Source organism: Chlamydotis macqueenii, chromosome 6, assembly GCF_036417535.1.
Source record: "Chlamydotis macqueenii isolate bChlMac1 chromosome 6, bChlMac1.mat, whole genome shotgun sequence".
NCBI lineage: Eukaryota > Metazoa > Chordata > Aves > Otidiformes > Otididae > Chlamydotis > Chlamydotis macqueenii.
The window spans coordinates 34,513,511-34,585,599 of NC_141561.1; the positions used below are offsets into that span (position 1 = coordinate 34,513,511).

At 39.3% G+C, this 72,089-nt stretch overlaps 1 protein-coding gene and 1 long non-coding RNA gene across 2 annotated transcripts; one reads left to right on the top strand and one right to left on the bottom strand.

The window, feature by feature from the left end:
- The first annotated feature begins 5,766 nt into the window (after nt 1–5,766).
- LOC147600249 (uncharacterized) lies at nt 5,767–20,699 on the top strand. The gene is made up of 5 exons (XR_015258985.1): nt 5,767–5,826; nt 6,737–6,801; nt 7,467–7,577; nt 8,287–8,443; nt 20,064–20,699. It is a non-coding gene; the product is annotated as an uncharacterized LOC147600249 (long non-coding RNA).
- On the bottom strand, nt 7,998–25,436 carry WDR75 (WD repeat domain 75). Its single transcript, XM_086751505.1, has 21 exons — nt 25,323–25,436; nt 25,027–25,156; nt 24,374–24,439; nt 23,623–23,716; nt 22,754–22,878; nt 22,356–22,426; nt 21,695–21,811; nt 21,037–21,125; nt 20,048–20,206; nt 19,646–19,705; nt 19,441–19,556; nt 18,792–18,964; nt 17,381–17,544; nt 14,996–15,179; nt 13,063–13,157; nt 12,555–12,650; nt 11,850–12,019; nt 11,212–11,271; nt 9,965–10,108; nt 9,793–9,884; nt 7,998–8,363 (listed from the first exon to the last, which is right to left on the bottom strand). Exons 1-21 carry the CDS (start codon nt 25,409–25,411, stop codon nt 8,156–8,158), a joined length of 2,502 nt encoding a protein of 833 aa, XP_086607631.1. The 5' UTR covers nt 25,412–25,436; the 3' UTR covers nt 7,998–8,155.
- Nucleotides 25,437–72,089: the final 46,653 nt, after the last annotated feature.

Below are 72,089 nucleotides of genomic sequence, written 5' to 3' on the forward strand. Positions count from 1 at the left end.
GAACATTCTTTGCTGGTTCGCTGGAAAGCTATTATTTATTGCTTCCAGGTGATTTGCACCGATGTGTGTTCAGGGTGGTTTTCTGGCTTCATCTAAAGCAGTTGATTTAGAAGTGGTTTTTTATTTTGCAAGTGATGTGAGTTTTTCTTTCCATTTAATCCTTGAGATCAGCTAGTGGATTTCACATCAAAAAGGAAAGATTAACTGTCACTGTATCCTGAGTCTACTCACAGCATATGCAGTCCAGAAATAACACACGGTACTAACTGACGGAGCAAGCGCTACGAACATTTTCCTTTCCTGGCACATGTGAAGTTCTCAGAAATCCAGCTTTCGTTTGCGCTATGCCAAGCAAAAAAGTGCTCTTTTCAGTATGGGGTGTTTCAGGGTTTCAATAGTCTCTTTGTGCTAAGCGTATATGCACTCCTTTTTCCTTTTGTTTGTATTTTGAGTACTTTTCCTTCTACGATTTTGAAGTGAAATGGGAAATAGAGTGATCTGCAGCCTCTGTCGGTTCACCTGAAAAATGAGGAGCCCAAAGCGATTGGGACTTGCGCTTCATTGACTTTGCAGTCGTGATGGCAACAGCGCGTGTGCTCCTGCTCGGTCGCAGTACCTGCAGCCCAAGGCGACAAACCCATTCCGATTCTTCTTCCAAGTCAGGTCTTTGATCTTTTGGTTGTCTTTCATACTGGGAAGTCCCATTTAACATAGTTATAGCGAATCCCCTGAACTTCAAGCTTAGTTCTCAAAGTGGGAAAGTAAGAGGACTATGCAAGATCTCTCCGCTTTCCCCTGTATTTCTTCCTTTGAAGAGCTAAAACCAAATGCGTGAGAGGAGCAGGGCCCCAGGGAAGCTCCAAGCATAGAGGAAACTTAACCTGAACAAAACCTTTCGTTGCAGAAGTGTCCGACTTTGCGGGAGAAAATTGCATATTGCCTTTGAGTAACAGACTTTACAAGAGCGCCAAGTTACTTTTTCTTTGTTATTTGTAGAGTAGGTGGCTAAAAATGAAAGAGATGGCTTCTCAGATAATGTTGGAGAGTTTGTTTGTTTGTTGGCTTGTTTTACCGGTTTGAAGAAGAAATGAAAACTCCTTTGGTCACTAAAGGAAATAAAATAGCCAAGATATCTGAAGCTTTGATCACAGTCTCAAATCTAAAAATGTAATAAACTAAGTAGCCCTGCAAACAAACATAAGTAGAGGCATCAATAACAGAAACTAATAACCAGCTTTTTATCTGAGATCATTTAAATTCTGTGCTATTTTAAAATAAAGGAGTTAGCACTATAAGAAAACCATTTTGAAAAACCAGCAAAAAAAAATATTGCTTTTCTGGGTGGTACCTTCTGTCTCAAAAACTATTCTTTTGTTCCCACTCTCATGAAGAAATTAGATGAGTTTACGGCTGCAGTGTCTTCTTGAAAAAGATAAGCCTAATTCTTAGCAACACAGCTGTATCTGTGAAGGTCAACAGAGGACGAAGATCATGGCTTCAATAATGATACTTCATTAGCTGTTAAAAAACTTGTAATTCTGTAACTGATTTCCTTTTAGAAGCTAACAAAATATTCCCTCTCAACAATTTAATGCCATGCTAGTATCAATCTAAAAGTATTTTCTTTGAACTGCAAGCTATTGCTTTATTTGAGGTTTGTTTATTTGGCCTGTTAGTTTGGGAGAGGAGGAAGAGGGTGTAAGGGAAAACTGGGAGCTGCTGCATCAAAGCCGAGATGTCTCCTCTATCACATCAAACAAAGGCCTTGGGAATGCTCGAGGTGTGGCTGTGGCTCTCCTAGCACAAGGAACGAGCTCTGTGAGAAAAGAGTGGGATTTTGGGTGTATAACATTAAAACCTCAACTCCTGAGCATACAAAAAAACCTCTTGAAGAAAAATGCTTCCCTGTTCTCCGTGGAACTTGGCTGCAGTTCTGTGAACACCTTAAACTATTTATTTGTGTATTATCTGGTATTGTTGTAAGCCAGATTTTTTTGGTTTTTTTTTTTTTTTGGTTTTGTTTTGTTTTGTTTTTTCCCCAGCCTAGTTCCCCACAAAGGCAGTGACAGCTTGTGTTGGCGCAGGCGATGCAGGAGCGAGCAGCGGATGTTAGCTGGAAGGTGGGAACGCTGCTTTCCATGGTGGCTGCTTACGCGTTCAAAGGCTTTGAGAAACCTGCAGCCTCAGAAACTGCTGAGATGCACATTCCCAGAGCTGTGTGGTAACCCTCACGGCCACATCATGTTGTTTACCTAAAGGGCTTCATTTGGTGTGTTACGAACAATATTAACAAGTTCTTTATAAGTAGCTTGGACTACATTCACTTGCAAACCAAACATACCGCTCAGAACGCTGTTCGTAGCAGCATTTTAAGATTCAGTACTTTTGTTTTGGTGTTGGTTGTGTGTCTTTGTGACCCCGGACTATAACGTCAGGGTGCTTTGTCAATGATTTCCGAAGAGTCGGGATTTCATGCCGAGTTGCTTTCTGGTAACACAAGTTTCATTCATGATTTCTGCCATCCAGTAATGATTTCTTCTTGTGAAGACGCTCTGTTGTGCCAAGTTCCCCCATTTGCATGCTAAGTTGGTAAAGTAGTTCAAATCCTGAGCTGTTCAGAGAATTATTTAAATGTCTTTTGCAACCTTAGAGGTGAGTGACCCTGCTGCCCTGGCTAAATTCCAGTTTACGTAATTATAATCTACTACTTAACTCCCTGAAGAAATGCTGTGCAGAGGCCAAAACTAATGCCTGCGTCATTTGATCCAAACTGGGGTATCCACAGAGAATGCTGCCTTGTAGAGATCCTGCATCTGAAGCGGTGTTTGCTGCGTAATGCTGCGGTGTTAGCTGAGGTATAAAGTGCCGCCTTTGCTTCTGCCGTCACCAAAAAAGACTGCAGCAGATACTAAAGGTAATCAACAAGGAATACAAGGCAGGAGTGAGAAAGAACAGGCTTTAGGACCGTCCAGAAACATTTATCAGTGTTAAATGGCCCTGACAAAATTTGCCCTTGAAATTATAATAAATCAGTCAGAACAATATTTGACCTGTAAGCAATTAGCCCAGAGGAGGTCTGGAGGATAATGCTGATGCTTCTAAGGGCAGAGAAAATAAAAAATGGCAGGTTAAAGGAGGTTATTTTTTTGTTTAAGGGAAACAGTAGCATGCTTTTGTTTTTTTCTAAAGATTATTATCAGATAAGTTTACAACAAATGCGGAACAGTGCAATGGAAATTTTGCAGGGAAGAAAGCTTACTTTTATTAGGAAAACCTGTGACTGTAGGTAAGCACTGGACAGATTGCATAGATCGTAGCGTGACTTTTACCAGAGATTTATAAAATTAGACAATATCTGTCAGGAATAAGTGTACCTCAGTTACTCTGCTTCAGGGCAGATGGGTGGACTAGAAGGTCTGTTGAAGTCCCCTGAGTGATATTTCGAGCTGTTGTTTTCCTTGGTCCTATTCTCTGCTGATCCTAATTCTGGCTGTTACTGCATGCTTCAAAAGGCTCACTGCACACTGGGATTTGGCAGACTGAGGTATCTGAAAGAGGCTCGCCCAAGGTCAGACAGCCAAATGACTGTTAGGCAGAAATAGATGTGAAATACAAAGATCCAGGTGATGGTAAAACACGCTGCACAACTTGAAGTTCTTATTTTTCCCCTGTTCTTGAACAACTGAAAAAATGTAGCCCCCACTGTTTAGTAATACCAGCCTTTAATCTAGCCTTCCTGCCAAGTCTGGCCACCGAGGACTAGGGCATGCTTTGGAGGTAACCAATTTACCGCTAACCAGTCTGGGGCCACGAAACACCAGTGCGCAGCAGTGGTTTTCAGTCTCTGCAGAATTAAACTTGCCTGGTCACCTCTCCTCTGTGTTTAGAGCAACATCTGAGTGGTGTCACAGGGAAGCAGCATCTCGGTCAAATCCCTTTAATAGGGCCTTGCCATATTAATGTTTTTATAATGCTTTCCCTGGCTGCTGAATTTTCAAGTCCTTGAGTTTATCTGACTGCTTGTCCGAGTGGGGAATTTTGGAAGTAAGCCATCCCTGCCTTGCATGGTCTGTCCCTCAGCCCAAATAAAGCTGTGACCGCTTCCGTGAGAATCAGTCCTGTGATGATGCACGAGGCACCCCAGAGTCACTGAACACTGACCTCTCCACGTTGCAGAGGTATCTTGTATCTATCATGCATCTGAAATAACGATATTAAGTTAAATTGCTTTCTCTGTGTTATGTCAAATCTTTCTGATAAAGAGTAATAAAATCCTTATAAAGAGGCCTTTAGAAGGAAGAAGCAGAAGTAAAAAAATCACGTTAAGATTTGACTTAGGGCATCACAGTACCTATGGAGAACTTTCATAGCCACTCCGATACACAAGGTTTAAAAAATATAAAAATATTGAGGAAGCGCAGAAAACAACTGTTTTAAAAACAAAGCATTCCAAAGCAGGCACAGACAGCTGAGCTGCAGCCCTCCCTCTGAAATCTTCATTGTTGCAATTGCAGTATCTTTCAGAAGACATTTCAAAAAGGGTGGTCAGAATACGCCTGCTAAATGTAGTAAAACTCTTAACCAGAAATGTATTTCCTGCGTGAGCAGAAAAAACATACATACAAAACTACAAAGGAAGGACTCTCTTTGTTATCCCAGTACATTCAATCTGGGTGCAAAGCAAAACAAAGGGTAAAAACATAACTCGACTATATCTTTTCTTGATGAAGGTTCCTAACACACTGCTCTACTGCGTGAACACAAAACTAAATTGCATCTTCAGATGCTGAATTGCATCCGAATTGTTCATACCTGGTTATTTTCCAAAAAAGTGCTTTTTACTTTCACAACAAGTATGAAGTTAAAAAAACCTGCACACTAACAAATACTGAGATTTCCTTCTTGCCTTTAAAGCTGCACTTGAGCGTTGCTGACACAATAACACTACACCCGACCTCGATGCAGCCAGCGTTTTTCAAACAGCATCCTTATAGTTCTTTCTACTCAACTTGCACTTGTTTTTCCAAGAGCTAAGTCTAATGTTACTTAAGAAAAAAGACAAAAACCTTTCAGTGTGTCTTTCCTAGTATAGTACATTTTGAGGGAGAAAGAAATCTGTTCATTAATCTTTTTTGGTACTATTTTTTAAAACCTCTGAGTTTTCAAAACCTATCATTTGCCAGTGACAGTCCTAACATTTTCCCTGTTTGTTCTGTCAATTTTTTTTCATTTAGGAAAAAATCCATTGGGTCAAAGGTTCTGAAAAGGCTGTATCAGTTCTAGATCTGTAGATAAGAGGGATGGAAGTAAAAATTGCATAATATTTGGGGAGCTGTGAATTTTCTTTTCAGCTACATACACCAGAAGGCTATTTAAACAGCTGTGATAAAAAAAGGAGAAAAATACAAAAGCAGAAAACTACCTGTAGTTATGACTGTTACTGTGTTTTCCTCCTCCTCTCCCTGTAAATTTGGGAGACAGAAATAAAAAATAGGTGAACTTTCAGGTTTGAAAGGTTGAAAAACCTTTACCGGTTTTAAAAATATATTGTTTTTCTGTCAACCAAGGCCTATAAACAACAAACCAAAATGCCTAAAATATGAAAAACTTTCTTTAAAATTCATAGTTTTATTAGTCTTATGTAAGTAATTTATGAAAAAAATGTTGCCCCTCACACCCAAAAGTAACAAAGGCTGAAGAGCTACAGTAACTGTAACAATTAATCGTGTATTTTTCACATTAATGTCTGATCAGAAGGAAGTCCAGAGAGCGTGCAGTGTGCTGCCGTTGGAAAGTTCACTCCAAGTTGCACGAAACAAACTCCAGGTAAGGCTCTTTCTGCAAAGCAATGTCTGTTGAAGTGTGTTTATATTCTCCGGTGAGGTTTTGACATCCATATAATTGTAAACTTATGGAACAAAACAAAAAAGTGCACTAATTTTTCCACTTTTCTATAACAATGAGTTTGAAACTAATTTTTGACTTAGATTCAGCCAGCACTCGGACCTGTTTGTAGACTTATTTTTAAGAGTTCTGTTCAGTGCAGTGGCTGTTCACAGACAACTGCTGTATTCTAAAGTACATGGCCTTTGTCTCCATCGGCTTTGAAATGAACACCCTGTCCCTACTCAGGTGTGCGTTTTTGGTTGGTAGGTGTTATTTCACTTACTGCATGTAGAAAGTTTCAGCATGTATAATGTTTTTTATTTCTGCAAGCTTCTTGCCTGTGACAATTATACAGGAAGATCACAGGGCCTTGCTACTGGCACTGTCCTCGGCTGTCACGAGGACAAGCTCGGCCAATCGATATCGGCAAGCAAGGTTGCCAAGGTTCAGGGAACAGCCGTATCTGTTTGCCATAGTTAACAGTGAGGGATCATGTCATTGTTCCTGACCTGGCAGTGCAGGAGCTGGGTGGACCACAAGACACCAGCTTTTTTTTGGACTCTTACAGAACCTGTGTCCTTTCAGGGGAAGGAGCCCGCCTGGCTGAAAGTCAGCTTTTCCATTTCTCTAGCACTCAGATCTCTGGGCACCTGAGGTCCGTCTCCTTGTGAGCAGGATGGGTGGCTGCAGGTGTAGCTCTGCCCTCCCACCCTATGATGGGCTGTGCAGAAATGCATTGTAGCAATACTTGGTTACTGGCATGTTAAAAAGTGGCTTTTAAAGTTTATTTGTTCTCTTAATAACACTGAGTTCAGAGCTGAGTACTCACTCTGCACCCTCACCCCTGCAGCCCCAACACACCGAGGACCTCACGGCTAGACTTAGAGGTGAAGTCATCGCTGTGCCACATTCTAGGTAATGCCACAACATTCAACCCCGCCTTCCAGTCTGTGAACTACTCTATACAGAGGTGAACGATGGTTGACTTGCCAGTATGTCAAGGGTCAGCACTGCTTACTACAAACCAACCTTTTGCTTTCATGTTTAAATGTGGGAAGTAAACCTTCCAGCAAAATCATTCTGATTTGCTTTCCTTGATGCCTAAGGATGAATTTCAATGTTTGGAAGTGATAGATTGTGCCTGCCCTCCACAAGAAATAAAAAAAACCCCACTAAATAAAACCCCCAAAAACTACCACCAAAAAACCAAGCAAAGAAAACAACCCCAAACCCACAAATTAAACAAACAAACCCAAAAAAACCGCAAGTGTTGCCTCTAGTTGCCTTCTAATATATGGTGTCAGAAAAGGAGAGAGAGGAAAGGGTCCTCCACTTTGTTTTCAAGGCAGAAATGATGTAGGGAGAGCATGGTTTTCACTGACAGGAGTTGAAGTTTCATTCCTGTTTCCAATATTTTTAGTCTGAGTATTTTTTTGCAAAATACTGTTCCCTCAGAGCTTTTAATGACCTGTGCAATTTCTATCAGCTTGCCTTTATACAGGAGCACCACAGTAGACTATTGACTTTCAGGCCTTCAAACTTACTACTTCAAACTAACTCTACACTCTGATATTGTACAGGAACTACAGCTGATGCACGAGAGGCCTACTAAGGCGGCTGTCAGATGCATCTCCTTCTACACGGTGCAGTTTTCTTGGTATCTGGAAAAGTTCCATTATGCTCTGATACGTGTAAGTACGCTATGCCGAAGAATCTCCAGTACTGTGAACACCAGCACTATACTCTAGAATCATGCCTATTAAATAATTCGTCATCTGCCTGAAGGGCTAGAGAGGAACTTCTAAGGAGGAGACTTGCTACTTACCTGTATCCAGCACTACTAAGAACTACCCTGATTTCCTCTACCAGATCTTGAATTAAGCGCTCTTATTAACTGAAGCTGTTTGCTGCTGTTGTTTTGGCATCAGTAGCCCAGCCTCAGTGGGGGGAGATTTTCAGCAGCTTAGCTGTCACTTTGCTAAGTTATCACAAGTCAGATAATGAACTCAATTTTGCTATTAGCCTTTTAACTACATTTGTAAGGGGAAAAAATCCACAGGTTAAACATTTTCTAAGGTCACAGAGAATGAGTAATAAACTAGGAACAGAACCAGCTTTTCAAAACTTTAATCCCTCCTCCCAGTTCTCCTTTCTTACGGAAATAGAGGCTGCTAAAAATTTATGGCCAAAGGACTTCAAAGATTTTTTTTTTAAGAATATTTAATCCCCAAAGCTTCACCTTACAGTATAAAAACCACTAGATGTCTGTTTAGAAAGCTGATATCCAACTATAGTCCATTTTTCTTATTTTTCGTAGCTCTTTTTCCTGGGATTTAGACAATTTACATGTTGTCGCTCCTAACAGTTCCATAGGACTTGTATCTTCTTGTTCCATTTCAGTAACATCTCCTTCCTCATCTGAATCGTCCTCTGATTTTTCACTTTCCATTTCTACTTCATCAGCAGCTTCTTCAGCACTGTGAGAGGAAGATGATTGGAAACAACTCAATTAATGAAATGAATGGGTACTTTCACATGCTATAGTATCACATCACAAGTAGGTTATCATGCAAATAACTAAGTAAACATTAGATTTTACTTATTTTCATATCAGGCTATTTACAAACTACTATACCTCTCTTGCCATCTCAATTGCTAGCCATTTTTCAAATAGCTGTCCTCTGTTTTAAGCAAACTTAACAGACAAAGTGTTTTTCTTTCTCCAAATATAATACATGACAGAGATTATGAGGCAGATCAGCATTATGTGAAAAGTTACAATCTCACACTCCTACAGGACTAGAAACATCTGACAAACTGGTAGATGAGAATATTCAATAAGGTTATTCTCTTTCAAATCTGAAAAAGGTCACTTAGTCTTAAGAATTGCTACAATACCTTCAGTGTTACTAGAAAAGAAAAAAAGGTTTGTTTGTCTGGGGTTTTTTTTAAACACAAGGAGGTGTTTAAAGTGGCTGCTGCCTTCTGACTTCAAGAGTTAATCTTGTGCTGAAGGAGAAAGCATAATTCCGAAGAATTACACAGAACTGTTACCATTTACAATGTGGTAATTCATAGTATTAACTCAAATGTCTGTTGCAGAAATATTTTGCATCTCATAAAAAATGACCTGCATGGCAGAACAGTAGCGGTCTCCTAAAAACCATCTGTTCAAACACAAATTATTTATCACTCACAGAATGTAAATGTTGAAACATGTACAATACATTAATATTATACTGCCAATGAAAATAAAATGATTTAACATTAATGAGAAAATTAATCTATAATTGATATATTCTTGTCATTCTTCAAGAGCCCAGTCCTACAGGCCTTATATGTAACTTTAAATCTGCAGTCACACTAATTACCAGTGTCAAAGTACAAGCTCTACATATGCAAATATTTACACAGGCCACTGAACTCCCAAATTCTTCAGTACTGAAACTACATGCAAGTTTCTTATATGTTCCTTGTGTTAGATTTTTGCCAGTGTTATGTTGATGTGGCAAAAAGACTTTTACTTGTGTCATCCAGTAAGAAAGCTAGCAATACTGGCCAACACAACATAGCAGAACTGGTTATACTGCTGTTACGACAGAATGCAATGCACATACACATGCACAAACTACTCAAACTGGGAATTTTTCTGGGTAAACCCTGGCACTGCGTACCATCCTCTCACTGATCTCTGCAAATTCAGAATCGCAGCTGATACCAGTGACACATTTTCACCTCTAGCTTGGTAAAAGTTTCATGTAACACTTTGAAGTTTGCACAAAAGAAAAAGGAAGCATTTAATTTGCTTCGGTGTAAGTGACAAGATATATTGGAAAACTGCTTTTACACTTTAGGCAAAGATGTACATAATTTAAAATAACTTGAGAGTTCTTCAATTTCTCTTACCTTTTGTTCTCTTTGGAGATGAGCAATGAATTAATAAATATAGGACAGAGGAAGGAAGCAGATGGCAAAACATGTGCTGGAGTGTGCAAAAGCTGAAAAGATAAAACAGAAGCTTTATGAAAGCTTTTGTTGGTCATGATGCTGTTTGTACACTTACTGTAATTACTCCTACCTCTTTGACAGCAGGTGAATCTTGCTCATGCTTACTATGAACAACCAGTTTTCCATGGTCTGTATCCTCTTGTGATTGCTGACGTCTGTGCTTCCCCAATAGCAAGCTGAATGGGGTCACAGGAAGACTTTCTTCTACTGCCAGCTTGAAAAAGGTGAAAAAGTTTTAAACAGAATTTTAGTGTCACAAATCTAAGTTCTGCCTCATTTTGAGTTACCAAAATTCAGAATCGACCTAGGTGACAAAACTCTATGCTCAAATTTAACTCATCTGTGGCTCTTTGTTCTCAGTCTCTGTCAGGCATCCTGAGAGAGTCCTGCACAGAGGTAATAAAACTCTCCAGGATCTGGACCTGTATTCAAGGACATCAGATTTTAGTTGGTTGATGTACCAATTAACTTCCAAATATGGAAGCTGGTGTGTGTGCCACAAAAACTAAGTACGGCTTTCAGGCTCCACTTATGCCTAAAAGATCATTAATACCCCAGCATCATCTGCTGAGTGATTTAATTACGTAACTAGAAGCAAAACATGGCAACTTCCCTTCTGGCATTTTCCTAGATCAATATACCTTTATCTGAGTTCCGAATTCTTCCCTTGCCCTCCAAAGAAACAGATTGCTTATAACTACATTCCCATTGGATTTTCTATTAGAAAGATATTAACTTCTACTTTGATCTATCGTATCTAGCCAAGCAAATCAATCAAGTGCTACTGTTTTATTCTGTTCAGTGGGTATGAAATACTGCAATACGAATTTAAAAGATCAAATTTCCCAGACTACATCTCCACAGAAGTAATACTGGAATGTAATTCTGAAATGCCTCCTCACTGATATGTCACAATTGACAGACAGTTGTTCATCCTCACCAGAAAGCACAGTTCAGGCCACACTCAAGGTTCCAAGTGGTTAAAGAAACCAAGATAAGAAAAGACCTTATTCAAACAGCAAGTGTTTTTGCTTCATTTGTGTAACCTGAATCCTTTTAGAAAAATATCATTTTTTTTTCCTCAGGGAAAATGAAGGAGTAGCTTAATAATACTTTTTTAAAAGATTTTTACAAACAGCAATTCTGTTAAAAAATAAGCTAACGCAGATTCTGCCCCTTCAGCTAAGGGCCTATGACACACTCTAAGGATCTGGTATGGATTTTCATGACAGAAGGGAATTTGAATCTGACAAACTAAACACCAACAGAATTTTGAACAGCTCTGTACATCTCTGTCAGAACTTCAATAAGAGGTACCTGTTTGCTTGATGGTGTAAGCCTTTCTTCTAGAGACTTTGTGCTAAGCGTCATTAGCTCCTAAAATACAGAATGATGTAGCAGAGTTATACAATGTGAAACTGCTTTCCGTATTTCCATACCTTGCCTACAGCAGCTTCCAACTGGCCCAAGAGCTTTTGTCAGTTGAGTGGAAAAGGCAAACACACCTCTTCCTCTTTATTTTATAAAGAAACTAAAAGGAAGCAGGACTGGATCTAGAGAGTCTATATAGACTTTTTGGGAAAACAAACAAAAAACCACCCACCTACAAATTACAGGGCAAATTCAGTATCATATGAAACATTTGGATAATCAGCAATAATACAGCTTCTTACGTGGTTGTTAATTTGGAAACATTGCCTATGCTGTTTATCTAGTTTCTTCTATGAATGAGGCAGCAGAAACTATTAGCAGTAGAAAACCAGTAAATAGTGAATTTTGAACAAGCTGTTTTGTCAGTTCAAAGCTTTTCACAAAGAACAAAGCACGGCTTATGCTGCCTTGAAGTCACCAAAAAAATCTCTCACACTCAACAGCAGAACTCGGAATTTCTATCAGTTCACATTCAGGAAAATGCTTTTTCCCCAGGAAACCACCTGCCAATTACTATTTCTTACTTGTGTATCCGTAAGAAAAAATAGTTGGGATCTTCTTAGCCAAAGGTATTTTTCCGAGGCAATCGTTTCAGGTTCATCTCTTGGAACAAAGGCAGCAAGATGGATCTTTTCTTTGCAAAGGTTTCTCTGGATATAGATTGGCCGTGGCTCATTTGGTTTAAAGACAAACACTGCAAAACCAAGAATGTCTTCTCTTTCAATCATGAAATTCTCACGTTCCTGGGTATCTGTCAGAGCCCTCTGTATCATAGCCAGTAAGGGCCGGACAGGTACTGCATAGTAGAAGGTACCTTTCACCAGTGCAGACAACATACTCTGAAATTAACTTTTCTGTACAACAGTAGCTATAGGAAGGGTAATCATAATTTGTAGTCAAAGCTCTAAAATGTAGCTGTACAGTTCAACCACAGTTCTGTGTTTACAGGAGAGGGTCAAGAACATTCAAGACCCTGACCCAGAGAACACGGTTAATCCTGTGCTATATCCTGTAGCGCAAGCTGTTGGAAGAAAAGATGAGGAGCCAACATGCTTTACTTGACTGCTGCTGTCAGACATGGCTCTGTTTTCCACAGGTGCAAACACAGTCTCAGGTCTGTCTTATGGCTTTCATGGGGCTGAATTCTAAGAAAACCTTTTCTAGAAATTATGCTTTCACAATTTTAAATTCCACTGACTATTACTTGTCAAAGAAGCCTTTGTACTTACAGCTGGACTCTTTGGAGAGCCATGAGACAGCAGCAATATGTTCTGAAAGGGGATCAGGTTGCAGAACTAAGATGTTGAGGTGGGCACTCCATTCCACTGAAAAGCAAACACAGCACAGCCAGACATGAAAACGTGGCATTCAGTTTTACCTCACTACTTTGCCAAGCAAAAGGTCAAATGGGAGCAACACACAGAGCCTTAACCTCTGGAAGAAGCATGCAACTTCACTTATTCCCAGATGAATAAAAATACACAAATGCTAGAAACAGCTTCTACAAATGTAGGAAATACTAGTTGTTCTTGTGTTATCGATCATCTAACTGAGAATTTACTATGCACATGCACGCTGGACAGGATATTATCTTGACTGAAGTATGAAAATAATTACATTTCCACAGGACATTTTGTAGTGGATCAATCTGGAATCAAACTAGAATTATTTTGATGTTTCATAGCAAATTTAAGTGTTAAATATTACCACTCTAGTATACATTTAAGCTGATCTTACATGCACAACTGAGCAGGTTCCAGCAACACAGAAAGCCACAGTCAGTGGCACCAATAAGGTACTTGGAACATGTTAGTCTCCCAAAGCAGATGTTCCTACAGAAGTAAAGTCAAAACAAGTTAGTGACCTTCAGATTTCATCTTTGTTTCTGTATGTAGTAATGATTCACAAGTCACAAAAACATTCAGTTAAGATTTAGTTCTGATATTTAAATTGGGAAAAGTTTGGTTTTTGCTTTCGTCTGTAGTGGCATGAAATTTCACACACAACAGCCAGATAGGCCGGGGAGATTTAAAAGTATGCATAAATCTATAAAGTCTTAAATAAGTTACAAACCCATAAGTACTTGTAAGTGTTCACATTGAGACTGGAAAATAAATCTGTATTTAAAGAATTCCTACTATTGCTTTAAGTGCTAGAAAGAGAGGAGTAGTAAAAAAAAAAAAAAAAAAGGGTCATAAGCTGCTCTAGTTGAAGAAAGTGTGTGATTTGCTTTTGCTTATTTTAATTTGTCATTCTCTTCTTTGAGAATCATAGAACAGTCTTTTGATTTCTAGTACTATACACTGTTTTCAAAAAAGCTAATAAGGGATGGAATTTCTATATTAAAACATAGCCCTCTGAAGTTATGCAATTAAAACAGTAATTTAATATAGTCCTAGAGTAATTTATTTCCTTTTAATATAGCATATAGTAAGGGCTACAAAAGGAGCAGCTGCCCAGGAAAAGCTTGCCACTGTGCCAAGCTGTCAAGAGAAATATTTTCCATAGATACAGTAAAGATGTGGCTGACACGCCTCCCACGATTTTCCTGCAGACCAGTTTTAGAATCATGTTTCTCAACTTCTCATCTTCGAGCACAAAACCCCCCTGATTCTCTAATTAAAACAAAAAAGCTTAGAAACATACACACAGAACATGGAAGCAACCAATCTCTGTATCTTTCCATTACTTTTTATGTCAGAGTCTTTAAAACATGGTTACCACGCAATGTTTTGCTGTCCATTCTAGGTGTTTCCTGGAAGGGGTATATGAAGTACCTCCAACATTACTGCTCTCAAAGTAATGACTTTGAGAAGCAAGTTTGAGCAGTAGTTAGAAAAACCTTAGCACTGAAAGAGAATGCTACAGTAGGTTTGTGGCATCTTCCTGCTTCGGAAATTGTTTGGATACAGAGATCTGGCACAGAGATGAAGTAAATGAAACAGTGAGGTCACCTACTGCCCTATTTTTCTAAGATTAGAAAAATGATACTTTACCTGGATCAGAAACTGCTGCGTATTTGTACAGTCCAGGAAGCTCTGTATTAAGGCTGTCCTATTCTTCTGAGTCTCAATCTTTTATCTCTACCATCAACCTATGCCATTGCTCATTATCCTTACACAACAGCATGGTATCTAGAGCTTTGGGATGCCTTTTATCACGACAGCACACAATGAAGCATGCTGGGATAGTCTGCCAGGCAAACACAGATTTTTCAGAGGCTAGCAAGGATCAGGATATATATTTTATAGTGCAGATAATAAGGTCAATGTGGCTTTATGGTTTATTGATTTAACTTCTACTTGCATATACGTGTACATGGGTAAAGCACAAACTTCTTATATTTATACTTTTTCAGTACTTTGATTCATGCCTAGGGTAATGGAGAAAAAGAGAAGGGCTATTAACACACTACTGTGTGCCCAGTGATACTTATGTGAGTATGGGAGGTACAGGAGTCATGAGCAAGGAAGAAGATGAAACTGCAAAGCTTGATCTTCTTAAGTTACCAGCCATCTAAAAGCCACTTTGGAGCCTTTTCTACATATGAATTTAAGACTGTTAAATTCAATGTTTATATGAACATATACAATGTCTTGGACTACTATGAACTGATTCTTTCTGTTCCAAGAGTTCAAGGCAGATATAAAAAGCCAGATGAAAACCATACCTTATTTTTCCAGGTGGATGGCAAAACGTACACTTAAGATCCCACGTAACTGAATCCCATACAGTGACAGTTTCTTCAAAGCTAACAGCAAGCAAAGAGCCATCTTCTGAGAAACAGCAATTAGTAGCTTGGTAGTTGTGGTAGCTGCCTACAAAGTCACAGCTCCAGCTCACACTTTGCTGCGCTGCATTGAACAAACAAGCTAATTAATTCAATCTACACATGAAGAAAGAAGAATTCAAGTATTAGAGCTGCAAAATATGCTCAAGAGCAAGAAGACAGTGTTTCAGGAGGCTTACATTTTTAAGGGGTACAGAAAATCTGCCCTGTTCTAGTACAAGAAACATCAAATGGGTTTTCCATTTGTCCTCAGTTTTACATCTGAACAGTGAATTCTGAGACTGACATGGTACAATATTCATGTTTACTTTGCCAACTGCTTTAACTCTGCTTTCAAATAGGCAGATGTTAGATAAAAGAAAAAGAAATATTGAAGTAGATTCAACACTTAGTATTCTGAAACATATTGTTCTTTTAAAACTGTAACAAGAACATGATCTTTACTCAAAATTTGAGCACAGGTTGCATTTGAGTCCAACAAAGCTCATAGTTCATTGATATAAAGTCTGAGGATCACAAAGTGACCCATCAGCGTGCTTCCTTGTCTTGGCTAACCTGCCAGTGCATTCAGTTGAGATAGCTTTCCCGTTGTTGAGAATTACCATAAAACAAACAGAAGCAAAGTGATGTACTTACCACATAACATACATTTCCCAGTATAAACAAATTCATACAGCATGCTTTTGAAACATATGAGTAGGATGAGGAAAGAAAGGAAAATAAGTTCACCCTATGCTAAGATATCCTTTATGTAATGGCTACGAGTTGATCATTAAAAGAACTGCCTGTAAAAAAAAGCCAGAAACAATTCACTACTTTAAACTGCATGGCACCATCTAGAGGCACAGCAAGAGATCTGCTGTGAAGAAAGAGATGCCAGAGCCTATTCTACATATGAACTAGTTCGTTTATTAATATTTGCTGCCCAGAAGCCTGCAGCAGGTTGAGTCTTTCTACCTGAGCATTCCTACCCTGATCCCCCATGGCAAATACACCACAGAAGTCAGCACTAATTTGTACTTTTACACATGAAACAGAACTCCCTGTGGTCACTTAAACACACCCCCCCCTCATTATGAGGCTAGTCAGCAGGTACAAAACTCTCTTGTTGAAGGAAACAGGATCCCATTAGGTTTCATTCCCAGTCCACACTGTACTCAAGATCAAAGTACCTGCTCATTCAGTTAAGATATAATCTATGCCTAGAATAACTTACAATCAAAAAAGAAAAAGCAGCTCTTTCAGATACCATTGTGGGAGTTGCTATTAAGTAAATATATGCAGAAATCCTTGTAAATGACTCCAACCTTTCTTTTTTTTTTTTTTCTCATGAGCAGCCACTCTTGAGGAGCAAACAGCTTGGAAAGAGAAAGTCAATTTGGCAAAGTGAGTTTGCTAAATGGAAACCTGAGTAGCTGAAAAGTACTTTTGCATATGTTCTCACCTGCCCAGGAAAACACAAACACGTAATGAACTGCTTGCAGTTCAGCAAGAGCACTACCACATCTATTTGGGAACATGAAAAGATAAGACACCCAAGTGGCAGGAAAGTTCCAGCTCACTTAAGTGTGCCTGGCACCATAATAACAATTAAGTAAAAGGAAATTAAGAAGCAGGAAATCTTTTCTATTTTGCATGCAAAGGCATACAGAGTAATACACATCCCTCAGATGTTCCGTTTGAAACAAGTGAACATCAGCATGCATTCTGAGAGGTGAAATTTGGTTACTTAGGTATCTTGGAAGCAGATCCTAAATATCCATTCTAGGACATTCAGACATCTAATGGAAAGGAAGGATGTTCCAAAAATGAACTCTGAAGTGGTGAAGCTGCAGAATGGCAAAGTGGTATTTTACACAAAGTCAACTAAACCAGAACAACATATTTCTGCATCCTGCTCCCTCCAGCAGAAGTCTCAAATAAAAAGACTACCCATAGGAATGACAAAAATCAATTTTCCCAGCATGGAAAAATTATTACCACAAACAACCCTTTAAATAATCAACACAGGCTGCCATTCCCTTCTGCAGCAGGCTTGGCAAAGTCTTTGCTATTTCCGGAACCTCCACATCATCCATAACACTGCAAAACTATGACAGAACTCCATCACAAAGGATGCCCAGGAGAACACAATACTCCACACAACAGAAGAAACAGATAGATGCATGAGACTCAAGGGCCTAGTTCTGAAAATATGAAGTTAGGGTCAGAATTTCTACAGCATGTTACAAGACAGCAAGTAAGTCACGTTTTGACTGGACTTACCCTCCGGATCAGTGTCTTCTACAATCACCCAGACTTTAAACACACAATCTCTGCCAGTTGTTACCAGTATCAGAGAGTCATCTTCCAATTCATCCATGTCACGAAAGCACATGTCTGTTATGTGGTCGTCATGGGGCATATTTATTCTAGTATTCAGCTTAAAGCTACAGGAAAAGAAAACAGAAGTTTGCATTTTTATTTCATTTTGAACTTGTGGAAGATTTCAGTTTGAGATGATTCTGGAAGGGGCAGGGGGAAGAGGAATCAAAGAAACTTCTCTCTAGTTACATAGCTAAATGGTGTCACGTTTACAGATTGGATTTCCCTAATCACTTCCATACAGGAAGACAGATATGTGAATTTAACAAGTAAATATGTGAATTTAAATCCCATGGTTAAAACAGCCTGTCTGACTAATACAAGTAAATTAAATTCAGGGCAATTATTTCTAATCTGTATTTACTTCAACTCTGTGCATTGTTTCAGATGCATGTAGTATGCATGGTAAACTCTCCCTAGGGTCTTCCCTAGAATTTTATTAGTTGATTTGGAAAAACTCTGTCTTTACAAGACAAAGCCTGCACGTGGGTCGTGGCAATCCCATGCACAAATACAGGCTGGGCGGAGAATGGATTGAGAGCAGCCCTGAGGAGAAGGACTTGGGAGTGCTGGTGGATGAGAAGCTCAACATGAGCAGGCAATGCGCCCTTGCGGCCCAGAAGGCCAACCGCATCCTGGGCTGCATCAAGAGAAGCGTGGCCAGCAGGTCGAGGGAGGTGATTCTCCCCCTCTACTCTGCCCTGGCGAGACCCCACCTGGAGTGTTGTGTCCAGCTCTGGAGCCCCCAACACAAGAAGGACGTGGACCTGTTGGAGAAGGACCAGAGGAGGCCACGAAGATGATAAGAGGGCTGAAGCACCTCTCCTATGAGGACAGGCTGAGAGAGTTGGGGCTGTTCAGCCTGCAGAAGAGGAGGCTCTGGGGAGACCTGATAGCGGTCTTCCAGTACCTCAAGGGGGCCTACAGGAAAGATGGGGAGAGGCTGTTCAGTAGGGCCTGTTGTGATAGGACGAGGGGCAATGGTTTTAAAATAGAGGGAGGTAGATTTAGATTGGATATTAGGAAAAAAATTTTTACAATGCGAGTTATAGAACATCGGCACAGGTTGCCCAGAGAGGTGGTGGATGCCCCATCCCTGGAAACGTTCAAGGCCAGGCTGGACGGGGCTCTGAGCAACCTGATCTGGTTGGAGATGTCTCTGCCCCTTGCAGGGGGGTTGAACTGGATGACCTTTGAAGGTCCCTTCCAACTCTAACCATTCTATGATTCTATGATTCTAAGCCTGTGCAGATATTTGTGTGATACTTAAGATAGATTTTGACACCTAGAAGGCCAGCTCTATTATCGTTACCTTTGCGTTTCTTCATCATAGAACCAGAGCTTCAACTGTAACTCAGGGTCAGTTACTTCTTCTCTCTCTTCTACTGTTGCTAACCACTTGCCTTGTGCACTAAATGCAACTTTTACCAAATCAGCTTGGTTTAAACCTGCCTGATGAATGTATTGTCGTTGTACAATATCCAGCTGCAAAATAACAAGATCAAAATTAAATTTCAAAATTCAAGTGCACATTCAGAGATTTCATTCATAAAACCCTGGAGAAAGGATGCTCTGAAAGCACAGATTAGAACTGAATGAGCTACGGCATTAAAGAAAGAAATGTTGGGAAAGCATAATTAGGCCATGTACATTCCACAGTAACGCTAAGTGTAGTAAAGAAGGAAAAAGTAAAAATGGGAAGATACTTTAGACAGATTTTACTTAGAAATTTTTGATATTTAACAGGAACAGCGCACTGTTTTGAAGTATTTATTCAACTGTCAACACTCAGCCATGCTTAACAAGCATAAAGCTGAAAACATCTCAACTTGGAATCCAGTGCCAGGGTATAGCTACTGGCTTTCTTCCTGTTTGCCATATTGAGTTTTCAAATAAATTCTGATGCATAACTTCCTCAATTGAATAAGTTAAAAGTTTTAGTACAAGACCATCCAACTTACACTGAACAGCTGTTGGTCGCTCTGGAGACAGTAGAACTGCAAGTGGCCAGGCTCTCCATTCAGGACCAAAGCTTTGGTTCGAGGATCAACCACTAGACCAGTCTTGACATCTGCACCTGGAATCAAAAATAAGATGACAAATGACCCAAGATGGGAAGCGACACATTCTGCCCTCTACGTGGAAGATAAATTTGATTGCACTTACTTTTGATTAGCCCTTGAATGCTTTTGGAAAATCTTAGGTTGCTGTTGATTATTGTAATTCCTGAAAGGAAAAGCAGAGAGTCTTGCAAAAGGCACCTGCAATGTAACCACATCTCATAGTGGGGAAGGGACCTTAACCAACTGTACTTAATCCCATAAACGTGTATTTTCTCAATTTATGACACCCCTGTATTACGGTGGAAAGTCAAGTTACAGCAGTGACCAGGCAAATTCACAGAACTGATGAAAGAGCAAAACATCACTTCAAGCATCTGTTCTTTCCAATCAATACTGAACTTTTATACAGTATCTAGTTAATTCCTCTGAAATTAACAAAATAAAGCTCATACAGAGTTGCATTCCATTTTGCATGAAGTGATACTTAAAGTATGTTTTGGCTTACTGTTGTCTGAATGCAGGGTGCAACAGAGCGCGCCATCAGGTGACATGGAGATGTACTCAATAGCAGATCCCAGACGAGGAAGGAAATCCTTCTGACGGTCCGATTCATTGTGCCACAGAACTAGAACAGATTCAACTCCGCCACTCAGCAAGCTGGTTCCTTTTCCAGAAATAAAAACGGAGTTATAGGTTTTGCTTAAAAAGAAAAAAATATCATCAGCATGTCAGTGTTTCCAATGACAGACACACATAGGTTTCTCAAAACCCTTTCTTAAACTGTCACATACAAAGCAATTATTCCTCATATCTAGCCTGGGCAACACACACAGCTTTACTTCTCATTATCCCATGTTAAATTACTACAGAAACCTGGATTAAATAACAAGAATTGAGCCTGCAGTAAAGTTTAAACAATGCTTTGGGAGCAGTACATCCCATTACTTTCTGAATCAGCGGAGTATTTGCGTTCGAATGCAGCTGAATTGTTCTCCTATCAGAAGATTTCTTACTTCTTTGCAGTAAGAAATATCCTAAGAAGAACAGTTCAGATCCCACAATTCAGATAAAAGTTAACTGTGTTTTTGCCACTGGGTGCGAGCTCTGACAAGACTGGCTTGTTTTGTTTGGATGCAAATAAAGACTCTGGCAAGAAATCATGAGTATTACTGATGAAAGACGTGGGGGGAGGGAGAGTGGAGGTGGGGGAAAAGAGGTAAGAGAAGGGGTTTGAATTTACATTCTGTCACTGAAGGTAGATATTTGACATCATGAATGCCAGTGAAAATATATCAAAAAATAACAACTGCTTCCGTTTTTATTTTGATCCTTCCTGGACATATCTAAAATTCTAGAAATTAATTTGTTAGTAAGCAGACAATCTCAAACTTCTATTGATTTTTCCCTCCCTGCTGCAACTCTTGACTTTGAGAAAGTTATTTTCTTTGTTTGTTGGGGTTGTTTTGTTGGTTTGTTTGTTTGTTTTTAACTCACCTTCCATAGAAAAAGCTACATCCATGACGGTATCATGATGCCAGTGCAGTGTGGAAAATGTGTACTCTTTCTTGTGGTAGAAATTCCTCCTATGTGGGGAGAAATAGAACAGTTCTTTAAGGACATCATCAACAACACAGCAAATGAAAGGAAATACTGAACTGCATCAAGTATACCATCCTCTCCTCTAACTTCTAGACTAGAGTTTCTTGTATGCTCAAGTGATGCAAAGAGAGGGAAGGAACCATGCTAGCAGGTTTTTAGCACCTTCCTGGTGCACACCACACATCCTAGTCATACTGAGTAACTCAGCAAGCATATTTTTCGTAACCACACAATTCCACCAGCATGTTCTCCCTGGGACTCTACTTGCCCATAAGGAGTCTTTTCAGCTTCTCTTGCATTACCTTTTTCAAATACAGTTTAGATTCATGGAGCATAGCTTCACAGGAATATTTTCCCATTTGACATTAACCAGAAGCTGTATGCTGAAGTCAATGTCAGTGCTGCAGCTTCAAAGGACTTGCCATTCTTTGCTCATTAAGACTTCTCAAAGTGGCAGCGTCAAGGACAAATTAGACTGGTTTGCTTAGGTTTCACTTAAATCCTACGATTACATCAGTTCATGGGGTACACAGCTGAATCAAAATGTGCATACCAGAGGCGAATCTTTCCATCAGCATGGCCAGTTGCAATACAATCCTCCGTAGGATGGCACGCTATGCAAGTGAAGTGGTTGTTTCCACTTTTTGTCTTTATTGCACTTACAGAAAACCTTCAAGAGTTAAGAAAGTACCTTTAATTATATGAGGTTTTGGGTTTGTTTTTTAAACACAGCTTCAAAAGTATCATCTAATGTACATAAAAATAATTCTGACTAGCAAAATTAAACATCTCCAAGTTGTTATAGTTACATGCTGTCTCCAAAAAATAGTGACAAACTTGTATTTCTCTATTTCATTAGTTCTTTGCCTTCAATCAAGCTGAAGGATTTTTCGTTCTTTCCCTCCATCTCTCCTTCCACCTCCACATCCTCCCCCTGCCCTTGTTTTGGCCCTGACCAAACTATGTCATTTGTTTCAGTCCAGCATCAGCATTTACCTGAAAAAAAATACATGTGACTGAGCTGAAAAGCTAAGCTACCAATGCCACTGCAGCAGCTCACCGTCTGCCTCTATGGGAAGCTCTATGGGAATACTGACTCCAGCATAAAACCAAATGGTTGCTGACAAATACAAAGTAACATGTGCACACATCACCAGTTAACAGACATTTATGATCTATCGGACTGAATCAATGCCTGACATTTTCATTCTTACCTGTTCAGCTGTTTCCGTTTAAAAAAATAAACTTGGAGATTAGCCTCCTTCACTGATGCCACGTATTCACCCTGTTACAGTAAAACAACAACTTAGGACATACAGATTATGTTCTTACACAGGAATTAAGGAAAAAGTTCCACTACAAAGTACTTAAAATTGGAGATAACATATAAGCTGATGTTAAGTAAATATTTTTCCTATTAGAAGTGGGGTTTTTTTTAAATAAAAGAAAGCATAGGTTTTACAAATACACAGAATCATTAACTTCATTTTTTTCAGTGCTGCTGTGCTACTGTAAAAGCATAAACAGCATATAGTTCATTTGAGAGGAAAAAAAACCAAAACCCAGGCAACCAACACCCAACAGAAGAGAAAACCCTAAAAGGTGAATATACTTCTCTTCCAAATGCAATACGCTTCGGTGACGCATCCACACCATCCAAAACCACTGACAATTCCTTGGCTTCCAAATCTTGGGCTGCTGCTTTTGTCAGCTTAACCGAGACCAGCTGGAATGTATCTGACCAAAGAAAAATCTGTTATCAAAAGGTTTTTATGAACAAGTTTATGTACGCCCCTTACAAAGGAGATTTACACCCCTTCTACCTTAAAACTAACATATTAGTAGCTTCCAGCTTTTTTCAATAAATTTTAAAAGGTTTGTAATACCTTATAAAAAAATAACTGTTTCAGATATTTTAATTCATACAATAGCATTAAAGATTGAGGACTACACAGTGGATACCAGTACAACTGTAATCAGAAACCAAACAAAGCTGCGTAATATTTGCTCTTGCTCCGAAGCGACATTTGTAGCAATATTGTAAGAGTAAGGTGAAGTTGTATTTATATTTACTTCAGACAAAATGCTACGAAAAAAATATCTAGGCATGCTGTTACATAGGACAAGCTATTTATGTTAATACAGCCTAAGGTGGAAGAGTAGTCTCAAGTACTGCAGCATGCCCTATACCATGGGAAGCACTGCTTAAAGATTTATTGCGTCTGCAACATCAGATACATATGGTATATGCTTCAAAAGTGAGGACACGCACTCGTCTATACAAATATTAAAAAAAACATGTCATAGAATGACAACAGAAAACGGTACAGAAGGCAGGACTGCAGACATCTGTCAAAGAATTTAAGAAATATTTTCAAAAGTGCTATTATTAAAGCACGTTCTTGCAGCACACCATTCACTGACAGGACAGTGGCTTAGAGACAGCCTAAGACGACAAGGATGACAAAAATCATACCGTACCTCTTTCACCACTCTTTGGAATTACAACAAACACAGAGTCCTCCAAACTAGGAAGTGCGTACAGTGCCAGAAGTTTGGATCCTACAGTGAAAGTCTGAAGAAAAACAGAGAAGGAGGTCAGCAATTATTACACTTGTGCGTATGGTTTTGAACAGTGAATAATGCTAAGTTTTGGCACCTAGAAAAACACATATGCTTTAAAGAAATCCTGATGTAGTAATTAAAATTCTCAGTTCTAAGACAAATAAAAAGACCTTCACTCTATGAAGGATTAATACAAATGTTAAAACAGTACTAATGAAGTATGAGACATCAGATTTACTGAAAATCCTGAAGGTACCTTACCCCTAATACAAAGCAGAATGCCCACCTACAGGAAAGTGCCTCTAGCAGGAAACAGTTAGCAGCCCAGGTTTTCAAGCAATCATATCAACTCCTATTGGCAGATCACAAACTGCAGCACACTCCCTGTGAGCGACACCGGACTCTGAACTGCAGCAAGTAGCAAACTCAGTATGTCAGTACATGTCCCATCTTGTTCCCAAAATCATACTGCATCACCATGAATTTCACATCAATTGCCGCATTCTATTACTGCCGTAAATGGACGGCTGTCAGGCTGTGTTAACGGCACAACACATCTCAGACTGATTTGTGGCCATGTGTAGTAATAGCTGCAGAAATACTTATTCTACTATCAATAGACCAAGAATAATTTCAACATATGCTCAACAGAAATAACTCAACGTACTTTAATGGGAATCCCATCCATGAAGTCCCACAGCTTAATGCTGCCATCAAGAGATGAAGAATATAGCTGAGGAAAAGAAAAAATACATAAACACTATATCAAAGCCAGCTTTTACATAAAATTACAGCTTAAAAGTTGAAGGACTGTGATTCTCAATGGCTGCATCATCATAAGTACAGGACATGGACCAGCTCTGTGCTGCCTTCAAACAAAGTGCAGTGGAAATACAACACTATTATTGTTTTGAAATGTACATTTTCATGAGGTGTGAAAGAAACAACAGGCATTTGTGTTCAATCACTTGAGCCTAACAGAGTAAGCACAGATATCCATTATGTGAACATCTATTAACTTTGCATAGAGAACACGCAGATGCAGTCCACCTTGGCAGATCATTCTGGTTTATGTATCAACACCAGAAAAAACCCAAGCAAACTGAGAGTCACTCCGTATCGGCAGAGAGGGGCAAACACTAACCACAGTAAACGCTGCTGATTTCCACACATGCTTATTTTCCACCTTTAATAATAATAATAAAAAGTATCAGCAAAACTTCCTCTTCAGTTTTGCTGCCGTTCCACTCAACCAGTGTCATCCACAGCGGACCCCCAACACCCCCCTAGCCAAACCTCCTCCCCCCCCCCGCCCCAAACCTGCATGTGGTTGTGGGGGTTGAGCTGGATGGCGGTCACCCGGTCGCCGTGGCCGCCCATCAGCCGCAGCGTCTCCTCGGTGGCCACGCTGTACACCTTGACGAAGTCGCCGGAGGCGCAGAGCAGGTACCTGTCGGGGAGAAGGACAGCCGTCACCCCGCCACCCCAGCACCACCACCCCCCTTCCCGCCCCGGGGAGCCGCAGGCCGCGGTGACACCAGCCGGTGGCCCCGTCGCTGCTGAGCTCAGGATCTTCCCCTCCCCGGCTGAAAGGCCCAGTCCCCAGCCCCACTCGCTTGGAATCGGCGGAGAAGACGGCCCGGGCCCCGTGGAGGCTGCTGCCGCCGCATCGCACCACGCGGAGCGCCGCCGCCGGCGCCACCATATTTCCTCCGGCGGAACCTCTGACCTTTCACCCCCGCCCCGGCGAGCGCGGCCGCTCTTGCCCCGCCCTCCCCGGCGACTCTATGGTGCCCGCGCTCGTCGGTCAGTTCCGCTCGCCACCGGCAGGGGGCAGAGGCGACTTCGCGCCGGCCCTGGTTGGCTCCTCGGCCGTGACGTCGTGAGGGCGGGCTGCTCGCGCGGCCTTGCGGCGCTGTGCCGACCCTTTCCGGCCGCCGCGCCTCCCTCGCGCCTCCCTCGCGCCTCCCTCGCGCCTCCCTCGCGCCTCCCTCGCGCCTCGCTCGGACAGGCGAGGGCGCCTCCCTCGCGCCTCCCTCGCGCCTCCCTCGCGCCTCCCTCGGACAGGCGGGGGCGCCTCCCTCGCGCCTCCCTCGCGCCTCCCTCGCGCCTCCCTCGCGCCTCCCTCGCGCCTCCCTCGGACAGGCGGGGGCGCCTCTCTCGCGCCTCCCTCGCGCCTCGCTCGGACAGGCGGGGGCGCCGCCCTCGCGCCTTCCTGGCACTGGGGGGGACCGGTCCCGGCGCTGCCGTTGCCGGAGAGCCCGGCCGTCCGCCGAGCCCAGCGCTCCCGCGGAACCTTCCCCCGGCCCCGGCCGCTCTCCTCCGTCCGTCCCCGCGCTAGAGGGAGAGAGCGCTGGGGCAAGGATGCGGCAGGCTGGGAGGGCTCCCAGTCACCCGAGCACACGGGGCTCAGGGCGGTGCGGGGCAAGGAAAGACCCTCCGGCTGGTCCCGGGGCTGCGTGGGGATAACTGAGGGGAAAAGCGCGTACCTCCCCCGTTTAAATGGGCAGGAAGGGCGGAGGAGAAGAGATGGAGAGGTACGCTTTGTTAAAACCCCAGTTATTGACTGACTTGGACAAACTGTGAGTTTGCCGAGTTACTGAGGACATCGTGTTCTCCAAAGGAAAACTGTCAGAAGCAATCCGACTGTCTGGAATAAGGTGTGATTTATCGTGTCTGGGCCCTTCTGCTTTAGAATAGTAGTTACAGTTCTTGCACAGCTGTGTATTTTTGGCTGCTGCTTACGCTATTGAAACAATCTCTGGTATGCTTGTAATTGATTTTTAAACAGTTCCACTTAAAATAACAATAAGAGTAACAGGTGCAGTCTGGAGGGCTAGTTGTGATTTTCCAACTGTAGGCCAAGTTATGTCCTTTTCATAATTGCTGACTGAATTCTAGTTTGGAGGGTAAGTGAGGATCTTGTGGGGAGAGCAGCACACGCATCGGAGTACTCTGGTTGTAGGGAAGTGAGTATGGGTGTGAGGGAGCATAATGCATCCAGAAACTTGGCTCCTCATCTCAAATGCTTTAACAATTAAGCAGTATGCACATTCTGGAGCTGAAAGCAGAATTTACAAGTTCTGTCTAAGTACAGTTGTGTGCCTAACAGCTGTGTCATTCTCGTTCCGGTGACTGTTTCAGAAAGTGAAGGCAGATGCACTCTAATGCTCTTCCTGTGTGGGACAGTATGACATGACGGAGTTCTGAGCCACAGATACTGAGTAAAGCCAGAGTTCTTTCATGGGAGAAAAAGCAAGATCTCTAGGAAAAGATAGTCCCTTTAATTTAATCCAGATTAATTATGTGAATGGGAAAAATCTTACTATCTCTTCAGTCTGAGGCTACACTAAATCTAGTCAAGCCTAGTTAAAACCTAGAAATTTGGCCTGTGTAACTTTCTCCTTGGTGAAGGAGAAAGGCAGATACCTTGTGCATCTTAATGCACGTGTTTTTATTATACTGTTGTACTGCACGTTTGATTTTATCCTTTTAAGAAGTCAGTCATAAGCTTTGAAGATAATAAACCATGTAGGACTCAAGACTACCCCCAAACTAAGAGGGTAAGTATCAGGTCTACTATAGCGACACAATCCAATTCGCTGTAATGTTCCATATTTAGAATAGCACTACTAATATCTTTGGACAGCATTACTTAGAACAATTAGACAGTGCACCTACAGACCAAAAAAACCTGTATATCATAACTACCAAGTGATCTTTTGCTACTGAAATCCCATTAATTGTAGCTGTGTTACTGGGTTTTAATGCTTAAGCGTGGGAAGGAAAATATGAATGAGCTTGTGCTGCTGGAAGCAGAGAAAGCAGTGACTGTGCTGTGGGGGAACAGTGTTCTGCACTGGTACTGGTGGCACGTGGTTTATTTTATCTGTCTTTGCTCCTACCCTATGCTATATGTCCCTTTTCTACTCCTTTCTCTGTTTTTTTTTTTTTTAATTTAAACTTTGTACTACTATATTTGTGTGTCTTTCTACTATCATATGAATAAAGAAATTTGATCCTGAAAAACTTACCTGATTTAACAAATGTAAGATTATGTATACGACTCACGGTCAGATCTCAATTCTTGAAACAACTGGTAGTGTTTTCTCAGAGTTTAATTTGTAAAGAAGTCTAAATGATTTTTGTATTCAAAGTTAAAATGTTGCCATAAGCTTATTGGCAGCCTTGTGTGTTTTTAAAAAAAGAAAAAAAAAAGTTTTGTTCATGTTTTTTTAAATGCACTTAGTTCAGTGTCATCACCTGCATTTTTAAGTGACGAAGATGTGGCTTGGGGCACAGGCGTATAAAGAACCAAAACTTACCTGTAGCAGTTTTGGGCAGCTGAGGTAGTAGGAGATGCTCCAAGCATCTGGTTTATGGTATTCAAGTGAGTAAGGAGCAAAAGTAAGCTAATCTTTTGTTTGTTTGTTTTCATTTTGTTAAAGTGAGGGCGTTGTATGGGTTTTTTATTTATTTATTTGTTTAAATGTTCATTTCTAGCGTATAAAATTCATATGTTTGTCTGCAAGTCTGAAGAAGTTTGCCTTTGTCTCTCCTGCAGTAATGTCTTGTAATGTTTTGATTCAGTAGGAACTCTAGTGCTTTCAGTCTGATGGTTATTTAGGAGGAATTAATTTGTGACTCTTTCAGAAGTGATTGTAATTACTATAAGGTGTAACTTTTACATCTGTTTTTTACGTATTCCAACAAATGAAGCAAATGGTCTGAGTATTGGCCAAAGATTTGTTTGCATTTAGAATTCACTATGTGACCGTGTAAGTGCATTTGTAATTCTGAAACATTTATTTTTAATGTTGTAGATTAAAATAGAATTACTTTTGAATATGTTATCAGCTTAGAAGGAAATCCTTCCAGGCAAAGAGGCAAGTTCTTTCTACACAAATATTACTAATTAGGTTTATGTACTGTGTCTAGATTGTAAACTCCTTAGCTGTTCAAACATTTGTGAAAACACATACAAATGTAAGAGTGACCAGGAAGAAACCCCAGCTCTGACTTGAGGGGCGCAGAATGACAGTTCCTTAAGGCAAGGAGTGATACACTAATGTACCATTGTACTTCATGAAATCGGTAACATAACTTAGGACAAAAACTGTTTTGAAATGCTCATTATATTTTGCATTTGACCTCCTTTTCAGCAGATTTCTTACTTTCTTAGACCTTGTTTCATCTCAACCTTGCACCTTAATAGAATATCCAGCTATGTATCAGTCTTTATTCGGAAGGCTGCTCACAGAGAGCTATGATCAGCTCCCTTGCAGTTCCCTGCACGCGCTGCTTTAACATTGAGATCCTGGTTGGCTGAAATTTCAGCACCAGAGCAATGTGTCTGGTACATTTCAAAACTTGATCTGTTTGTAAACTCTAGTGTTGGTCTTGAATGTCTTTTTGTCATCATAAATCAAAATAATAGAAAAAATTTCTGATAGTGACAGGTCTTCAATTTTGTTGGTTTGTTTTTTTTTTTTTTTCCAGCTAGCTTGTGGATTGCAGAGTAGAAGAGAGAAAATTCTGAAATTTATGCCTTGCAGTCTTCTGCAGTGAAATATGAGATAAGAAAGGCTGCTCGTTTTTATAAATCCATCATTTAGGAGGTGATGTGACTGACTCAAATAATTGATTACTGTTTTGCATGTGTAAACTTGCTTAAAGCAAAGGCAGTGAATTCCTATGTTAATTTCCAGTTTGGGGAATATATTTCTTTGAAGGTAAATTAGATTGTTTTCCTTTCTACAGTACACAAAAACTAGCATCTCATTTATTTACTGAAAGAAAATGTAACGTGACAGAGATTACAATTGAGTATGTGACAGGGACACATGCTGTTATGGGAAGCTCCTGCAGTGAAGCACATCAGTAGCTGTCTTTTTCAAGTTGGGAAAGCAGCTCTTCCTAGAGTGGAAGATTGGATTTTAATGAGGTCATGTCCCTGTTACAATAATGATTCATAGCTGCCGTGAACGCTAGGGAGTGCTAGAAGAATGACCGCAACATGAAGAACTCAGTATTTAAAGCCCAGTATAGCGGAAAAGCTGAATGTGCCTGAGCTGCGATGTCCTTTGGAGATCTCTGTTCCAACCCAGTCTGGCCGTAAACAGCACGCTTGGGTTCTGCTACTGCATCTGCTACAGTAAAAGGGAAGGTGGTGACTCTGTTTCCTTAGCAGTAGTCAACAGATGATAGTGTCTTGTATGGGACCACGAAAACATCAACATCTCATCAAAAGGAAAAAGCATAAGAAGAATTAAACTGTGAATGCTTATCTTAGTAACTGTTCCCATTTGCAGTAGTGATTCTGACCAGAAGACCATTGTATGTCGAGGCGTTAGTGATCCACATTGTGGTTAACTGGAGTGTGCTCATGCCCATGCTGTGCAGCACTGTGCTGCTTGTACAGCTTGGCCTGTGGGCCTGTGTTGTGCTGCAGAAATCCCATGGCCACAGAATGAACTCAGCCAGCTGCAGGCAGCTCCCAGTTGGTGCCCGTGGTTGCGGCACCTGCGTGGCCTTGCCTTTAGGAATGCGGGAAGATCTCATGCGAACATCCCATCTGTTTGGCAGTGGAAATGACCAGTGGAGTGGCTTTCTTGTAAGAAAATAATATGGTAGGATCTTCCTGACTGGAAGGAACATTGTATGATAAGGAGATACTGGTTACTTAGTAGAGAGGTAGTGACACGGTGAGAAGCCTTGCAGGTAAACAAAATGGAGAATTCATATTAGAATCTGCCAACATGGATTTCTGGCATTTCTCCACTATTCTGGTAATGCAAAGAAGCTCTGAAATAAATGACAATAAGTCCTTCATAATCAGCCATGACACTAAATGACTTTAAGTTAGTTTATCGATAAGGCATTGGCTACTGCTGGACATTATTTCCTTTCCACAAGAATGAAAACAGAGCAACTCTAGCTTCCTAAACAGATATTGAGTATTCCAAAGATTCCCTGGTAAGCAAAACAGAGCCTGCATCTTTAACTTCTTTCTGAGTTGAAACTATTCTGTGCAGAGAATCTGCTGTAAAAAGACAGACATACTTAGAGAATGTATTATTTTCTGTGAAGGTCTTGCTTCAAGATTTTGTTCTCTTTAAATAGTGGCTTTTAGTAAGCAAAGATACAGTTTGAGAGGAGTGCAGATCAAATGAGGCCCATGAGCTAATTTACCTCCAGCAGCTGCTGAATCTCTAATGTTTCCTGTTCCATAATATCTTTGAAGATTTTTTTTTTTTTCCTTACCACTAGCAAAGGAAGCCAAGCTTTGTCCAGCTAGGGAAGGTGAGTATTAAAATATTTACAAAAAGATTCCGGATTAAAAAGAGAGACTCTCAGTCTTTTGGAAGCTGTGCTTGTAGTGTAACAAATGTTCACGACCTTTCCTCTGATACAAGCCAGCTGTAACTATGCATTACTGTGTGTAAACAGCATTCTCCTCCTTTTAGGATTTCCAACCACAAAGCAACAGATTGTAAGATTTACTGTTCTCTTTTAATCTGACTTGTGTTACTTCCCTACTGCTGCTAATCACTCCATTTTTAAAATCCCATCCTGTTCCTGTTGAAACCAGCAAGAACAGGCTCCAGCAGTGGATTACATGCCCAGTGGCTGGGACAAAGCAGACCAAAGAGACTAAGGTCTTGGTGCAGCTTCTAGTGTCTTTGTGAAAAGTTTCATTGTAAAAAACTTGGAACTTATAAAGAAAAGTGGTACATTTTTGTATTAGGTCATTAGCTTTCTGCACTACTTTTCAAGAAGTGATTCAGAAAGCAAGCATAGACTCAGTATTTTCATTAATTCCTTTAGAAAAATATTCCTGCAGAGAGATGGTTATCTTTAATGGGAGAGAACTCTGAGAGGGTCCTCAAATGTTCATAGGTGAGATCAGTTGGAGGGATGCTTCAGAACTGGTGGGTTTCCTGTCCCAAGTAACGTGATACAGTGGGTCAGGTCGTAACCCACTTCCCATCTTCTGATATTGCAACTAGTAGAGTTACCTTTTTTTTTTTTTTTTCTCTCTCATATCTATTTCTAATGAGAAATGTATCCTTTGCTTCTTTCCTGCCTTTTGTACTGATATTTTTTTATGCCTTGGCATTTGTCTGACACAGATGGGCGGATGCTTGCTGAAGGGTATCTACGCTTTCCTGTTTACAGGCCTCCTCTGAGAGACACCATGCCAACAGAACTCGGGTTTCAAAGTATATTCAAGTGGAGGTAAAACTGATTTCCCAAATTATTTCCAAAGGTCAAGTCCACATGCCTGTTGGTAAGGTTTGGATTTTTCTCTTGCAGCAGCTGCAGAGTGGATTTTTTGAACAGTTGTACTGAGTTTCATAGCAGGGAAAACTTTGTTGCTGCCAAATGGTTGTTACCATGATCTCTACTGAGAGGACGATGTTGGAGCGGAGAGTGAGTCCAAATTTACTGTTTATTTCAGAGTTGTGTGGTGTCTTTCAATGCACAATGTTTTTAATATTCTGAGCAGACGCTACTGCTTTAAGTAGCGGGAGAAAACCAACATAAACACCTCAAACCATGATGTATTCTGAACTGGGGCTTTTTAGCTGTTAGAAACAACAGTCAGGCATCATGAAATATCTTTGTATTTTAAAGTCTATTGGACTGACAGGCATAAGTTAACAGGAGAGTTATCTCCTAGCTTACATGCAAGTAACAGGTTATGTGAATGTGTGAAGTGTGGTTTAGGCGTGACACCCTCCCAATTCTCTCCCATCTCACCCAGACGCAGTTGCTCAGTTGCCGCGTGTCTGCACTTTTCAGTCTTAATTCATGGGCACTAATTTTAATGAAAGTATCTTATAAAATAGTATGCACATATTAGTCCATTACATAGTTTATATACCCTTTTCCCAAAGTTTACTAGAACTTGGCAGCTGGTGGAACAAAGATTGTCTTTGCGTTTAGGTTCATGTTGCTTTTAGCAATTGTTGCTATCATTCATGTTGCTAATGTTTTGTAGCTTTTATTGGCACATTTTTTTTCTGGAGAGTACGTGTTCTATTGGCGCAGCGTGCTCCTGATCCACAGTGTACTTGCAGGACAATGACGGAGTAAAAATTTCATAGTAATGAACTCCAGCTGATTTTGTGACATAGAAGGAAGGTATTGTTCCAATGAACCTAATAAGGATAGCACTGTATTTTTGCAGGCAGAAGTAGCAACATCTTTGCTGTCTTCAAATAATGGCAGGTCTAATTGGAGGATCCCAATGTGAGTACTTGTGTGAACTTCTGGGCTTATTTCAGGATAGCCTGGAAGTGTATTCCTGCAGAAAGAATCTGCAGTTGCTAGAAACCATGCTTCTGGTCTAACCAGACTAGAACATTGTAAAGGAAACCTCCTTTTAGGAGTTACAGAACTGGTGAAATTCACCAGGTGTTTGATACAATTTATAATTCAGTTAAATGAAAGTGAGAGAAAACACACTACAAAAGTATTTATTTGGAGTACTTTGGCTTTCATGAACAGTAAGTTAGTCTCCTCTTCCAAATTATATTTAATCTGTTGGACTAAAATGTCTTGTTTTAATGAATAATCACCTCAGGTTGTACTGTTTTAGGACATCCGTGTCCGTTTATGCCAGTTAAAATTCTCTGGACATTGTGGTAAAATTAGTGCTAATCTGTTTTACCTGTTTTTTTTGCATACATGTTATTCCTGAGAGAGAGAGAATCTTCCTGAGACACCTGTTCCTCTAAATCCTATCCCTCCAAATTTTTTAGTTGGAATTATTTGCTTATTTGTGCTCGTTCTCTTTCTTTCCTTCTTTTTTTTTTTTCTTTCCTTCCTCCTTTCGTTTCAATGTATTCTTCTATCTTGATTATGTATTTAATTCAGGGCTTGCTCTGGGTAAATTAATACAGCCTCAAGCTATTACAGTTTCCATGGCAGACTTCACTTTGACCTTACTGCTTCAACTTTTATTGCACAATCTTTGAAGGTAATTCATATAAATTTTTGTGATATGTTCTGTGTAGTTTCCCTTGAAGAGCCATAGTAGGCTTTGCATTTTATTCAGTGCTATTCTGCTTGTAAACTGCAGTAAAACTGTGGTTTTTTTTTTTCTGAAGCCCATTGTCTTTGCTGTGCTACTATTATACTTTTCCTGCTCAGAATACCGAACTTTTTCATTTCCGAATTATTTTCTTCCGAATTTAAAGTTTTTGAATTGTTTCTTGATCAATATCAAAGGTGAAGAAACTGACACTCCTTAGCAATTTTCTGTGTCTCTGGAAAAATATTGTCCCTAGCACATTCCACAAACCAGTGGATGGTGTGTCCTGCTCTTTTGATGCCTTAATAGGTACCTAGGTAGCTAAAGTCCTTTAATTACAGTAAGATTCTGCCATGTGCCTACTTTTTATCATTTTTATTGGCATATCATACAAGTATTTCCCATTTCTAAGATGATTAAATAAGATTATATTTGACATTCGTGGATAAATATTTTGCCTCCACTCTTCCCTAAGATTTGGCAGCTGTCATAATTTAGGAAAACTCATGGTTACTGGCTGTGAAAGGCCAGACAGAGCTCCTGCCAGAGCCATTAAGATCTTCTCTTTGGTCAGCCAGCAGACTAGCAGTTGAGCAATTTGAGGCCCTCCCTTCCCCCAGAGACGAGGTGTATTGTTACTGCAGTGCTTCCAGTCGCTTCTGCGAGGAGGAGAAAAAGGAATCGGAAATGTTTAGTGTCTTACATGATGGTATAGGAGGAATTAAAGTACTTGGCTGGCAAGGCAGAGGCTTTGATAAGTACTCAGTTTCTGTATAAATGGTATTGTTTGTTAGCCATATGATGACTTCTTGTGGAATCTATGCTCTTGAGTAACTATCAGGTCTGAAGAGCAGGACTGAAGGTTAGTTTGCAGTGTTGAATAATCTTGTCCGAGAGGATGCGTAGCTTTTTGAAATATCTAAAATAGTCTAGGTTGTCAAAGTAAAATAGCAGAGGTATCTGCAACTGCCTTTTTTGGCTAAATTTTCTTCCTCTATTGAGCAATTATGTATGTAGACAAAAAAAAAATCCTGAGAGCTCCACAAAAGAGTGGCTGCCAAATACAACAAAGGTTTCCTGTGCAGATCCAGAAAGCCAGGCTTCAGTCAGTCTTATGGCAAATGCTGAGATTTGCTTACACCTGCATTTTGTTTGAACGGTTGTGCTTCAGGCCCACAGAAGTAATCAACTGTTAACTTTGTAGATTTCCAGTTTTCAATTTAGATTTTTAAAAAGGCAAATAGTGTAAGAGAATACTATATTAAATGGTTTGAGTGACATTTCATGCAGTTTACTTTTATTTGGATGCTGCTATTTGTTACTAAGAGCCCACAAGCAAAAGAACTGTAGTACTACTGTATTTCTAAACTATTTCCATTCAGGTTCTTCCTATTTTCTGTTACGTTCAGCTGGTTGAATGTTAACTGATGAAAGGTAATTTCTGAGTGTCACTCTGGTATAGTGTTGTAACAAGAAGCATTTTTGTTTCCATCACACTAGCAGGCCTTGCTGGTTGTGTCTCGTTGGCAGGTATCTGGTACAAATGGGTTAGCTGGATAATTTTCCTTTTTCTTCTCTTTTTTGGGTATGTGTGCTGATGTCGTAAGAAAGATTTTTCACCCTCTTGTCCCCCTGTTGTGGTGTTAAGTCTGTTATGGGTGTGTAGAGGAGGAGTACTGATTGATTTATAGGTGTGTGGAAGAAACTGAAACATAAGCCAAAATAAAATGGAAGAAATATGAAAGTTCTATAACAAACCCCTCTGTTTGATAGGGACTGAAATCAACAAAAATATTTATTCCTGCAACATACTATCTACACTTCAATTGCAAGGTAGGCTGTTTGCTGCCTTGGAAGTCCAAAGGAAATAAATGACGTTTATACTGACTTTGTTGCACTTTGGATTACACAGGCTTCTTGTACAGAGCCTGCTTTGACCCATGATATCCAGATGTCAAAAACACAGTCACCTGAAACTAAAATGGAATAATCTTTTTTTTTTTTAAAAAAAAAAATCACTGAATTCCTAAGAGGCATGTTAATGTTAGGTATAGAAAAATGAAAAAGTACCTCCTTAAGGAAAAGAGGAAAAAAAATTTTTTAAAGAGTTTAGTTTTTTGTCTCACTGTGATTTTGAAAGATAGAGGACAGCTGAGTTTTCAGGATGAGGGGTAACGGTTTCAAAATAGAGGGAGGTAGATTTAGATTAGACATTAGGAAAAAATTCTTTACACTGAGGGTGGTAGAACACTGAAAGAGGTTGCCCAGAGGGGTGGTGGAGGCCCCATCCCTGGAAACATTCAAGGCCAGGTTGGATGAGGCTCTGAGCAACCTGAACTGGTTGGAGATGTCCCTGCTCCTTGCAGGGGGGGTTGGACTAGGTGACGTTTGAAGGTCCCTTCCAACCCTAACCATTCTATGATTCTAAGAGGAGCAATGTATAAAAAATATGGGGGGAGTCAAGACAGCGAAGCAAAATAGTGTGAAGATAGAAATATCAAGTCTCTTCTTTTGACAATATTGAAAAGGCGAACAGAGCGTATAAGTGAGGGAACAAAAATTATTGTGGTGTTAAAGCTTTCTGACTCATTAAGTGCACCAGGAATTTTTAGAAGATCCTGAACTTAACAGTACACTTGAGGGGAAAAAGGTGAGGCTTTTGGAGAAGAGGGAAAGACAAATGTTCAATGCTAAATGTTGTAAATGATAATTACAGTGTGAAAAGGCAGGCCCTAGGTTGAAACTTCTGAGACTTAATGATGAGGAATATCTTTTTCTCTGTGTTCCATGTGAAAGGATCTGAGAAGACTAAGGTCAAGATACACATTTATGGAGTGTCATTAGCACACCAAGAAGCAGTTTATATTTGGGGTGGAGGATCAGCAAAAGTACAAGGACTAGAAGGGCATGAAACTGAATTAGAATCATAGAATCATAGAATGGTTTGGGTTGGAAGGGACCTTCAAAGGCCATCCAGTCCAACCCCCCTGCAAGGGGCAGAGACATCTCCAACCAGATCAGGTTGCTCAGAGCCTCATCCAGCCTGGCCTGGAACGTTTCCAGGGATGGGGCATCCACCACCTCTCTGGGCAACCTGTGCTAGTGTTCCACCACCCTCAGTGTAAAAAAATTTTTCCTGATGTCTAATATGTCTACCTCCCTCTATTTTGAAACCGTTACCCCTCGTCCTATCACAACAAGCCCTACTGAACAGTCTCTCCCCATCTTTCCTGTAGGCTCCCTGAGGTACTGGAAGACCGCCTCTTCTCCAGGCTGAACAGCCCCAACTCTCTCCGCCTGTCCTCATAGGAAAGGTGCTCCAGCCCTCTGATCATCTCCTTACACCTCCTCTGGTCCCTCTCCAACTGGTCCATGTCCTTCTTGTGCTGGGGGCTCCAGAGCTGGATGCAGTACTGCCAGTGGGGTCTCACCAGGGCAGAATAGAGGGGGAGAATCACCTCCCTCGACCTGCTGGCCACGCTTCTCTTGATGCAGCCCAGGATGCAGTTGGCCTTCTGGGCCGCAAGGGCGCATTGCCGGCTCATGTTAAACTTCTTGTCTACCATCGCTCGTAAGTCCCTCTTGTGAGGGCTGGTCTCAATCCATTCTCTGCACCGTATTTGTGCCTGAGATTGCCACAACCCACGTGCAGGACCTTGCACTTGGCCTGGTTGAACTTCATGAGGTTGGCATGGGCCCACCTCTCCAGCCTGTCAAGGTCCCTCTGGATGGCATCCCTTCTCTCCAGTGTGTCGATGGCACCACACAGCTTGGTGTCATTGGCGAACTTGCTGAGGGTGCACTCTACCCCACTGTCCATGTCGCTGACAAAGATGTTGAACAGGGCTGGGCCCAACACGGACCCCTGAGGGACGCCACTTGTGACCGGTCTCCACTTGGACATTGAGCTGTTGACCACCACTCTCTGAGTGCGGCCATCCAGCCAACTCCTTATCCACCGAGTGGTCCGTCCATCAAACCCATATTACTTTCACTTGACTTTCTTCTAGGGATGGTAACTAGCCCAGAGTTTTCAGAATCCGTGGAGACAGTTAAAGAGATCCTGTACTGCCAACTGCCTGTGCTATGTGGGTGAAATCAGGGTTCCTAGTTTTCACCATTGTGTCCCACTTCATTAGCCATAAAATTACATATAGTCTGAAAAAAAGAGAACTTTTAAATTAAACAGCAGAAATTGTCAGCCTAATCTTTCACAGATAACAAAATTCATGTGTTCCTGACAGCAAAGACAGGCCTCTTTCTGTCAGGGTCTTCATATCCCTCTCAAAGGTTTTTCGCTAGCAATCTTACTACAGCACAAAGTATGAACACCTCACTTTTCAGTTTGCACTGAGTAATCACAGAAGCGTGTGCAACCATGCCGCAATTCCATCCAAATGGACAAATGACTTCTGATTAGGTACTGTTTGCCCTGAATGGGAGAACAGAAGGAGGTTTACAGAGGCTTACTTCCATATTGCCTGTGGATGATGCAGCTTAGATAAAGTGAAATTCACTGATGGAGCGCGTGGTGATAATCCTTTTTAGGAAAGGACCCGTGCTACAGGCACATGCCGACTGGGAGGATACCAGCCTTTTTTTCCGAGTATTATATGGAAGGCGTCTGTTTTCAGATGCTTTCACTAGGTCATTTAATTAGGAATGGAAGTGCTGGAAACGTTTTGACTGGGAATTATGCAGTGAAAAAATAATGCAATTGTATTTTAACTATAAAATGGCATTGTATTCAAACAGAAGTTTACATTAAAAAGTGGTCTACTAAGCATGTAGAACAAGTTTTAAAGTGTGAAGATCAAACTGTAAGTGAACTTCATAATTGCATCTTCAATTCCGATGCAAAAGTGACATGTGATGAGCATTTTTTATTGTTACTTAGTTCAAATTATTTCATGTGAAACTCATTCTTGTATTAAGTTAGATTTTTATCTAGAATTGATTTGGCCTATTTTTTGCTTACGGTTAATGTTACTGTCTCATAGCGCATCTTCTTAACAAATATATTTTCCATGTTATTGCACTGGTACAGGTTGCCCAGAGAAGCTGTGGATGCCCCATCCCTGAAGTGTTCCAGGTCAGGCTGGATGGGGCTTTGGGCAACCTGGTCTAGTGGCAGAGCGGGTGGAACTGCATGGTCTCTAAGGTCCCTTCCAATACAAACCATTCTATGATTCTGATTTATATGTGATACTGAGGCCTTTCTGTTCTTTGAGAGCAACTTTCATAAGTGCTGAAGCATGCTATGCTGACTTGGTGAACATGGCTGGTTGTTTAGTAATGCCTATAGCACATGTTACAAAAGTTTGCAGGTAGCAGAGACTGGCATCATGATTAATGAGGAAAAGGACACATTACGGATGCAGAATTTTCTAAATCTCTTCACCAGAAGGGTGAAGTCAAATAATGCATATTTCTATCAGGTAGATAGAAACAATTGTCACTGGTACAGGAATATGAGAACAGTCTGGGGAAATGCTGATTGTCTGTGGGAGCTGGAAGTGATGGATGCTCAGGTGACTGTGATGCACAGTTGTGTACAGCTGTAGCTAAGAGACCTAACTGGTCCTTGGGTGTGTCTGGGGAGGATGTGGTAATACTGGCATTTTCTTAAGTAATGTTTCCCTCTCAAGTTCCTCAGTTTAAATGCATACATTTAGTTTAAAATATGTTAAAGAAACTAAAACTAAGAGCAGACATGATGTTGGTAAGGCATATTCTCTCAAGTAACTAGGTTAACATTGACAGAGAAGACCTGTTTGCCCAAACCTTGGCAAGTGTTTTCTTGTTTGCAAAGGAAAAAACATCAAAAGAAAAATCAAAAGCCAAAGTTTTGTGTGGTCTACATTTGTTAAAAGCCTAAATGAGGGAGACAGGAGGAGGGAAGGAAGGTGCTGAACACTCTTTGGCTAGGAGGACTAATATGAAATGCCTAAAAATGAATGAAGACAGAAAGGAGGTAGAAGATTAATTTCTGCACAGCTTTCTCATTTTTCTTTTGTCTTGGTTGGCCTTGGAAATCCTGGTTCCTGTTCGAACTGTTAAGTTACAGTTGCTAAGGCAGAGATGGATGCTAGTTTAACTGCTCTGTAACTGTCAAGAGTGTGCAACCTTGTTTCTGCTCACCTACAGCTTTCTCTGAGACAGTCTCCTGCGATCCTTACAGAATATTATCAACTTCTGTGATTGCTTTACGCTCCAGCTTGGCAGCTGCCCAGAGTTCTGGCAGCAGGCTGAGGGAGAAGCAGGCAGAGGAACAATTTTATCATTTTTTTCACTGAACTAACTGCTGAGCACCTTATGTTACATGCTTGTGTTTAATAAATGAGCTCTCAGAACGTGAGTGTGAGGAAGTTACACTTTATGTACAGCAATAGGATATATGTTTAAATATACACTGTGCAGACACTGCCAGTTGCTCAATAAACAGTCACCATAGTGGATTTTAGGGTGTTTGAGCTTTAGGAAGAGTACACCTGTGATATATATTAGGGAATATCAGATCGTACTGTTCCCTGTTGTTTTAGTTCACCTTTGTCCGTTTACATGGTCTCAAAATACATTCCTCTGCTTTCTTTGTGCCAGCTCCTGTTTGTGGATTCAGAGGACAGCCCTGATTGAATGAGTTTACATGAAGTCAACTCCTAAGTCATCCTCCCTGCACTCTGGCAGATGCTTTGGCATAGACAAGAGAAAAGTCTGGAGCCTAATGAGTCATACCCAGCTGTTAAGTAAGATTTATGTTGATCAGTTAATAGGAAAAAATAATAGTGGCATTTTTGTTTTGAATGAACTATTTATTGTTCGACCTCCCTTTCATGAAAATAATACTGTCCTTCAACTCGTTACCAGCCATACTCTTTAGTTCCAGAACTTTTCATAATTAGGAAGAATGTTGGCAATAACTTGCCTTTTGCCTAAAGGCAAGGATCTGCTTTGCAGAATGTGACATCATATTTTGTTTAAAGGAAAGAAAATACTAATTACGACTGCTCAAGCAGGAGGTCTTCAAGGCAGACTTCCATAAAGCCTGAATGAATTCCTTTTATTCTTCTCCACACAATACTGTTCTTAATTTTAGCAAATTTGAGGGGAGTCTACAGACATTGTGTAGTCAAGGGTCTTGAGACCATGGATTTAATTTTAAGAGAAGTGAAAATACCCTAATATCTGAAGCACCAGCCAAAACCTATGGAAAGGCCTGAATTGTGTGCTGTCCTGGTTCTGGCTAGGATAGAGTTAATATTCACCTGAGCCGGGTGGAGAACTGAAGCTGGTAGCCCCTATGGCTGGGATAATTAACTAATTAGCTAACAGCTGGGGTTAATTTACCCAAATTAGCCGAAGGGCTATTCCATCCCATCTGACATCATGCTCAGTATATGAGTGAGGAGGGTGCTGAAGGGAGCCTCCTGCTACTTGGAAGAAACTAGGTGTGGAGATTTGTTGTAAGCCATTGTACTGTATTTGTATTCCATCACTGTTTTGTTTTCTTCTGGCATTACTGTTAAATTTACTTTTTGTTCAATCTCAACCCATGTGTTTTTGTTTGTTTTTTTTTTTTCCTGGTTTTCTTTTGTTTACCAATTCTCCCTTCTCTCGGAGGGTGGGGGGAGTGGGAGAGAGACTGTGTAGTCTGGTCCCGATCGGGGCTGAACTACGACATGCGCGTTTCCATTCAGCCATTAGGAATACAGCTGAGACTCGGAAAGATTACTTCTCCAAGACAAAACATTTTACTTAGAGAAGTGTGTCACTTCTTCTGTACTGAGACATAAGTGCCAAAACATTCAAACTTTAAAGTGTATGATGTTTAGGTAGGAGAAGGGCAAAGCCTATGTCTCATCCTAAATAAACTGTCTCGTTCCAGGTGTGCGTTACTCTGCATTTCCTATGTTAAGTACTTCTGAGGTGAAAGAAATACAGTAGCCTTTAACAGGAGTGACATTCAGTAGTTGTAGTTCTCTAGCTGTGAATCTGTTGTGTTCCTTTTGGTTTTTTGTGAATGGTGATAACGATGAACTATTTGTGGATGAAAAAAGAAACATCAAACTGCCATATATTTTAACAATATGTATTCTGTAAAGGTATTTCTAATCTACATCAATTTTTACATATTTCACCTCCTCTGAGTGGCGAAACTTGTAGTTTGCCAGTATTCTACACATAGATTACTTGGGCATATAAACTGTTCTTTAATATTTTAGCTTTAGTTATTTTGAGCATCTTAAAGCCTGATTCCATTTCCAGTGTTTACTCAGTGACGTCAAGTAGAACGGACCCTCCCAGAGAGTAAAAGTATCCAGCCCTCGTTATTTTTAAGGTGTTGCCTAAATCCATTTCAAAGCCAATTCTTTAGAGGAAAGCAAAGTCATAATTCATCTGCTGAATGGGAATAACGTTTTTTTTTAGTTACAGCGGAAAAAGCATTCCATCATGTTGTTAGACCAGCCAAGCAAATCTGTGACACGTTATTAATCAAAATAATATATGAGCTTTTAGTAGGAAAAATGAGAAGACTTGTATTCCCATTCAAGGAGGTGTCCTGCTGTTTTAGCTATACCACAAAATAGGTATTTGTGACTGTAACAGTAGAGGGGGAATTTTTTTTTTTTTCTGAGATCTTATTTGAAAACCGATATAAACATTTGAATATTTTTTAGAAAACAATGTTTTCTGCTTATTTTGCGTAATCCAGATATGTACAGAATACCTTCCTATATTGAATAGGACAAAGCCAGCATCTTCCAAGCACTTAATGTAATGCCATATCAAGTGACACTTTTCTTCCCACAGAAATGCTCATTTTTGTCTGTTTTGTGTTCAACTTTGGTGTCGGGCTTTGGTACTTGTAAATATTGTTGATCCCCTCATGTAGCTCTTTTGACTTCACTGCAGGATGCAGCAGTTAGCAGTGTAAGTTGTGATGTATGACTGGGATTGATACTGGAGTTGATTCCCTAAGAACTGGGGATGGGAGTGACTGAAATCCTCTAAACTGGATTTACACCTGCAGAATAACAGCAGTAATGCTAGAACAAGTGGATTCAGGAGGCAAATTGATAACAACAGTAATTTTTACATTGCAAACTTCAGATTAGTTCAGTTGTAAAGGCAGTTTTATGGGATATGCTTGCAAGCAAACATACAGAAGAGAAAGTATAGACATTTCAGGAGGCGCAATGCAGTATACTGCACATCCATCCTCATGATGTTGCTTTTTTTTCATGTTGCACTGCTTTTCACTAACTATTTAATTTTTCAGTTCACAGACTCCATATATGAGCAGCAAATGTCTTAATTTTTGTAGAGACATTTGAAATTTTCCAGCAAAATACTCTTAATACAAATATTTTGCATTCTTGCTTCTGTCTGGCCTTGGTCAGGAGCGTGATTATTTTCTCTTAATTGCCTGTGCTGCTTTCTGAAAATGTGGCATTTTAAAAAGGACACTCAAGTATTGGGTACCTAAAAGAATGGCTTTGTTTTGTGTTCCTGAGAAACGTATTGAAAATAGATGTCTTATTTGGCCTTTAAGAATGATCATTTTAGCTGATATTTGAATTGTTTTTGGTTCAACGCTGCCCAAATAAAATACAGAATACTGTATATATATACACACAGAGACTAGTTCTGGCTCAGATGGCTAGAGAGTGGGCAAGTATCAGTATAGCTTTGACCTGTGCATGTGATTATCTCCTGACACCTGCTGTTGGCCATTGTTGGTGACAGGATAATTGGTCCATCATTGTGTTCTTAAAAGTGAGATTAAAAATAATTTTTATTTCCTCATTCTTTTTTGTCTTTAGTAAACTAAGCACACATTCTCTCATGCTTTTTGAACAACATTTTCAGTGTTCATAAGGGTAGTAATTTTATATTGAAACCCTTCCTTCTAACTACAAGCTATTTTTCTGTATTGTGAAATGAAACTACCATGAGGTAGTTGAGAGATGCTGAATGTAGTAGTTGAGAGATGCTGATGGAACACATCTCCTTGACCCCATAGTGAATTCTGTTCAGTTTTTTTTTTGTTTTAGTTGGTTGTCATTTCTTGCAAACTTAACTTGGACTGACTTCTAAAAAAAAGAATACTGAAAACCAGTCATCTAGCTGATTGTTTGAGCTTAATCTCTAAAAAATCTGTACTGTCTCGGCTCTTGTCTATGTTTGTGCCTTTGGTTAATGGGCCCCAAATGGTTTCACTGTGTGTCCTAGGGTCTGGTTTTTAATAACAAACAGCTGGTAAGTTAACACACAAAACAAAGATCCGTGTGCTGCTTTATCCAGTTAATGCGTGAGTTCTCTCCAGTTTCTAGCCGTTTTGTTATGGGTGACACGTAAGGGGCAACTTTTTGTAATCTGTAAGGTGTTTATCGTACTGTAACTGTCTCCAGTGTACCTGGTCAGCACACACCCCTGGATGGAAATAACAGCCCAGCAGTAACTTTACTTTATTCTTTGCTGTCTGGAAGTGCTGGAAGATCTACTACTACTACTCTGGAGAAGAAGTGGCAATAGCATTTGTCAAGAGTGGAAAGGCAAAATACACATGGCTCATGGCCAAATCTTCTCTCGTTTTTGTTTTTTTTGGCACTCCTCTAGAAATGTCTATCAGCACTCACTTTCCTTTCTATTGCACAAAATACTGAATGTTCCCTGGTTAATAACATTGAGGATGGAATTTGTCATGTGATGTCATGTGATAATTTCAGCTCAAACTGTGCCTTAACTTCACGGGTTACTCAGCATTCCTGATTCAGGGATGTTCTTTCTGTTTTATTTTACTAAAATCAGTGAAGCTACACAGTTTGTGAATGAGATAAATAACAAAGTCTTCCAGCAGTACCTGTACAGGGACAACTGGAGAAGTCAGGTGCTGTTATCAGTCAGTGTCATGCTGTTAGTTACTGGCATGTGTCAGCCAGGTAGTAAACCTCTTCATCAGGAAATTGAAGTTTCCTCTTGTTTGGTTTATTGGTTCTTTTGGTTCTTTAGAGATACCTTTTTTTTTTTTTTTTTTTTTCCTCCAGAATATGCAGAAATATTGAAGGCTAATCAATAAACTTTTTAAACTCCAAGATACTGTGGCATCTGAACTGTAGAGGTTAAATTATTCATGCCAAAACAAATTAAAAAAAAAATCCCCAAAAGCAGAAGAAAAATCACAGTGATATTCTCACATTTATTAACTTAAGAATAGCTCTGTGAAGGTTTCTTTTTTTTTAAAAGTCATTACAGTTTTAGGATGATGGGATAGATGACAGCATAAATGCAGTCTTCACAGTTTTAGGATATCCTTGATTTGAAAGGTGTTGCTTTAAAAGTGTAACTAGATCACTTTGATTTGTGTGCGTTCTGTTTCTGTCAGGTCACAGGATTTGTAGATTGGTGTAGTTTTTCTCCGGGAAGTGACCAGAACAAGTTCAACCCTAAGTATCAGAAAGTATGATTTAGTCACCACCTTTTTTCTTCCTGACGGAAGAGGATGGAGGAAAAGGAGATGGGAGGCTGAAGGAAAACAGAGTAGTGTGTTCTGTAGTTTGCATTGTGGCATTGGAATGTTCTCTGTTTAATGCACTTACTGGCAATAATTCAGAAAAGTTTGCTCTGTAATTTAAACAGCTCTCTGGATCCCTCTGAAGCTTTCCTCCTTCCTTTATGGATATCAGGGCCATGTAACAATGAGGACTCGTCAGCCTGTGCTACATAAAAAGTATGTGTTACCAGCACTTGCAGTAGGCAATGATACTTTGCTTCAAGGGGGGCTTTGTTGGCACCTGGAGTAATCAGGTTACTGTCTTCTTTTCTTAAACGTTGGTCAGGTGTGTGACGTGTACAGTGGGCATCACAAGTAGATGTGCTTCTAAGAAGATAGATAGAATCATGGAATAGATCTAAGAAAGTGTTACACTAGTCCATCTCTCCCCGAAGATAGATACAACCAGAGTAACAAATCATCTGTGTTTGCTGGTACCTTCACTTCTGCTGTCTGGTTATTTTTCCGACTATTCTACTGCCATTGTATACATCATTGCAGTAGTTAAAGGGGATTGGTTTTGTACCTGGCTGTAGTGAAAGAAAAATTTTTGCTACTCTTTTGACTACTATTTTTGCCTAACATGTTTGAGATGGATGGGAAGAGAAGGTATGTGGCAAGCTCCTACTCCTAGGTAAATCAGTACTGGTATGTTTTGAACCTCTTTTGAAAAACCTTTTGTCAGAAAGTTGACTTACAGATAGGTTGGTTTGTTTAGACAGTAAAAGTCAGCCATAAATATTTAAAGTTTATGTTAACAAAACCAAAGATGAGTTGATACATTGTGGGTTTATTTTTTTTTTTTTTCAAAATCTCTCTTCCTTTTCATTGCTCATTAGAATTCTTTGACCAACTACCTGCATTAAAGCTGCGTCAGCAGTCTGTTCTGACCTGTCAGGTGTCCTGTGCTATTCCCTCTCCAGGTGTTCCAGATGCCAGTTGCTGACTTAGCTAATGAGGTCATTAAATATTTCTATATGAAAATGTAAATTTTTGGCTTTTGTTTTCTTGTAATGATTTTCGTCATTACTAGCCACTATGTAACCATGTGAAATGAAACTACCATGAGGTAGTTGAGAGTTCAGAAACAATGAACTGCTGATGCATTTTCTATCTCTGACTCCGGCAGCTTTTTGTTGTCAGACTGGAGAGTTTGTAGTTCCTCAGCAGCAGCTGTTGATCAGTAGAGAATGGTGGATTTTTCTTTAACCTGTCACTTGCTTTTGCTTGAGCTGGTGTACTATGCATTCTGAGGAAAACTAGATAAACAGTTAACCCTGCTGACTTTTGCACTGCTACAGCCACATGAATTAGCTTGTGTCGCCTACACTTATGTAGGTCTCTGTATGTTTGGGCAAGATAATTGACAGAAATAGCCTTAATAAACATTTTTTTTCCTAGAATTTGTAGCAATTGTGTCTTGTTTTAGTACCATGTATGCAATCTTATTTTACAGAAATTCTACTAGTCTTGTGATTCATAAATCTAAACTAAAGCTCTTCTGTAGTCATCTGTTACCTGGCCTAGCTATGACAAAGTGCAGAACCTCATGTCTATGGCATGTATTTTTTTTTTTAAAATTAAGAGGAAGGGAAGCATATTCACTAAGCACTTGCCAAAGCATGCTTTTGAGTTATTTTTGTCCACCCCTTCTCAAATATGCAGATGCTATGAAATTAGTGTTTTGTTCATAAAAATGGATTTTTAGCAACTTGTCTTCTGACCAGTATCAAGTACACTTTTTAATAGCTTTTAATTTTTCTTCCCTTTCTGTGCAGCATTCCTTAAGAGATTCCAATCTAGAATACTGAATTTTCTAGTGTATTTTAGTCCTAGTTTGATGCCTTATTAAGCTTTTTTTTTTTAGCATCAGCCTTGTCACTTCTTAATCTTGTGTTACACTGGATTAAAATAGAACTGTATGAGAGAACGTCAGTAGAATAGTGCTTTTGTGAAGTATTATAGTTGCATCAGTTGGTTATATTTTTATAGCTGTTGTTGCAATCACAGAAAGTTTGGGGGAGAATCTGATATTCTTATAAAGCTGCACAGTGTTGTTTTTCTGGAGCTTAAATGCTCGTGAACTGTGTGTACTTTTAGTTGTTAAGAATCTATAGCATTTCTTGGTAAAACAGATGCTGTATAACAAACCCCATTTATAAGGTGGCGTAGCTTGCTTCTGCAGTCACGTTTCTGGTTTGGATAACAGCTTAAGTTCTAGATGTGTATGTTTAATATTTTTAATGGGTCTGCTGGAGTGGCAGCCATGACATCAGTCCAAAACAGAATTACATAGTCACTGGAAAATGCACACTTTGAACTGGCCAGCAGTGAGAGAAAGAAAGAGTGTGTTAGACTGTCAGAGCTTATGCTGTGGAACAGATAAAAGGCCAAGTGTAGCAGCTGCCAGTTAAATAATTTCTAAAATAAGCCAATGGATTTTTTTTCAGCTGAAAGGTCAGTTTTTCCATAACTCTTCTAATCTTCTAGTTACAGTTTCTGCTTTAGAAATACAACTGCAAAGCAGAGGCAGCAATACCTAATCCAAGTTTTATCTCGTTAATGGAATTTTTATTTATATATGTTATAGTTATATATATAAATATATAAAATTTAAAGATCACTATTTTTGCAGCATGGAGCACTATTTATTGTCAGTCTGCCTAAGTCTTTGAGACAAGTGCTGGGGCATTTATTTTTTAAGCCTCCTTGAAGAGACTTGGGACATCTGTGGCATCTCAAACGATGCTATCAGGTAATGAAAATGGGAGTGACCAAGTCCTAGAGCTGGAGAACTTCCAAATATTGAAGACTTGGCTTCCTGCAGATGTCTGGAAGTGGTGATGAGGACAACTAGCGATGTCTCCCTCTCTTTCTCAGCATGGAGTTACTCTTTTTTTTTTTCCAGAGAATTTTTGAATAATTTATCTTCTATCTTAAAATATTTTATATGAAAATTGTCACACTGCATCTTAGCTCTGTATACTATCTATCCCACTGTGATCGGTTCCCGTCGCTTCAGTTACAGAAAGGAAGTTGCCTTTGTTTCAGAGTTCTGAATAAATGTGGATAAAACATTTAACAAAAATCTATTGCATTTCAGTTTGGAGTTGAAAGCTACTGAATATCTGAATCAGCTGCAACTCGCTCACATTTTTGTGTGTGCTTACAATACTTAGTCCAAGCGGGATAAAAAAAAAAACCCCAAAATGCCAACATTTTTCATCTCTACCAGCCTTTGGAACATTCTGTGCTATTTATTACAGCTCTTTCCATCCACAGTGTATTCAGTGGCAAAAGCTGTGGTATTACAGCTGAAAATCTGCTTCTGGTTTTGTAATCCCACTTATGGTTCCAACAAAACTCTCAGCTCAAATGTGAATCGAGACTTTGCCGTGGGTTTGTAAAAGATCAGGCATGTGAAAACAAGGTTAACTTAATAATTGAACTATTCTTTCCTTCAGAACCAGCCTCCAAAGATCTCTTTCAAGTCAGACTTGAGCACTATGTATTGTAAGTCATAGCCTGCTTCCTTGCAAAGCATAGAATTATAGGGTCCATGACACATCTTGTGCTTTGTCAATGTTAGTGTGGTTTTGCTTTTTGTTAAAGAAGAGGGCTTTAAGTAGTTTTACCAGCAGAAGGAGCTATATCAGCTAACAGTGAAATCCCTCCGTTTCATTATTAGGAAGCATGCGTACCTCTGAACTTTAGTGTTTTAACTAGTGTTTTCTGATTACCATTTCCCCTTCAACATGTAAATCTTTCATATTTTCAGACTGTCATATTCTGCTTGCTTCCTTGGTTTCTCTTGTCAGAAGCCTTAGAAATACTGTAATTTTACCTCTATAAACCTTCACTTAGTTAATTTGGTCTTGTTTTTTTTCTCTGAATTTTTTTTCAGTTTATTTTCTGTTATGCCAGAGCTGAACTGCTTTCTCAGAAAGAACACTGGGACTAACAGAAAACTGGTACAATGATTTTACTATGTTGTTTCCTCTTGAAAGTTTGAAGGAAAAAAAAAATTAGGATGGTCTCATAATATTGGGATTTCCATGAAGTGTTCTTTTTTAATATATGCCATGTATGGCAGCCCACCACACTCGTCACATATCTATTCACTTATTAAAAAATTGCAGGAGTAATCTGCAGTTCATCCCATACTTCACTGAAGAGAAGATGCCTTCTTTTATAGAATCATAGAATGGTTTGGGTTGAAAGGGGCCTTTAAAGGTCATCCAGTCCAACCTCCCTGCAAGGAGCAGGGACATCTTCAACCAGTTCAGGTTGCTCAGAGCCTCGTCCAGCCTGGCCTTGAATGTTTCCAGGGGTGGGGCATCCACCACCTCTCTGGGCAACCTGTGCCAGTGCTTCAACACCCTTACTGTAAAAAAAAAAATTGCCTTATTATCTAATCTGAATCTACCTCCCTCTATTTTAAAACTATTGCCCCTCATCTTGTCACAACAGGCCCTGCTGAAGGGTTTTTCCTCTCTTTCCTATAGGCCCCCTTGAGGTAGTGTAAGGCTGCTATAAGGTCTCCCCAGAGCCTCCTCTTCTCCAGGCTGAACCGCCCCAACTCTCTCAGCCTGTCCTCATAGGAGAGGTGCTCCAGCCCTCTTTTCATCTTTGTGGCCTTCTCTGGTCCCTCTCCAACTGGTCCATGTCCTTCGTATGTTGGGGGCTCCAGAACTGGACGCAGTTCTCCAGGTGGGGTCTCAGCAGAGCAAAGTAGAGGGGCAGCATCCTCTGCCTTGATCTGCTGGCTTTTCTTCAAATGTGTTTTACCAGAGAACTAGTGATACCTTTTTGAGTAAACATCTTAAATTTGGGCTTCAACTATGTACTGTAGTTTGTGGCTTTCAATTTTTTTTTCCTTGCTATTCCGTTGATTTTTTTTTTTTTTTTTCCAAAAAGACAATAAAGGAAGTCTGCTTATATCATAAAGATTTTTAGAGATTAATGGACCCTATACATAAAGTTTCCAAGCAACCAACAGTTTTTAAAGTGTTCACACACTGAAGCTTTAACCTTCATCAGCTTCATAGACATACAAGCAAAATTTGATTGGATACATACCAGCAAATTTCCAAGACATTAAAATGAAAAAAGATTTTCAAACACTTTAATGGGCTATTGTAGAATATTTTGCCTTTCTGCTCTGTATACTCAGCTTCTTGGCTCTGTTTGGGGGTTTATTTTCAAACTAGAGTTGATTTACCTTGCTGCAAGTAACAATAACTTAGTGCTGAGGCACAGTTTCTCCCTGTTTCAAAGTTGTTTCACAAATCATTTGGATAGATTTGAAGCACAGCAAGACAAAATTTGGAAAAGCTTTGTTGTGAGGGAATGGAAAGTTGGTTTTGTTGTTCCCCCACCCCTTAATAGGGGCTATAAAACTACAGGAGGAGAATAAAACTGGATAAACACTAGTAGATATTCCAGAGATTATGTCCAACTGGTTTTAATGCTGTAAAAAGAAATCCAGGAACCATCTAAAGCTCTTGTCAGTCAACCAAAAATACCCTGGAATTAAATTCTGGCCTTCATTGATACTTCTTGGAACTGCATTGACCAGGTATACAGCATAGCAGCTGCCACTGTTTTGTAAATCATCACCACTCAGGTGGTTTAGCCCGAGTCACCACACAATTTCTCATTCACGCTCCCCCTACCCAGCAAGATGGGGGAGAGAAATTGGGAAGAAAGGAATTCGTGGGTTGTGATAAAAACAGTTTACTAAAATACTAAAAACTACAAAAATAACAATATAAGGAGATTAATATATACAAAATACACAAAATGAATAATGTACGATTTGTTACCACCAAATTTCCAAATGACCGACACAGCTTGGGCAGCGATCATGGAAACAACACCGAGCAGCAAGCAAAAGGAGGGGGAGAGCGAGCCAGCAAGGTAGAGGGAACAATGCCAGCAAGCAAGAGAGAAGAATAGGATGCCAGTGGTGCCCGAATGGATGTCCCCTCCCATGGCAACCCCCACTTACATACTGAGCATGACGTTTGTGACAAGGAATACTCTCTTTGGCCAGTTTAGGTCAATTATTCTGTCTGACTTTCTCCCAGCTTCCTGCATCTACATGTTAATGAGACTTTAACGAGACTTGGAAAGCCAGACAGTGTCCTTGGTCTCATTAACAACAACTTGCATCATCAGAGTGTTTTTATTGACATTCTTCACATACGAAATCCAAAACACACCGGCGACTGAGAGAATTAACTCCATCCCTGCCAAAACCAGGACAATCAGCAAGAACTTTATTTCCCCATTGATTTCGAGCCTTTATGAAAGTTCACATCTGGATCAATGGAAAGCATTTTATTGGACTTATGTCTGTCCTCCTGTAAATCTTTAGTATGCCAGCACTAGCCTGTGCTTAGCAGAGGTGCTTATATTTCTTCACATTTCACCTACTGTGCTATCTCCCTTTGCCATTTTATGACTGCAATTTTGAGTACTTACTAAGTAGTTTTATTGCGTGCTTGGTGTTAACACAATTGTTTTACCCTTGCTTATGATTAATCTGCTATTGAGCTCAGAGTTGCACTGATGCCTAGTACTGGCACTTTACAGAAGTGTATTGCAGGATCATTTCCTCACAAAAATAGATTTACCTGAGTAATAGATATTACTGCTGGGTAACTGAATGATAAACTGTAAATGTTTTTTTCACAAGGAAAAATAATAACAAGTTTCTAGTAGATCTCTCCATCTGGTTGTGCTTACAACCCTTTTTGAAATTGAAACAACATATAGTGCTCTCATGATAGAATTTTCTGTGACAAAACCTACCAGCAAAGCCTAGGTTTCTGCCGTTGGAAATTATTATCTCTTTCTAATAAGTAGGCAATTTCAGACAGATAAACTATTCACATTTTTAAAATATTAATTGCACTAAGAAGTCACCTCTGGAGCAGCTATGGAGCTTTGAAATGTAGTAGGAGTTAAGTTTTGAGAAGTCTTGCCACAAGCTAGTCCAAGAAAGTCAATAATTAATAGGACTTAGCTCTGTGGAAGGGCCAAGAAGAAATATGAAGAAGTATGAATCATATGAAGGAGTATTTTCTGGAATGTAAGTTGAATTTCCTAGTATGTGGAAGTATTGTTTTTGACGTGAGATGAATGCTGTATTAGCTGTGCCTTAGTGTGCCAGACACCTGTGGATCTTTTTGGACTTGGTTACGTGAGGTGCTAATGTTAGATTTTTAGCCACAACTGCAGATCAATTATGAGTTCTTTTGTACAGTAAAACTTTGCAACTATATCCAGGAACAATGACTAATATTTTATGAAACTAGTATTTGTATTGCTTTCTCTTCTCCCAACTAATTAACTGGAAATGATGGAAAGGAGATGAAATTCTATAGTATGAGGAAAAACAAAAAGCCACCTGGATTTCTTGAATTTTACAGCCATTTGTGATATCTGCCACAAAGGATCTATCTGTGCTGATTTTCAGTTACACAAGGAAATTTATATGGACAAATGCTTATCTGTGTAAACTCTTCATCCTACTGGAATACATCGGGCACTGGTAACTTCTACTGTATGCGATTCTACTTAGATGCGTATGTAAAGGTCTCAGAAGTTACTCTCCAGAATTCTTTGTTTTCAGGTACTAGAACCATTGACTACGTTCCCTCTCAGTTGTTACTCAGGATTTGCACTTGTGTGAGAAGAATGGAAAGAATTGTCTGTCTTTTGTGGACCTGGCTTCTCTAATTTCCTTTAATTAAAAAAAAAAAAAAAAAAAAGCTGAACTTGTTCCAGGGCAGTGACTACCATGACTACAGTAACTACGTGTTTTTTCCCAAACTCAGTTTAGTGAATTCCGCTGCTGTCTTAAGCTTTGTAAGCTATGTGAGTGATTGACATTTTAATGAAAGCTTCATAGATTGACAACAGAAAAATGGTAACATATCAACTGGGCTAAATAAGGGTTAAAAAATTAGACTGTCCTTACACACCAGATGGTTAGGTCTATGCCCATTAATAAATGTGGTATATGCAGTACAAGTTGTTTCTTAAAATCAAAACAAAAGACCTAACTACAAAGCTGTGAACTATCTGATCTGCGAACCATATGTTGAAGCTCTTTGAAGTTTTGTTTTTGCAAGCAGCCCAATAATCTACAAGAGAATTTTTATAGAAACATAATAGACCAGTAGTATTTGCTAGTTAAAGTAATATTTCTTAATCTGAATTGGATTTCTTTTTTGATTCTCAGTAAAGCTGAGCTGTTTTACTAGGGTCTAGTAGTGGTAAAATTATGAATTTGTTTACCTGACTGACAAATAACTTCTGTTGTTTTGCTTAAAAGTATTTTGTATAATTTAGCTTGTTCTGTAGGTGCTTTTTCAAGGCAGCATAAAATGATATGGAGGTGAAACTTTAATCTACGTTATTCACTTTCAAAGTGAAAGTTCTCTGATATATATTTGAGAAAGCACATGTGTAGGTAAGATATGGGAAACACGGATAAATAGTTTTCCCTAATTCTAGTATAAGGCAGTAGACCTGTTTTTCTCAGACTGGACTCCAATGTCAAAGCAAGCTTAACAACTCTTCTTGTAACTTCCTGTGATGGCATAGTTTAACCACATATTTGAAACTCTCCATTGTTTGTAGGAGACCAGCAGTGAAGTAAGTATATATTCACAGAGGAGAATTATTGATGTCATTCATTAACTGGACTTTGATCGCCATTTTTCTTGATGGCATAGATTAAGGAGCATCAAGAATCAGTCTCTAAATTCTCACCTATCTTCAGGCACTAAAATGAATATTTTTTCTCTGAAAACTGGTAAGTAAAATTGTTAAGCTTGCAGAGATATGTTTAGATTTTAAAAAATGAAGTAAATCAAATGGTCACTTGAGTGCATGAATGTGGGCTGTTACTCTTTTAAACTATCAAAATGCATCTGTGCTTGTGTTGCATGTTGGATTTGAAATCCCTTATAGAAAGACACAATGCCTTAAAAATTCCCTCAAAACACACATTAGTGGTGACTGCTGTTGCAATAGGTAGGGTCTTCTGTTGTTGTTGCTTTCTAATATCTGATGGCCACAGAAATTTAATCCAGTTCTCAAAAATCTTTCCTTTTATATTTGTAAATAAAATAATTTTTTTTAACAACAATATGCTTCTAAGTAGTACCTCTCTGAAATATATCTACACCCTTAATTCATGTAATCCTACATCAGAGGAACCACATAGATCTCCTAATACCCAGTTGATCAATTTTTAGTCTAAAGCCTCTTTCGAACTCTTGGCTGGATTTGAATAAAGGACCTCAAATATGTATCTAATAAAAAAAAAATCTATTGTGGCCAAAGGAAATGTCTTTTATCTGTGTTCAAATATTCTCTTCTGACCCACTCTCCTAGGCATCCATTAATTGCAGTATTTTTACAGGTGTTAAAGTGTATGCTTGATTTTTCTTCTTTTTTTTTTTTTTTTTGAGCAAGCTCTAAATGGAAACCAAAGAAATCGTCAACAGCCTGGTAATTAATGTGGAAAATAGAAGTGGAACTGTTTCTCTGAACACTTAAAAATGTTGAGTATGCTCGAAAAGAATCAGCAACTGAACTTGACTGGCCTTGTCTTGCTGTGGTCAAATAGCTGTTCTGTTGTCCTTAATGGCCCTTCTGTGTACACATCAGTGCCAGGTATCTTTGTGCTTCTCTGTAATTTATAAACTACCCTTCAAGTTGGTTTTAAAGATGTTTGCATGAATTATTATATTGTATTATATTGTTCCCTTATAAAACACACACATATAACTCCTTAAAACTAGTGGATGCTACATCTATGTAACAAGAAAAGTACCATCTGTGGTATATTACAGAGCAGAACACATATGGTTCAAATAAGGAAAAAAATCCATTGTTTACTAGATTTTTACATTCTGCAACAGATACCACATGAAACTCAGACCCTTTTTTTTTTCAGGCTTTTTTGTCAAATGTCAAGGAGTAAAGCAGGAGGAATGCATGAATGGTAGTGGCAGAAAATCTAGAGTTGTCTTATTTCTTGAAGAGTTTTAGAAATCCATTTGTTTTCAGAAAGGGCAGCTGTAAAAAGGTAAGGAAAAAATACTTTCTCTGACTGTCTAGGAAGTCAAACCTCGGACTACCCTAGCTATTCTCTGCATGTCATTATGTTCATATGGATGTAATAAAGCTTTCCAAGCATGGATACACTCCAGACTTTCATCCCCACCGTGCAGCTTACTACTCAATACACCTCTTGCACAGCAGATGATTTTTCCATTGCTATCAGCAATGAGGTGACATGTACATTGCCACCGCCACCCCACCTATTTTCATGGAAAGTAACAAGAAAAGTCTCTGTAGCTATTACATTTCCCAAACTACTTGAAGCAGCTGCAAGGATTTTTTTAAATTATTATTATTTGAACATAAGTAGGGAAAAAAAATCCGTTTCTTCTGTTTTTTTTTTTTTTTCTGCAAGTATAAAGGTGCCTTTTTTTTTTTTTTCTAATACATTGGCGAGCATGCTATTCCTCTGATTTAAGGGTGCGAAGCTTGCAAGGGCAGCAGACTCTTGTTTTCCCCCGGTAATCTCTTGTTAGGTTTACAAGCATTTGTAACAAGTTACCCTTGAACTGATGTGCATCAGGAAATTGGGAATCTATTGAGAGAATGCTTTGGAGGTGCATATCTCTGCATTTTTAGGATCTGTTTTCAATAATTAGCCAAAGTGAAAATGGCTGCTGCTACGTGGCTGCTAAGTAAGGAATCAGGAGAGCTCTAGAACCAAATTTTGAGAACCTAACTTATAAACAAGGCTGAGCAAGGTAGGTGATACAGTTAGTGAGGTACGAGGAAAATTTCTCTGCATACAGTTAACTTCCGAAGGCAGTGTGACTGGGTTTGAGTTTGGCTGTTCTCTATGATCACCACGGTATCAGATGGCATTTCAGGCCTCCACACTTGGAGGCTTGGTCTGAAATTCCTGCCTGCCCAAAGCACAAACTTCAGGCAGAGCCGTAAGCCAGCTAGAGGCTTCTGGAAATGCCTACAAGCTTGGTTTAAAAGCACTCCGAGCGGTTCTTGGAGTTTGAGAGCTGGGTAACCTGCTGTGTAGACAGCTGGAGGTGTCTTACTCTAAAAGACATCTAGAATGCTGAGAAATTAATGTGTGCGTTTTATGATTGGAACAATGATACAAAAGTGTTACATCTCAGGCTAAAATCATATTCCAGTGAAATCCACGAAAAACCAACAACTTTGTTGCTTATATAGAGTTCAGATTTAACTGAAATTGGTAAAACTGCTTAAAAAATAAGCACAGTAGACTGAATTTGGTCTCAGGATGCTTATTATAGTTCCTATAAACATTTTTAGGCAGCACTTGTGCACCTTGTTTAATAACTTCTTATTCAGAAGTCAGCTGTATCGCTGCAGAGACTACAGAGTGAGCAGCAGCTTTCACAATGCCTGTGAGGAGTTCTGGCTGATGGCAGTGGAAACTTGGACCATGCCTTGGCGAGGCCTTCATGCCGTTGACGAATAGGAAGGGCAAAAGTTTCGCTCTGGCATTGTGCCTCTGCCCAGGGAACAAACGCGTACTGGTGAAAATGGCAGTTTCCTGGGGCTGTCCCCATGGCTGTCACCTTTGCTGTAGCTGTTGGCGATGGTGCCAGCTGCAGGGTGGCTGATATGGTGGGGTTCAGACCCCACCAGCCCAGCCTGCGAAGGATGCTTGGTGCATCCAAGCTGGGCTGGATATGAGAGGTTGCAGAGTACTGACAATTTAGTGCAAGTGCCATTGGTAAGAGAGCAGCCTTTTGTATTGTAGCAGACTTAAGAAGGAGATAGGAGATGAGTGAACAAGTATTTATTACGCTAGTTGAGTGTGTGTTATAGTTACTGCGATGAGAAGGGCTTGCAGAAGAAGCAGGCTTGGATAGCTTCCATGAATGGGAATTCTTCAAAGATACAGATGTTGCATACGGGATCGATTTAACATTCATTAAGTTTTTAGCTCTTGTAGTAGGGACTGTACTGCTTTTTCTAGTGGTTTTTTTGCAATCTGAAGACAATTGAATATTAGGCCCTGACAGGCCTCTGTTTTCCAGAGACCTGGGTTTGTAAGGACCTACCAGGAATCCCCGTGGTCCTAGCTATGGGAAGAGTGGGAAAAGGAGAAAAAGAAGGCAACACGAATGAGACCTTAAAGAAGTCAGGAATGACCGCATGGACATCTTACAGTCAGACATGATACTACTTACCTGTTCGGACTGTGCCCGAACCTAAAACTGTGCAATGGTGGGTCCTGAATTTCCACACAGGCTGGCAGAAGAGCAAATGTATGTGAGTTTTCAGGAATATAAAAACAAATGTGAATTTGTAGCTCAGTGTTTTATTATTCATGGTCATGCAATGTTTTGAAACCATAGGGAGGCTTTGTTTCCCTATGCCAGAAGATTGTATCACAGGGAACCTGGTTACCCCTGTTGATTTCTCATTGTTTATACTTAGTAGTAGATTTAAAGATATCAAAATCAATAAACAGTTAGTATGTAAAGGCATAATTTAAAAAGATTAGGGTTTTTTTTGGCACTGAGCAAGCAACTGCAATGTTTTGTAGTTAGACAAGTGGTAAAGCAGCCAGCTATGTCTGCCTGTTTGAAGTGCAGGTCGTTAAATAAGAAAACAAATGATCCATCCTGGTTTAATAAGCTATTAGTTTGATGATGAAAATGCAGAAGTGGGACAGAAAATAAACCCAAGAGGACAGATTGAGTCTTCACTGCAATGTAACGTTATTTTGAATTGTAAACTGCATAGTGAGCTTTTGCAGTAGCTGTGGGGACTTCCCTTCTGTCTTATCCATGATCCCAAGAATGAGAGTTTCACTTTGTTTCCATATTCTTGGAGCCAGTTATTTTTCAAAAATGATGCAAACTTCTAATGTAGGATGGCTTAGAGACCATCCATAATTCAAGTACTATTCTTGCAATGGCCACACACTGAATTCCAAAAGCAGTCAGTAAAATAAGATTCTGTAAACCATGTGCTTTTTACACCTGCTCATATTTTCTTATAACAGAAGCTGCTGCTTGTTAGGAATTAGAGAACTGAAATGTACTGGCATCTCTTGCAGGGAAGAAAATCAAAATCTTCAGTCACACAGCTGCTGAAGTAGCTGTGGTGCTTAAAAAAAAAGATGTTGCCTTCTCAGTTAGGATGAAGTGAAAACAAATCTGTAACACTTTGCACTGAGCAAAGCGTATGTAGTTTTATTAGTTGTGTCATGTTGTTGCACTCCGTTCCCTACACATGCGTTCAAAATACTCGATAGTTTTCTGTGTTTTTCCCTGCAAAATATAGGGCCCTATACCGTTCTGGGCCTTCAGTATTTTTCACTATTTCAATAAAAAAAAACCAAAACAAAACAAAGCAAAAAAAGCCCCATAAGCACAACTCCCAAAACCTCAAAACTTCACATAATGAATGCTTTTCCATTCATGGAACTTGCAGAGTTTATTACTGTTTCCATATTTTTTAAGGAGATGGGGTTACAAGAGTTACCTAAAGTGTTCACTTTGTATGGAGGCTTGGTACGTTTCTCACAATCAAGCTTTACTCATATAATCACAGATTTTTGTGGCAGTGTTAAATTGAGTTTCTTAAGGTAACAGAAACCTCTTTGTTTGAAAACCTCAGATTCTAGGAATACCAAAAGCCCAAGTGCAGTTGAGAAAAAAGAGAAATAAGAAACATCTGGTGAGTTAGGATCCTGTCTGCACTGGCACAAAGATGCAGTAATAAAAAGCCTTTTTTTTTTTTTTTTTTTTTTTTCCAGGTCTGTTCTTGCAAATAATATTATTACAAGTCTGCTGGCTGCAGAGTGCCTTGTGGGAATGAGAACATGTTGCAAAGCGTTTTGATGCAGAGAACAGCTACGCTTTGGAAAAAGTTCTCTGTTGGCTAGTTACATGAGAGAAAAGTGAGGTTGGCTTGTAATTATGGCAGGCTTGTGCATCTTTCACAGATGTATTTGAGCTAGCAGCTATTAGGAGAACCAAGTACAGTGTAAAAATTTAATTCCTTATTAGTTAAGAGAGTGACTGTTGTAATTGGTTGTTCACAGTGTTGGAAAAAGTCATTGGATTACCACTGGCATCATCCTCTCTGGTTTGTCAGCCTGTCTTTGATATTCTGGGTAGGGTTAGGCTGTGGCCTGCAAGAAAATAGACATTACCTGGAGCTATGAAAATTGTACCGCAAACCCTTGCTCTGCTAGACTTACTGATACAGATTGGGCTGAATGCCCCGTTGCCGAGGAGCAATTTGTCTGGGACAAGTAGCCAAAAGTCCTGGTGCAGGGTGACTCCCCAGCCCACAAAATGGGGTGTGTAGTGGTTGTAGCAGTTCAAGCTCATGCCAGCCACAATTTGACCTCCTGCGTTCGGAATACAAACAACTCTCGTGCTTTTCTAGTGTGGAAGCTCTGCACATCCTGGCGAAGACAGTGCTAATACTGTTCTCACAAAAATACTGAATTCCTAATTTTAGCAGCAGCGAACATTATTATCAGTGTCCAACTCACAACCCTTCTATGAGCTGTGGTTTTTGCCCCAGTGTAGAATGGCTCTGCTGGCACCAGATGTCAGTGTTGGTCTGTGCTGACAAGCTTGGAAGGGCACTTCTGTCTGTCCCCCTCTGCACCAGAGGCTGAGCGAGCACCTCAGCAGCTCAGAGTGGTGGCAACCTTCCTGGTGAGCTGACATCCCCTGCAACTCAGCTGTAGATGAAGAGTGCTCTCGAAATGCAATCATTGCCAAAAGTTTGATCCAAACTTGGATTAGAAGGTGATGTCGGGCCTTAGAGAACAGTGGGAGCACAAAGAGACACTGGGACAATTTTTGTGCTCTTCCAAATATGATTATCCTCAATCTCTCCCAGGCTTCCACTTATTCACTGTTTTGAGTCCTGTAACTAAATAAGTTTAAATGTGTGCTATTTTTTTTCTACAAAGCTCTAGATTTATTTAGATCAAATTAAAAAAAAAAAATTAATAAACTGTAATAACAGTTTATTCTTAAGCTACTATATACAATTACTGTAGAATTAAGCAAGTGTGTTATACAGAGAAGACGTTTCATGTGTTTCCACATACCTGTAAGTTTTTAATGTAAATTCTCTTTCTAAATAAATGTTTTACTCAGACTACTGTTACCATTTTATACTTTTTGCCCCTGGAACAATTGCAAACCTATTAAATATTATTCAATATAGAGCTTATGGTTTCAGTAGATTAGTTTCCAACACACTCACCAGGGACACCTGGACAGCTGATTGGTCATCATGATCTAAACAAACCAAAGAATGGAAAGCTTTTTGCCATGCAAAAGCTTACTTAATAATTTTTTTTTTTTTTTTTTTTTTTTAAGACTTTGGGCAAACAGCATTACAATTTTTGCTGAAATTGTAACATTTCGTTGTTTGAAAGTCTGCAAATTAAGCAATTCAACCTTTTAGAAGGAATTTAAAAGAAAAAAAAAAGCAGCTGAGTAGCTATGGAATAATTAGACAACTTTTTATTTATCTATTCCAAACAGGAGAGAGATGTGTGATTTTGCATTGTTTGGAGTCTTCCTGACTTGTTATAATTTGTTTTGTTGAAAATGAGAGGCCCTTCCTAGGTGTTTGCGCCCAGTGGTCTGAATAATTTTTGTGATGAGCTTGTACTTAAACAAGTTGAGAGGGTTTGACATGAAGCTTTCTCTGGGAAAAGTCTGGCTAGCCTGCCAGATTGTCATCAGCACAAATTATGGTAGCCTGGGGACTTCCCGACTGCTTAATTCCAGAGACTATTTCAGGTCTTCAGGATTGCTTGGCATTCTGTGCTGGGTTGTGTGGTGCTCTATGTCCCATCTTAGTGTGTCTTTATATGTCTTTAGCATGTATAGATAAGTAGATGTAAGGAGATGACATATGCCAAAAATAATTTTCTATTTCATTTTATGTTTTGAATTATTTCTATACTCCTGTCCTTCTGAATAGGACTATAAATATCTTCATAATTCTAAGATCCCTTATCACTTGTCTATAACAAAATACTATAGTTAAAGACCAAGTTGTTCTAGTAATATGTATGTTTGTCTCACAAGAGTCTATCCAGCTTTGATTTTGAAAAATTGCTTATGAGAAACAAGCTGAATAACACTGCTGCAGAAGGATGACAGTGGCATTTGGGTTTTGGTTTTTTTTTTTTTTTGGTTTTTGGTTATTGTTTTTTTTCCAAAATGCAAAAACCATTTTGTACTGGTTAAATATTAAAAATCTTGCTTTTTGATTAAAATACTTTTTTATGACATGCTTGCTTAAAAAGTAATTTGATAAGTTGTATTAACAAAAGAACAGCCATTTCACTAAGACCACACATCTTCAGTTAACACGAATGGTAGTAATGTAGCCAGTTTGAGATATATCTTACCTACAGCTGCCGTATCTACACAGGAATTGCAGCCTGTGGAAATCTTCAGAGATTTTGCAGTTGTGCTCTGCTAATTGTTTACAGGCAAATTATTTTCACTAGACACTAATTACAAAAAGCAGACCAAAATAATTGTATTAGCTGTACCAAGATGCCTTACAACTTAAAGAAATAAATTGTCATTATTGTAAGTTAATAATAGTCCTTGATGTAACGAATAGCAAAAATGATGCAAGCTCAACCTGTTGAAGTGTTTGTGTGTGTGTGGTAAAAAGGAGTTTGAATAAAGTAGGAAGGGATGTGTTTTGAGGCCAGTGACTGAAACTGATTTCTGAGTGAGATTCTGTGTTTCACCTTTGGGAGGATTGTAGAGAATTCTTGGCTTGCTGCGATCTACAGACTGAAAGAGCCTTTGGCATAACTTTGCCAGGGAATTGTTACTCTGTGTTATGGAAGCTGATGCTGGCTAGCTTTACTTTTAATGGCCACAGCGGTGTTAATCATGGTGCCAGCGTGTTCTGCCAGTACTGCTGTTAAAGGGATGGCCTTCATCCATAATCGAAGAGTCAGAATTCAGCATTTGGGATGCTGTTCCTTGGCTGGGACCCTCAGTTTTGAGGGGAGTATACCAGCTGGTCTGAAGTAATTTTAGTTAACCTTAGCAAAGCCTCTCTGTGACTTGAACTGCGTCATAGAGATTCCTGTTTGTCTCTGACCATAGAGGAGCATACAGCAAGCAATATTTGGGATTAAATATATAATTTAAATGTTTAAAATTAACTGTGATCAGAGGTAATATATTGTTGTTTAATAGATCTTAATGAATTTTTCTACTGTCAATTTATAAAATTGCTATAAATTTTATAAAATGGATACTTTCTACTATTAATTTATATAATTGCATTTTGAAATCACATAAGCTTTTGACCTCTGTGGCATCCTGCAGCAAAGACTTCCACACACAACTTCCACAATCTGTTGTGTGTAAATATATCTCTCTTGCCCCTCTTATGCTCCTCAATAACTTACTTTCCCCTAATTCTCATATTTTAAAGAAAGACAACTAATTCCCATCTCTCTACACTTTAGTATTGATGTTCTTTTTTCTTTTTCACATTTCTGTCAGTCCTTTCTTCAGTGTATCTTTTCAAGCAAAAAGTCTCTGTATAATTATATATATATGTATGTATATATGTACACACACTGTGCCTTTTAAAAAGAGCCTTCTTAACTTTGTTCATCAGTATTGGAAGCTGAGGAAGATTTGAATTTTGGTAGTCCTTACCCTGGTTTTGATTCTAGTGGGGAGGCTTTCAACCCTGACAACACATTAGGGAGAACCTACTTCCAAACATGACAGTCTGAAATCTGAAAATATCAGTTCTTGTCAAAGGACAGAAAGCCAAATGCTTGGAAAAACCACATCTTTGATTCTAGTTCTGTCAAAAAAAAAAATATGTGTGTTCCTTAACCCAGGTCACAGTTGAAATAGCACTGACTGCTGCTGCCTTGATCCAAACCTGCTTATTTCTGAGATCTATTATAGACAGGTCTGGATATCATTTGGTTTCCTACATTTCAGAAATCGTGGTGCAAGGATTACATGTATGCACTAACTTAAAAGACAGTAACCATGCTATCCACAACTGGTTTTGCAGAGAGGGAATTACTTTTAGTCACTTTAATTTTCTGTTCATCGGCCCTTTGCAACAGGGAAAATGCTCTTTTTCCCTTACATATTCCAGTGCTCAGTTATAAACATAAATTACTTCAGAGCTGCTGTAATTGCTCCCCAAACTTTAGTATTACCTGTGTTCATCTCCAAGGACATGGCAACTTCATGGTTAAAACTTTGAAGCCTTTATCCCAAAAGTGTTATGAGGACGAAAATGATATAAGGATGAGAAAATCCCAACACACACCTTAAACTTTCATCAGTCTCTCTAAATGGCAGCTATTCAGTAGGTAAAGTGGCTGTAGTTTGAGAGAGGGTGCAAAGTAGACATTTAAAATACTATTTCACATACTGTCAGTATTTTTCCTCTCCACCGCCATCTATCTTCCATTAAACTGAAATTATATTAATCAATCCCTAGTGCGAAAGAATTTATATTCAGAAATGAAAGTTGGATTAGGTCCTCAGAGGAGGGAAAATGTGAAGAAAAGCAGAACAGTAACTTTAGCTTAGTAGTACTGAAAAAAATCTCTTTGAAAAGAGAGAATATCAAGAGTGAAAGAATTGGAACATGGCTTTAATTGAAAAGAATGCTAAACTAATGTTAATATTAAAATAAATTACTGGAAAAAACTAAGAGAAAGTATGAAAGAATGAAAACATACCTAAACCACAGAGTCAAAATAGATTAAATTTTAAGAGGACATAGAAGGGAACCTGAAACTTCCTGTTATTCTCCTGTGTTAGATTTGTAATAGAAATGAGAAAGTGATCTTAGCAAGAAACGTATTTAATTGTAATCTCTGACCCTTTTCTCATGTTGCCTTGAAAAACCATGATAATGAATAGTAAAAATAAGAGTTCCATATGCCCTACCATACGTGCTTTGCTGGTTTGTATTTTTGTTGATGAAATTCTAGTCCATATTATCTGTGATAAAAACTATGGTGTAAAAATTTTATGGAAAAGTTGAGTTTCCCCTAGTTGACAACAGAGTAGAGGGGACTCCACACCTCCCTACCAGATCTGAACACAGAGCAAAAGCTCATGGCTGAAGGACGTGAAGGAAAGGGAACTCTGAGACTCCAGAAGGTATAGAAGTATCAGCAGCTTCTATTCGTTACTGACATAATTTAAAAGGAGGTTGTGACTAATGATAGGCTTGGATTTTTGAGTGTGTGTGTGTGTGAGTTTATGTGATGATTTATATCAGCTGTTTTATGTTTGGTTTGTACAAGAGGGAATTCCAGCAAACTTCAGCTTTTTGGCAAATACCAAGGTTTCCTGCCTTTTTAGGGGGAGGGTGGGGCAGAAAAAAAACAATCTTCACAAAAATAAAAAAGGAAGAACCAAGTACATATCGTAGTATGAACATAGTTACATACATTTTGCAGACTCAAATCAAGGACAGTGCAATTTGTCGTGCATCCAAAATCCTGGTTTTCTGCAAGCAAAGTACAAATTATTTTATCCATTCTAGAGATTGCTTCTCCAAATTAATCTAAGTTGTACTTCATTTCACAGAACTAATTAAATTCAGTTCTAATCAGTGAAGATACTTTCTCTGCCCCTCCCCTCTTCAAATGAGTTTCTAGGTTGGAATATGCAGTCTGTGAATAAGAGAAGATCTAGATGTTTGTATTGTCCATTTGAAAGTTATATTTCATGCACTGTTTCATAAATTATTCCTGTGGCAGGAAAGTAATTACTTTAATAATTAAGCAATTAATATTACAGCATTAAAGACTTGGTAAAAGCAATTCTGGCAAAGTTAGAATAGAAGGGAAAGTTGTTACAGGTGTACAAAGAGAATTAATGGGAAACTTGAAACTTTAGTGTGCAATGCAATGATAATTTTGATGCTTTGAAACACAGTAACGGCTTACAACTTTTTTTTTTTTCCTTAAAAGTGTCAGAAAAAAATACTGTAAGCCTAATAAAAATAAATATAAGCATTCCTATTTCAGGAATTAGCGTGTTTGATGTCAGTTCTCCAAAAGTGGAAGTAGATGTATGACCTTGCAAATGTGTTTGTAGTGAAAGTTTACTACCATTATCTGATTTCTGAGGTTGTCCTAGAGAACCTGGTGTTTTCTATTAATTTACACATGTACAGGATTGCATTTTCCAGTTTGTCTTTCTGGTGCTTTGTGCTTACTTTAAAGTAGAAGGCATTTTAACCGCTCTTTGTTTTCCTATTTAACTTGTAGTTCAGATGCTTCTACTAAACAGAATTTTGGTCTCAATTAAGTTTTATTAATGAAAGGAAAGTTACAATAAACTCTAAACTTTACATTTAGGATTATTAATAAAAATCTTATCTCCACTTTAAATATGTCTGATAATACAATCCCTTACTTATTTGTAACTAATGTATTTCTAGCTCACCCACACCTCTTCTCTCCAGTTATGTACAACTTGACCACTTCTTTGTTTGCAGCGAGCTCTCTGCTTTTCCTGAAGCTTGTCATTCATGAAAACTTTCTGTTTAAAAAAACACCCAAAAACCCACCAAAACACCACACACACACACACACAAAACAAACACAAAAAACCCAAACAAAGAAACCCCTCCCCAAACCTGCTGCCTGTCTTTATGAATCTTATCAACCCAGAGACACCTCCAAATACCCAACAATATTTAGCCAGGGGATGAAATCTGACTTTATATTGCTTATTACCCTACTTGGTTATTACCTTGTACTTCTGCCTGTGATTTGCAGTTTCATCTGTTGAATGCACTCTTTCTTACTCTTTCTAATCCTCACTGTAATGCTGTTATGACATAATTTTTGACTGGTACTTCTAAGCCCTTCCACAATATAAAACTAAGTCATCAGTTTTTAAAGTATATTCTGACAGCACTAACATAAAATATATTAAAGCTGTAATAATGGAAAAAAATGGAAATACTGATCTATTTTAGAAATATGTAGAAGCCAAAAAGTAGCCACAGGATATATTACAGCCTATTATCCTTGAAGAATTACAACCTGTTAGTGTATTTCTAGCTGTGTAGTAAGACTGCAAATTAAATACTGCGTTTACTGAAATTTTCCTGCTTCGTGGTAGTAAGACTAACTGACATTATGGGAATGGTATTTTAATAATGCTTTGAGAGATGAGGTAATACTTTGATCACTGAAAGAAATTGTCTTTCTGTAAGGAGTTTTGTCTTGACTTACTAAAAAAAACATGAAGAGCTGTAATTTGTGTGGGATTTTTGTGTACTTTATCTAGGGAAAAAAAAGTACAATGAACAATTATTTTGTCATCCTCTAATTCAGTGACACTGATCCAAATCCTATGCAAGTTTAAAAACTTTCTAGCTATTCCTATACTTTTTTTGCATCAGGTTAAAAAAAAAAAAAATCCTTTGGACTTTCATGCGAGTGAACACCTTATATCTCTCAGACCGTAAATCTAATCACTAGTTGAAGTCAAACAGAAGAATGCCCCTTTATAGGGATCATGCTGTTGTCTAGGATTTTCACACATGCTCTTTCTTATGTGCAAGTAATGACTGAGCAGGACTCAGCTTTCCGAAGGTGAGGGCTAATGACTCTCTTGTTCTCTGTTTTTCCTCACGGAGCAGACCGACTTCTTCCTCCTTCCCCAAGGTTGCCTGGCATGGTGTCTTCCTAAGAAGGCAAAAATGAGAAGGATGTTTAGGACACTTCTTTCTCAGATTTCCTCCTTTAATAAGTTCTGTGCTTTATTTTCCTTGTACTGGATTTACTCCAAATTTTTCATCATGAGCAGAGAGTTTTCCTTAAATCTTACATCTGTTAAATTAATCTATTTGTGTATGGAAGACTCTTACAATGATTAATATTTCCCATCTTGGTGTGGACAGTTGATGCAAAATGCAAGATAATATTTTCAAAGCTGCATATTTCTAACTCAAACCATATTAGTTGGCTTTTTTAGACAAAAATGAAGGGCTGTGTCTACACTCAAAGTGAGGTTACTTAAAAAGCAGACAGAAAATAGCACATAAATGTTCACAGCATTTTCAGAGTGTGCATTGATATATGTAGCTCTAAAAAATTCTAGGGCGTGGACTGCTTCTTTTCTGGAAGAAATAACGGATGTTTGAACTCCAGCATTACCCACAGCACGAATCATGCTTTCCAGACTGGCTTCCTAGATGAACTGTGGCTTCCAATCTATTTTATCTCTGGGATTCCTCTTCTACTACATCAACATCTGGCATAGTGATTTTATGCAGCTTTGTGATTACTTTCCCCATTTAAAATATGTGCACCATTAAAAATGGTAAAAGGTGGTGACATATGTTGTTATATAAAGGAAAAATGGTTGTGGCTGCAAAATGCCACCTCTGCTTTAATGGTTAAACATGAAGTTTTAGTCATGGGAGGTTAGAGAGTCTCATCATAACTTATCTTTGATATTTTTTTTTCTTACATCTCTGTCACAACCTTCATCAAACAATAATCAGTCATAAGACAGGCATCTGAAGCAAGCAGAGAGCTAGAAGTCTGTGAAGCAATGTAGGCACAAAAAAACTCCGATCAAAGCTGGGTGACCTTCAGCATGGCTACTGTGACCCAGCCTTTGTAGCGACACCTAAAAATGCTACTGAGATCGGAAGGGTTTCAAAGGCGCATGTTTGGCGAATCATAGTTCTTGTTCTACTTATGGATATTCTACTTATGTTATTTGTTTTTTCTATGTATGAATGATAAAACAGGTAAATTAGCTCTGTGTTGCACAAAACTGAGTTTTGAGCTTGAAAATAATCATAGAATCATAGAATGGTCTGGGTTGGAAAGGACCTTTAAAGCCCATCCAGTTCAACCCCCCTGCAAGGAGCAGGGATATCTCCAACCAGATCAGGTTGCTCAGAGCCCCGTCCAGCCTGGCCTGGAATGTTTTCAGGGATGGGACATCCACCACCTCTCTGGGCAACCTGTGCCAGTGTTCTACCACCCTCAGTGTAAAAAAATTTTTTCCTAATATCCAATCTAAATCTACCTCCCTCTATTTTCAAACTGTTACCCCTTGCACTGTCACAACAGGCCCTGCTGAAGAGTCTCTCCCTGTCTTTCCTGTAGCCCCCTTTAGGTACTGGAAGACCCTTATAAGGTCTCCCTGGAGCCTCCTCTTCTCCAGGCTGAACAGCTCCAACTCTCTCAGCCTGTCCTCATAGGAGAAGTGCTCCAGCCCTCTGATCATCTTTGTGGCCTCCTCTGGACCTTCTCCAACTGGTCCATGTCATCATTCTCCATGATGAATTTGGGGCAGACAGCAGTGTGACAAAATCAGCTGACAGAAGGTGACACAAACTTAATCACTTTTGATTTGGACTTGTGTATGTCATTAGCGTGTACCACCCAAATTGCAGGGTTTTTTCTTCAGCCTTAGATCATTTATACATCAAAAAAGATTGAGGTCCTGTATTTCTGTTGCCTTTCTCAATTCCTCATTTAAAACTGTGTATCTTATAGATTTAATTTTATACAGGACCAGCGCTTTTTAATGTCATGTAAGGTAATTTCTACTAGTTCTAACCAGTTATGTCAGAATTTCTTTACTGTGCAGTTCCATGTGCTACAGGTAGAATTAGTAGAGCTGTCAGAGCTGTATTATCAAATTGGTTGGGCTGCACACAAAGTCATGTTGCAAGAGCTCAAAGACCAGGAGTTCTGTATGACTTACTCAGAAATACTCTGAATTTGGTGACTTCTAGGGATACTCGTAAAGAAAATGTGTCTGCCAGGCAGATTAAATGCTTCAATTTTAAATTACAGAAGAGGAAACTAGTAGCTAGCCCAAGTTTTGTTTAATTTTTATGCATTTTAGCATATTGTATAATTAAGTTAAATCATCCAGAGCCTTAGAGGCTCTAATAAAACTAATAAACACTAAGAAAACCAATAAACACAGTTAGTACTCACAAACTCTCATACCAGTTATGCTATTGTAATGCCTTGCTCCCCTGTCAGGGCTTACATTCTCAAAGATTTCTGAGTACAGCATCAACTTACTACTGTAGCCGCTAACCTTTGCCAGAATTTCTTAACTGTAGTCATCTTTGTAGCTGCAATCATGGCAAAGTCTCTTGTCTTGTGCTCCCCTGAGAGTGCCTCTTACTGGGATTCTTGGAAAATAAATCAGTGACTGTTTCAGCCCACGTTCTAGCGAGTGGACGACCTCTGTATCCCTTTGGATAGCTCTGCTGTGACTCACAAGTCTTGTCCAGTCCTGGCTCTCTTCACATTTTCCATTCACTTCAGTTGCAGAACAGTGATTTTTCTGCAGTTCAGCTGTGAGAGCATGAGGGAATTCTATTTAGCATAAATTAAGTTAGTTGACTAAATCTGTGCTTCCTACTGGGTTCTTCATGGGGCAGTTAATTCCGTTTTCCCTGTTATGAATTTCTGTTTGACAAGTTAGCGTCCTGAGCAGCTAGTGGAGCGAGGTATCTCCTGGCTATCCCTTGTCTCTGTGCGTGCCAGGCTATGCCGTGGGACCTTTGTCTGGCACTCCACAGATTGCTCCCATGTTCAGCCTGATTTAATTTGTCAGTTTGCACAGATATTATTTTGGAAAAGAAATTTGGCCGTGTAGATAGGTGGAACTATTTAGTCACAAAATCTCAGTGTTACTCAGTGGGAAGATAGTGATCTCTTTGCAAAAAAAAAGAACAGTCTGAGTGAAGTATGCAGCCAGGATGTGAAATTTTTAAAGGTACAGAAAACTACCAGTAATACAGTAGATATGAGAGTTCTCATATAGCATTTCCAATAATAACCCTGAATTGAAAGCCAGTTACAGAAAATAATGTTTCATTTTGTGTACTACCTCAATGCAGTTAACTAGACTAGCCAAAGCTGTTGTACTGAGAACTGGAAAAAAATAGTTTTCTCTGCACAGGGATAGCTGTTACATTGGGGGCTGTGGGTCCATCCCTACCAGATTTCTTTAAGCAGGAAGCCATAGCATCAGCTCCCCACATTCTGGGGAGGTAATGAATTTCAGTAATATCCTTCTATTAGAGAGCTTTATCCAGTCTATCCAGTATCACGTTTCTGTGCAGAGCTTACATAAACTGTCTCTCAGCTTAAAACACCTTGTAAGGTACTCTGACAGAGAACATGATTTCTTGTGAAAAGTAAAACTGTGGTATTTGATAATGTATGACTTTTTTTTAATATATTTGTCTAAATTTCTGTATTTTTCGTAATTTCATACTTTGGCAGACAAATAAGCCAAGACATTAGCAGAGATTTAGAATCATAGAATGGTTAAATCCAGGTTATTTAAAGGTATTTATCCATCTTAACATTCATGTAAGATGCCTAAGGGTAGATCTTAAAGATATTTAGACAACAAAATCCTGTTTGTTGAATGTTGTTTTTTTTTTTCTCCCTCCGAAAGAGTTGATAATATGAGAAATGTCTATTTTAGTTTTGTTCTGGTTTTGAATGCAGCATGAGGGCCATTGTGCTACATGTAGTTGTTTGGGCTGTACCAGCCACCCAGCCTTTAATAAAACCTGCCTGAATCCCTGTGGGCAGCTGGGCTATAGCTGAAAATTTGGCCAGAGCTTCATTTCCCAGCAGGTTTGTGTTTTAGTCCCTTTACTGTTTCTGGTCGTAGCCCAACCTTAGTTGCTGGGCTGTCCTGCCCACATTGCAGATAAAATCCTGTCAAATAAAACCAGATTTAAGATGCTACAGCATTTCATGTAAAACATAATTTCTGTCTGCTATGATAAAGGTTTAGCTGTTGCAAGGATGGTTTCATTGTGTAGTATAAATGCAGCAGGTCTCTAGATCCAAATTCTGAAAGTTGTCCTCTGTGCATAAACACATCTGTGCAACAGCCAGTAAAGAAGGGAAGCCTCAGTTCTTTGAAGACAAATGTGTAATTTTAAAAATATGATATTGAAATAGGAAATTTTATTTTTATCAACAGATTTGATCAACTTGGCAAGAAAGAACTATTTTGATGAAAAAGGCTGGATCTGAGAGAGTCTTTAGATAGAGTCTTTATTCTGAAGGAGAGATTATATGCAGTAAGTAGCAGAAATATTTAGTGATTCCTATTTTATTATTTAAGAATTTAAGTCTCCATCAGAGTGGGCAATAGAAATGTGGGTTTAGAGACCAAGTTACTGGTGCTTAACATTGCAGCTTCTGGCATGGCTAGGACTCAATTTCTATAAAGGGTTACTTGCCTTACATTGTTAAAATTAATTTGGCTTTGTTTTTCTTTTCCAGTTAAAATTAAATATTTTAACACATTTAACAAATTGTTGCTATATAACTTCACTGAGTGAATCTGAGGGCACTGATGCCTTTCTGTATTTAGAGTACCTACTGCATTCTTCTAGCTTTCATTTCCATGGGGTGCTTCAAAAAGATACAGCAACCCATTATAGCACAACTTTAATAAAAAAGGTGGCTTTACATCTGTAGCTAATTACATTTCTGTGATTATTTTTTTCAGTAGCCAAGAAATGGGTGCTCACTTGTTAGCAAAAAAGAAGTCTCAGTGACAGCTGTGAATCATCAAGGTTGTTATGAGGTCAATTCACAAACTAGGTGCGACTAGGTGGAGTTGAAAAGGTGTGCCAGGCCCTGGAGGAGCT

Coding starts and splice junctions, on each gene's coding strand:
- WDR75 (XM_086751505.1), bottom strand. CDS start 25,411: ATGGTGGCGCCGGCGGCGGCGCTCCGCGTGGTGCGATGCGGCGGCAGC. Junction 25,157..25,322: donor GTCTTCTCCGCCGATTCCAA/GCGAGTGGGGCT, acceptor TCTCCCCGACAG/GTACCTGCTCTGCGCCTCCG. Junction 19,706..20,047: donor CACCCTGCATTCAGACAACA/GTAAGCCAAAAC, acceptor TTTTCCTTTCAG/GAATTACAATAATCAACAGC.